The sequence below is a fragment of the Bidens hawaiensis genome, unplaced genomic scaffold (assembly GCF_021521415.1).
Source record: "Bidens hawaiensis isolate Kalapana, Puna unplaced genomic scaffold, B.hawaiensis_p1.1 tig00001382_1, whole genome shotgun sequence".
Lineage (NCBI taxonomy): Eukaryota > Viridiplantae > Streptophyta > Magnoliopsida > Asterales > Asteraceae > Bidens > Bidens hawaiensis.
In genome coordinates, this window is record NW_027491078.1 from 1,425,042 (window position 1) to 1,497,130 (window position 72,089).

Sequence of the window (72,089 nt, forward strand, 5' to 3'; positions counted from 1 at the left end):
TCTGTAACTCCATGATATACGCATTTAAAAAAAAATAGTCCTTTACATGTTTTACCTTATAAATAAAGGAAATGAAAAAAATAGATAAAAATAATATTGGTTGGTTAATTACAGTCAGTTAGTCTTGAGACTGAATGATGATTTTGTACTGGCTGTAATTAACCAAGACTAACTGACAAATGTTTTGTGTGTAGAATTTGAAGATTGAAGTATGCACAACACACAGAATCGGGCTTTTTTCTGACATCACTCGCATTCTCTGTGAGAATAACCTCGTAGTAACAAGAACTGAGGTGGAAACACTGGGTGACAAAACTGCAAGTACAATCTATGTTCGTGATGTCTCCGGGTATCCAGTAGACTCCAAGATTATTCATTCTATTAGGAAAAAAATCGAGATGTTATGAGTGGGATTTTACAGGGTATGTTTGTTTGTTTGTTTCTTAAGAAAGAGATCGAGCGGACAATTCTAAAGTGAACGACAGCCCTTAAGACTTGAATCAAACTCCTCAAAAATCTCCCGGCGCATACCTCAAAATACTTACTTGAATGAAACCTACTCATGTTTACATTGTTGTCTCATTTTCTGTATACTTTTTCTCAGTAGTGGAGCCACATACACCTTACTGCCCGGTCAATTTTCGGTTTTATATATAACTAATAGGTACAGTTTTAGGTGTAAAGATAATATAAGTTTCATATATTTTAGATGTAATATAATTTTTTATTTGTAGATTTCATGTGCGCGTTAATTGGAGGTGGTAAAATAGGCGGGTTGGTTAATCAGGGTTTTGGTCAGGATCCGGTAAATGGGTAATTGTAGAGATGTTCAAAACGGTTTGGGACTAGGAACCGGAACCGGTTCCTAACCGGTTCCTATATTCAAAACCCCCTTTGAAACCGGTTCTAGGCTCGAACCGGTTAGGGAACCGAACCGGTTCTCCCACCCTCGGACCCCTAACCTATGGAACCGGTTCTTACCGGTTCCTAAACCGGTTCCTGCACTGTAACCGGTAACAACCGGTTACAGTGTAAAAAAAAATTTTTTTTTTCGTTTTTCGTTTACGATTTGGATTCTAAACTACGATTCGTATTTGTATAGCATGAAAAATAAACAAAACAATTAACATAAAATTCATTTTATTTACTTTAAGAAGTTCAAAAAAAAAAGGTTACATGTTTTAAAATCTTCAAAAACAAACTAACAAAACATTAAACTTATAAATATAAAGTTGTGACATATTGTTTCTAGAAAAGCCTTCTTGTTCGTCGTAATTATTGAGCGGCGACTTCTTCCTCGGAATTACTTGTAGAAATGCCTTCTTGTTCGTCGTGCACTCGAACATCAAGTGGTGTTTCATCTTCGAGAGTGGTTAAGTGTTGAATACGATCGATTGAGTCCAAGTGATCCTTTAAGCAAATGCACATCTCCACCGACTCCGAATTTAGTCTTGTTCTTCTCACCGATATTACCCTGCCACTAAGAGAAAAAGCGGATTCCGAAGCTACCGTAGAAGCTTGGACGGTTAGTAAATCACGGGCCATGGTGGCAAGAATCGGAAACTCGGTTTCCTTTACCTTCCACCAAGCCAAAACATCAAAAGTGCCATATTCCTCTTCGGATAAACCGGTAGAGTAATCATTTGCACTATACCTTCCTAGTTCGCTTGAAGGGGTGTTACCCCTTTGTTTTTTAGCCGTTACGTTGCGAACGGTGTTCATAAGGCTAATCATGGGATCTCGTACTCTAGTAGCACTTGAACTTGATGAAGACCCCCCCGGCATAGGCATGTGTATGTTTGACCCATATTTATTTAAATAAAAGTCATACATAAATTTAAAATTCAAGTTAAAATAATTTTTTGCCTCTGTTGAAAAGTTTGGGTCAATTTCATGCATATCTAAGGCTGAAAAAATTTCGTCTATCACACATTCAACCCCCGTAACATTTAACATTGGGTTTAAAGCGGCGGCGCAAGTAAAAACCGGTGGCAATTCAAGAAAGTATTTTTTTAATTTAAACTTCATTGGTAATATGATGTTTGAAAACATTGGACTTTTATTTTCAAATTCTTTAAGATTGTTAACCATTAAAAATAACTCCGAAAGAACCAAGGGACTTGTCGGATAATACGTTCCCGATAGTTTCGTAGTTGATGTTTTAAAAACTTCAAGAAAAGTCGATAAGTCATTGATAATTTCCCATTTCTCATTTGAAAAGGGGATTGCCAAATCATTCTCGGCAAGACTAGAATGAAACATTTGTAAAGTTTCTCTTTGTTCCAAAGCACTTTGAAACATTATGCAAGTGGAATTCCATCGATGAGGTACATCCCAATTAGCTCCCAAAGCTTTTCTTCCCGTATCTTTACAAAATTTTCTATAATCCATTTGTCTTTTTTTACTTTTCTTAAAAACTTCATGTATCATTAGTCTAAAATCGTTTATAACCGATGTAACCTCATCCGAAGCAAGTCCGTCTTGCACGATTAAATTAATGATATGTGCAACACACCTTGAGTGAAAAAATACACCATTGCAAATCGGCGTATATTTTAATTTTAATTTATCAACCGCCGATGTATTATTCGACGCGTTATCAAATGCCATTGAAAATATTTTATTTTCTAGTTTATAAGTTTTTATAACATAATCTAAAATTTCAAACAAATTATCTCCCGTATGTGGATACTCAAAGAGTTCGAAAGCAATGGTGCGTTTCATCATTTCCCACGATGACGGGTCTACCCAATGAGCGGTGACACAAAGATAAGATTCGGGTAGACCATGTGGAGCCGACCAAACATCACTAGTTAAGTTTATTCCCGTATTTATATTTTCAAAATATGCAATTAGTACCTCTTTGGCCTTCTTCCACAATTTTAAACAATAACGTTTAAGAGTATGACGACTTACGTGAGTGTATTGTGGTTGAAGCGTATCTCGAATCATGGCGGTTAAGCGAGGGTTGTCGAAGTGGCTAAACGGCAAAGCTTCTTGAATCACAAACTTCGCCATACGATCTTGAACTCGATCAATTTGGTATGTAAATATTCCGCCTTCACTATCCATTTGCGTTTGTGGCGAATCGACGTTCTTTTTCAACGCCTTGCAATACGGTTTTTCTATGTGTTTCTTCAAATTTGAATTCGAAAGTGGGTTTAAATAAACCCCACAAAACTTGCACCGAGCCTTCAATGAATGGTCACTCAATTCAACCAAATCCCAATTGCACCAAATCTCTTGATTACGATTATGAGGTACAATACGAACAAAACTTGGTTCGGCGTTGGAACCTTGACCAACCGATGATTGTGAGACAGCCATAACAACAAATATGAATATAGCAGAAGAGAACTCAAAACGTTGTAATAGCGTTTTTTGGTATTTTTTTTGCGTTCGGGTTTGCGTTTTGAGTGTTGTGATGAACCCATGACACCAAATACCTATTTATACTAGTAGTGGGGTGCTTGGCGGCTATTTTTTACCCCAACGGTCAAAAAACTGCCAAAAAAAACGATTTCCAACGGCTATACTCGATCCAACGGCTAGAACCGGTTCCTAACCGGTTCCGGTTCGGTTCCGGTTCCTACCCGCCCCCACTCAGAAATGCAAGAACCGGTCACGGATCATCGGGTTGAATCAGATAGGGTCCGGTTCCTACAAAAATCGGGTAGGAACCGGTTCGGGTCCGGTTCGGTTCCACCGGTTCCGGTTCCGGAACCGGTTTTTTTGATCATCTCTAGGTAATTGGTCGATTTGGGCAGGTCAGTTTCTTAAAAAGTTGAAAAGTCATTTTGGACTGCCTCTCCTTCTAAACCTCTGGCCTCATTTGGGTGGTTGTGGCGATGACATGTGGTTAATGGGTGATGCTCTTCAATGGACGTATTGAAGAACACCCGTTAGCCACCCGCCTGGACCCATTTTGACGCGCTCTTTTCAAGATTTTGTTATGATGTCCAATTTGAGCCGTTCTTTAGTTTAGACATGCCTAGAAGGACCCAAAAGGTAAAAGAAATTTTGATCTAACCTACCCGTTAATGATAGCACGGGTTGTGATAGCGAGGACATTAATGGAACAAAGAATCTTGAACTTAAAATAGTCATTAACACGTTAAAATCTGAAATAAATAACGATTAATTAATTGTGCCCAGCTTATCCTTTACTGAAATATAGCATCACTAAGATGCTTAATATGTTATGTGCAGAAACAATTTGGATTACAGTTAACTAAGTTACTCGAAATGTTACATATATGCATCATATATTCCTAAACTACACATAAGACTATTTACTTGCAGCATTGTCATAGGTCTAATCTGAAACAAAAGACACCTGATGTTCAGAGAATCTCAACCAACTGAAAAACGTTTTCAAAACATCCTTAAACGAAGACCGAGTGGAATATTTCTCAACATCTTGATATGAACCTTTACGGTTGCCTTTTACTTGAAGTATATTCTGCCCGATTTCCTTCCTGACATAATCGATAATCTTGGGATCTACAGGATATCCCAGGTTATCATCCAAGTAAAAGGAAAACACAGCTTTGTCACCTGTCGTTGACACCTCAGCTCGTGTGATATTTAGACTGTTCTCGCACATGATGCGAGTCACATCAGATAATAACCCAACTCTGTCTTTTGTGCGTATCTCTATCTTCAAACCTTGTATCGCGAGTACAATCTATGTTAGCTCATAAAATTACATCTGGAAAAAAGATGATGATAATAATAATAATAATAATAATAATAATAATAATGATAATAATAATAATAATAATAATAATAATAATAATAATAATTTTAAAAGTTACATATGGTTTTATTTCATGTGGTTCCACAAATAACCCTTTTAGTCCACTAGTTAAAATTTGACTTTCTAGTCCAATAGTTTCATTTTCGTGTCAATTAAAGTTCAGCCTACTAACCCCATCTAAACTTTCTGCTATCTTATTAATGTCACTTAAAAATAAAATATATTAATGCCATAGGTACAATCTCTTGTGCAAAGTTACATGTTTTTTAAAAAATAAAAACAATAAAAGGTAATATATTCTGCCTAATAGATTGTACCTATGTTATTACTATGCTTTACTTTTAAGTTGTTCCCAAAGATTTTATTATTTTGATTAAATAACACAAATAATCTAAGAATGTTTTGGTCTTTTAATAAAAAGTTTAACAGAAAATTTGAATGGGCTAGTGTGCTGAACTTTAATTGATACGAAAATGTAACTCATGAAACTCGTAGACTATAAAAGACAAATTCAAACTAATAGACTAAAAGAGTTAGTTGGGTCAAACCACATAAACTTAAACCGTATTTAACTCTATAATAATAATAATAATAATAATATATCATTCTTACCGCGGAAACTCGTCTCTCTATTGCTGCTTCAAGATATTGGATCACTTTCTGTCTCTCTTCATCCGATTTGAAGGTTGATCCATCAATATGTCTGATCCAAAGATCCTACATATAAGTTCAAGAATCTTATTAAGCTTCTAGACCTTTATAAAACAATAATAATAACAATATAACTAACCATTTTATATGCTTCGGCCGCATCAGCATTAAATTTTCCATGAAAAACAGAATACCCGAGGTCTGTCAATGTACAAATCGTATCAAACAAAGCCTTGGGCGTATGCCTGCACAATATACTGATTACTGAGTAATTATTATTATCATTTCGGCTAACAACATCCAGTTTATATCTTCTTTTATCGTTTAATGTCGATTCAGGCTCATAATATTTATCAGCAAACATTATTTGGTGAAGCTTTCTGTCGATCCATGTGCACCCGTTAGAGTCAATAATCATTGGTTCCTTGTTATCATGACCTCCTTGAAGAACAATCCGCAGGATTTTCTTAATTTGTAAAAGCTTATCGGGTTTGATAATGGAGGATTTAGTTTGTTTGTCACTGACATGCATCAATGCTGCCAGCCTGCCTTTGTGAGTCCATATTTCAGCAGTCACCACATTACACTGCAGATCACCTATTATAGCAGTTAGTTCTGAAATTAGCCCGGGTCGGTCGTTTCCTATTAACTCGAGTGTTGTGTGGCCAGATGGGATTGGTCTATCGTCCCACTTTCGTCCCATGGGTGACGTGGCGCTTGAATACACTTCAAGTACCTGTAAATCTTACATCAGAATGATTAATTAAATGTGTTTGATGTAAAATAATAAAAGACAGATCACCTTTTGTATGTTTTGTTTTTTGACTTCATCTGTGACTTTTTTCCCTTCGTGATCGATAACATGGAAAACTGTAGGACCAAGAATGTGATCAAATTAAATGCTACGAATAACATTAACGACAGAATAAAAATGTTATACCATCCATAAACCAGGATCCACCATTAGTCCTGGAATATTGAATAACTTTGAGATCAAAATCAGTCAGAACCTGAAGTAGTTCTAATAATACTCCCAGTGTGCTAGTACCATTAACCTGCATAACAAAGAAAACGCGCGCTATAAGTTACGAAACAATATATTTATGAAAAACCTTGATTAGAGGAGACAACAAGTTGTGATAGTTTCTTATCATTCACATACTATCAAGTACCTCTATGACAGTAGCATTCTCGGACGATTCATTATCAAAAACAACACTGACAAAAAGAATTGAATATATTTAGATGACTTTAACATATGCAACAATAATGGAAGAATATTTATACAAAAGTTTGGTACCTGGGTTGGTTTATTCTCCGGGCCAGTTTGTCTAACTCAGAAATGCCATTAGATATATCAGAAATGTTGTTAATGTCAGAAGGAACATCTAAACCGCTTAAGTTAATCGATGATTTAGACCTTCGATGTCTCCTCACAGTGGTGGTGGTGGTGGTGGTGGTGGTGGTGTTTGACTCCGAGTCAGGATCCTGTACAAAATTTTTCGATCACTATATACATAATGCAATATGCAGAAATGAATGTGGACCGAGGAGGTGATAGGGAAGACATACATATTTGGTGGAGTCACTTTTACCAGACCCTGTCTCAACTGCGCGTCTGTAGAGATCAGGAGAGTGAAATTGTAATAAAAATATAATAAGTTACAAATTCAGGACACTTAGAAAGGGAATATTGTGGGATGTTGAATACAAGGATACCTAAGTGAGTCTGCATCTGAGTTTGAATAAGAACTTGACTTGTCCACTGATAGAAAACACAAAATCAAAATTAATGAAGTCAACATATCTACACATCTATACAAACACAATGCTAATAGTGTACACTGGCTGGTCTGTCACATCATATGGGTCGTATGACGTCAAATCAACTCTGCATACTAAAGCATGTCACATCATACACGTCGTATGATGATACGAAAAATGGTCATACGAGTAGTATAACTTTGTTGGTTACCAATTAGTCATTTATTTGTTAATCAAAAACATCATACGGGTCTTTAAATTTTCCACTCGATCCATATGGCCATTTACACCTTGTCATACACCCATATGACCTTTTCCCCATGTAATATGGCATGTATGATAAGGAAAAAAAATTGTGATAAGGGCCATACGACTTTGTCGGTGGTCAAATGCGTCATTTATGCTCATAAAGCCACTTCCTCCCTACTACACATGGCCTTTTTCCCAAGTCATACAACCCGTATAACACGTCAGTGGTGTTTGTTTAGCTCTTAAGATAACCAATATATATCTAAAATAGAACAAATTAATGTTGTTCATTGATTCTCACCTTGACCAAAGTATATCCTTATAAACTCATCACCTTCATCTGGAGAAGAAGAATATGTGGCATATTGTGATTTCAAAGCATCTTCCAGTCTGGCCACCACTGCCTCCATGATAGGTCGCTTATCGGGTCGTTCTTGTAGACATTGCAGAACAATATCCTCAAAAATAAGTAAACCATCATTAGCAATTTTCCCACTGAGACCACGATCCATGATCCGATGTGAAGCTCGTTCTCTGATACACTGTCGTGCCCATGGCACGAACCGCTTTGGCCGACCTTGCACCACAAAATCAGATGATCGCCGACCACAAAACACTTCCAGCAACACCACACCAAACGCATACACATCCGTCTTTGTTGATAATTCTCGCGTTTTATAATAATGAGGATCCATATACCCTCTAGTGCCTTTCGCGCTAGCAATAATCGGAGTATCAGGCTGCATGCCTATACACCTTTTACACAAACCGAAATCTGATATTCTAGGCTCCAAATTCTCGTCCAGTAAAATATTAGAGCTTTTTATATCACGGTGAATGATTATCTGATTGATTCCAGTTCCTGTGTGAAGGTACTCCAGCCCACGACCGACACCTATGCAAATCTTCAGCCTTCGCTCCCAGCTCAAAACCGACAAACCTCCAGTCTTCTTATAAATATGATCAGCTAGCATTCCATTAGCCATGTGCTCGTAAACTATTATCACTTCATTCGCGTCTTGATCATCGCAATATCCAATGAGAGAGATGAGGTGTGCGTGCCTGAACGCTGACAGTAGCCTCAACTCTGTCTGAAACTCGTTTCTACCTTGTTTAGACTCGTAATCCTTGCGTTTTACCGCAACGAACGTCCCAGAAGCAGTTTTGGCTCGGTAGACATTTCCAAACGAGCCTTTTCCGATTATTAAGTTACTAGAGAAGTTGTTGGTGGCAGTTTTGATATCGGAGAGTGAGAACTGGTGACACAAAGCCTCGGGCCCCAATGGTGGAAGCATTTCATAGGTTTTTTGATTGAGAAAGTAAAGACAGACATCATAGATGACTGCAATACTTAAGGTTTGTTGGTCAGGTAGCTTGTACAGCAAGTAATTGACAAAATGGTTTAAGGTGGTTCAGATTGAAGTTGTCAAGCATTGACTGAAACTACATGGAAAAGAGAAAGAAATTGAAATGAAAATTGGTGGTAAATTTGTAACAGGTGGATTTGAAAATTTGTTGAATTTAATATAGGATAGACAAGTACTAGCAATGTATAAAATATTTAAGGAAGATAGAGGCATGAATATTACACCATTGACCATTGTTGGTTTATAAATTACAAGTTGTAGTTGTGGTAGTTGGATTACAAATTAGTTGGTGGCAATATTCTTGTTCCTGATGAATTAGGCGATGGGGTGTCTTCGGGGATCCCTAATCGGTAGTCGTGGCCGAGCGAGTATATTGTCGCCACCATTGCTAGTACCCGCTGAATTAACATTTCCGGGTATTGGAAGCCGAGGAAATATGGATTGAAAGTTGTACAACGGCATGAAAGCCTTGAAATTAAAATTTAAAAAAAAAAAAAAAATAATGCAAAATCAAACTTTTACCCTTTTTATGCATATATCACATTTTATTTTCCATACAATTCTCTTTGTTTCTAATCATTTAATTGAATATCACACACTAATGGCTAGAATACCAGTAAGAGTTTGGTCGACCGTTGACGAAGAATCGGTCTTTGCAACAGCTTTAATGTTGTCGGATACCAAATAGGGGATTTTTGATGAAAATTTAAGAATTTTAATATTTTTTTGGTGTGGTAAATCGTGAGAACACCAAATTAAATGAGGGATTTGAAACCCAATATTCAACAACTATACAACCGCACGCTTGATGGAGGAACAGATGCTTAAGCAATTGCCGAGGCCCTTCATGAGTACGGAGTGCGGGCACCGCCATAGAAATGGATTTAACTACTTGGTACCATGGAACGTTTTAAAAACTCATCCAGTCATTTAACTGGTGAGACGTGATGATCCAGGCACAGCTCTTCGGATGTTGATAATTAAATATTTTTTTTCTAATTTAGTACTTTATTTTATGTTTTACTTAGTATAGTATTTAATTATATGTTTTAATGAATCCAGTATTAATGAAAGTTTAAAAAATATTTACGGTACTTGTTGTGGGTCAAAATCTAGGCCCAAGATCCTGAGGGGTCAACTTTCATCCAGGATTTCTAACAAATTTGGTATCCTGAATAATATATATTAGGTTGATTATGCTTGCAGGTTACTCTTTTAATAATAGTTTAACGTCTAGAAGGCTATGTCTCACATAAAACTCAGAGTCTCGGTCGATATACACGTGAAGGATCAATGACGAACTCTACAACGGTCATAAGATGGAGCTTGTTTAGGTGCCAGATTTATCTCATAATGTTATGGGTCAATTTTATGATCCATGAACCCTGATCAGACTCCCACCCGGGACCCTAATTTCAACTTTCTCTAGTATCCTGAGTACTGATGATAATTAACCATTTATTTCAATATTGGTTTTGACTTACTCTTGAAAATGACCGTTGGTGATTTAATTCGCATTAAAGGCTCGCTAACGATTGAAGAAAACGTGTAGATTGGGTCCATAACGGCTAGGAATGATGACCAGTTAAATAGTTACTTATACTGTTTGACTAGTTTCTACAGATAAATGTTGTGGAATTAGTCTTTGCCTAAGACTCGCTAACTAGATGAAAGAGTTCGTGTGAAGAGTAAGCCCAATGGTTATGAGTGTTGCCCAAGGAAAAGACTGAGATATTCGGGATGTTAATTAGATTATTTTTCTATATTTTGATGTCGAGATGGTGAATATGACATGTCCAATTAACACACAACACTTGCATTCTCTGCACTTTAGTTCTTCACCGTAATCAGTTCTCGAGTTGTACTTCTTTTTATTTTTATTAATAATATTTCTAAGGCAGGTGATATTTATCATCTCCTGGGGTTTTATGCCGGAGATCCCCAAGGATCAAGGGCTTTCTTCGTAATATCCTATTTCGTTTACCATTATACATTACAAGTTCTTTACACGTTATTGAAAAGAACACTACCTCACTTTCGTATTTGATCACGAAATTAACTTGTCAATTTTTTTACCAAAACAATACTTAAAAGAAGTGACACCACCAAAAAAGAGGTTTTCAGGTAGTTCATGGTAGTTTATGAAAAAAATAAAGTGACAGTTAGGGGTGAGCATAAACCGGATAAAACTCGTGAAACCCGAACTGATCAGACCCAGTTATATTACAATAGGGTCGGTTTTCGGCTCCTGAGAATACCATTAACCAGGTCCCAGTCGGGCATTAAGGGTAAGACTCGTTTTCTTCTATAGGGGTGTGCATAAACCTAGTAAGGCGCCCCTTCCCCTACAATCATTAATAAAGTATATTGAGATGGTTAAACATGAAATATTCATCTTATAAAAATCGTCCATGAAATTTAATCACAATTGTCACTTTCATCCAAATATGTAAAATAGCATAAATTTCTATGGCTTAACATTAAAAAATAACGGAGTTAGTGAAATGGATGAAAATAACAAGATTTGGAAACCTTAACGATCCAAATATAAAAAAAATAACGTTTTTGTTTTAAAATTGAATAACTAATCAAACATCAGGGATGAAAATGGCACTTTAATTTTTATTTATATATTAATAATTCAAAAAGAAGAAGCCACATTTATTACTAAATTTATAACACCTATATATAAGTACAACAAAACGTTAAAATTATTATTGTCAACATAACTCCTCACGCGTTTGTTTGTGTGAAACAGAAAATGAAGTCATTTTGTCGAAGCATGAAATGAATCTGACCTGATCCATGACGATGTTTCCACGGATTTTCGAGATGAAACGAACCACGTCTTGATTTTCTTCTCCGGTTGCTTGAGACCTGCAATGATTTTTCGGGGGTGTGGATGTGACTGCTAAGAAATCTCAAAGATCTCTTGTTTACAGACACAAAAAAGTGGTGGTGGCTCTTATTGAGCATGACCCCCTAATAAGGAGGTGGAGACCTCCTTATATAGAGAGCCTCATGGCCACCATCATGGTACCCTAATGGGCCTAGCCCAGTTAGGGTTACCTCCACAAAACCCCCTCAGGCCAATAACATTGTATTAGTCCATGTAATAAAATAAGCTAAACATAATAAATTTAGGGTCGTAAAACCGGGTTTAGTACCATACCCCTACAAGCCCCCCAAGTCCAGCGTTGCTCCTGGGCGCGCAAGCGTCTAGGTGGAGCGCTGGACTTTATGAGGATTCCCAACCTTTATGAGGACTTTATGAGGATTCCCAACCTTTATGAGGACCCTAAATTTATTATGTTTGGCTTATTTTATTACATGGACTAATACAATGTTATTGGCCTGAGGGGGTTTTGTGAAGGTAACCCTAACTGGGCTAGGCCCATTAGGGTACCATGATGGTGGCCATGAGGCTCTCTATATAAGGAGGTCTCCACCTCCTTATTAGGGGGTCATGCTCAATAAGAGCCACCACCACTTTTTTGTGTCTGTAAACAAGAGATCTTTGAGATTTCTTAGCAGTCACCTCCACACCCCCGAAAAACCATTGCAGGTCTCAAGCAACCGGAGAAGAAAATCAAGACGTGGTTCGTTTCATCTCGAAAATCCGTGGAAACATCGTCATGGATCAGGTCAGATTCATTTCATGCTTCGACACATTTTGTTGTTTACATAAATGCCATAACATAAGATTTTGATTGTTATTTTATGACATCATAAGAATATAAAATGGAAAACTCATCAGCGTTGAATATTCGAGTATTTTCATGATAACTTCTTAGTCGTGATTTATCAATATTCTACGTATAATAGTTTCTAATAAGTGTATACAAAATAAACTAATTTAAGTCATCTTTTAAATTACGAATAGACTACAGTCTACAGGTAACAGTTATAAACAAACTATTATATTAAAAGTTATCTAAAGTTGTTTTTAACGTTCATAAGTTATTTTATTAATTCCAAGTTTCCAATATTAATTTAGTGTTATTATTGTGCATATACGTAAATAAAGATGTAAGAAAGGAATCATTGACAACAAGTGACCGCATAGCGCAGTGGATTAGCGCGTCTGACTTCGGATCAGAAGGTCGTGGGTTCGACTCCCACTGTGGTCGATTTTATAATATTTAAATTTTGGATCATTGTTTTGTTGAATCTTTTAATTTCACTTTCTACCACAAAGTTACAATATGCGTTCGAGCTCTATGTCGAAAGCTCACACTTATTGATGTTTGACAAACTCGGTATATTCCACATAAACATATTTTTATTTTAATAATTTAATGTATATTTATTATAACTATAACTTACCTCTCATAAAATTATAATATTTTATATGTAATAATATTTATATAAGTTATAAACATTAGAATCGTTTGAAACTTTCGAACATGTGATTAGATTTCAATAAAGTTATGTACTTATGTAGACAAAATTATGCTTCAATAATAACAAACATTAGAATGTTCGAAGTGAGGGTAGAGCCGAGTTGGGCCCAAGGTTGTGTAGGCTCGAGTTCATGTTTTGCTCGTTTCAAGCTCTATTATTTAAATTTGAGCTCACTAGAGAGTAGTTTTTAACATCAGGTTCAATTTCAATATGTATTTATTTATTATTTTAAATATTTGCAATTATTTTTATTATTAATAATATATAGTTTTTTTTGTTTTTATAATAATGTTTACATTTAATAATAACTAATGTGGAAACATATGCTTAATATATATATAATAGATATATATACATAGTTAAGGCTCGCTAGCCTACTTTAGCTCGATAAGTAAAGGTCGGCCTCGTTTTTACTAAACAAGGTTATTTTAGGTTTGGCTCATGTCCGTTCAAGCTCGGCTTGATTTGAGCTTTTAACCGGCCTATCTCAAGTAAATCATGAGTTGTTTTACTCATGTGTTGGCATGTTTATACCCCTGGTTAGAAGAGACAAGATGCTGCTGAATTCAACACACGTCTAAATATTTAAGGCAACAGGTTATTAAAATTGGCAAAGCAGGTATTAGTGGCTACTGATTCTTGTATCTTTTAGAGACCGGTTTTGAGATTTGAGAAGTGTCTTATACTTGTATAACGTCTTAGAATATATGTTAAATGATGTAATGTTTGAGTCTATGGTGTGTATTTTAACTTAATATAGTTAACTATCCTCTGATATCTAAAGGACTATTAGTGTATGATGGTTTAAAATGCCTGTTACTTCTGTTTAACAAATTGACAATTTTTGTAGTGACTTCCATTCATTCTATTCATCTATCTATCAAAGTATATATTTGGTTTAATCAATATCAATTGAAAAATAAAAATAATAAAAAAATAAAAAAACATGATCAAGTATTATATACATCATGATGTGGACGTGGGCTTATGTGGGCTTGGCCCCTCCTTTATATATGAACGGCTAACCATTTGATGAAAAGAAACTTACCCGTATATTAACTTGACTGTTGGAGTGTTCCTGGAGCTTTCGGTCTCAAGACATCTTCTTACGATTTTCAACATCATGTTTGAAGTTTGAACCCGGAAAATGGTAGATTCAATTTCAATCCAGCAAGACATGATTCACAAATCAAGATACATAACGCAAGTACATAACATATATAATCTCGACATCTTATCAAATACATTATTCTCTTTTGGTTTTTTAAGAAAGTACTTTTGAGTTCTATAGATAAAACAAGATTGTGACTTATATGATGTATAAAACAGTTTTAACATGCATGTTACTTATGTTTTAACTAACTTTATAAGTTCTTAATTTATGATATATATGTACTCAAATTTATTGAAAGCTACATATATAAACTAATGTAACATACAAAAATGAAAATTTTATAACAAATTTAGAAAGTAAAGAAACCTCACATGGTACTAGTGGAGGGACCATTGGACCAAACACTTTGTTAGTCCTAATGGATGAGAATTGAAGATGGTGCATTGGTGCTGTTGTGGGAAGCCCCACTTAGTCAAAATAGTGGGTGAGGCTTTTACTTTTCATGTTGAAAATCCCATCCAATCTCCTTCGATATAAAACAACATTAATTACTTCATTTAATAATAAAATATGTATAAGATTATGTCATAAGTCAAATGTGTATGACTAGTATGTAAAAGAAACCGTTTCACTATTTTTATAAGTTGATTTATACTTTTACATTACTAAATAAACTGATAAAGCTGTGAATCAACTTTATTATAAAAGTTATGAAACAACTTACTTATTACCTTTCTCACATGTGTTTGACTTGTTGGTTCACATCTGATAATGATTGTTTACAACTTATATTACTAGGTTTAGTGGAAATGGATATGATTGTTATGTTCACTACCAAGAGCATCTTCATCGGTGATGAGTTGGAAGGCCAATCTAGAATTGAGGAGTGGAGATAGGCGGGTGGGTTTGATGTGACAGAGAAGTGAGAAACGCTAAATCAGTCTACACGAATATTTAACAATGTAAAATGTGAGAGGGAGCGAGAGATGGATAGTTGTTTGTTGCCAGGGCCGGCTCAACACTATCGAAGGCCTAAAACTAACTAAAATGTTGAGACCTTTTTTTTCTTTTCTTTATACGTATAGAGCTAGCGAGTACACATTAATTATAGAATATAAATGATATACAGTGATAATGGAAATGAAGTCATTCTCCTTAGCTAGTAGCCCATCAATGAGTTACTAATTTTAAAAGAATTTTACTTTTAAAATCTCATGATATATATTTCCAATATAAGATGAAGGCCCTATAAAATCGGAGGCTTAAAGCCATGACCTTATTTAGCTTACTCACGAAACGGCCCTGTTTGTTGCGGGACCACGTTGAGAAGAGAGCCGCGACTTTCCATGGATAGCGATGGAGTAGGTCTGATTGTAAAAGAATATTGCCATTCAAATTTAATAACTTGGATATATACTTTTGCATAAATCATAATAATTTGTTATAATATTATTAAGAAAGTATTTATTTAAACTTTTTTATTTCACAAAATAAGGGTCCTTAAATTAGGATATGGATGTGAGAACAAACGAATAATTGAAATGATCAAATCTACCATTACTCTTCTGTTTGTTGTTAACTTAGACATTAAGAATTCTTTTAATATATAAAGTAAATATTTTACTTTTTTTAAACACATAGGTCTATATATAAATAATAAACTCATTGATTAGGAAAAGAACAAATATGGTGGGTATATAATTGTATTATTTGTAATTTTATATTTGTTATAAAACTATATTGCATACCCGATCTCATTCCGATCTCATTCTGTCATGTATTTGTTACATAACAAAAAAAAACATATATTGTTTATTATATATACATTTTAAAGATTACATAATATTATATATATATATATATATGGGAGATTTCAAATGAGAACCTCCTTGAGTTTTAAGAACTCGAAAGAACTCAGTGTAACGATTTTTTTTTTCGAATTTTTTTTTACACATGCGTAATATATGTAGGTTACATACACGTAAAAAAATTACATAATTTTTTACGCACCGAGTCGACTTTTTACACATGTATAACGGACGTAAAAGTTAGTGTAATCAGTTACATATTTATTCTCTCTCATACTTTGACTTTTTTGCCAGATTTAATCTCAACCACATATTCCAATTCATTTAATTAAATGTGTGACCTAGAATGAGAGTTCTTAAGTTCTTACAACTCAACATGATTCTCAAAATATTCTTCCCCTATATATATATATATATATATATATATATATATATATATGTTTAATGCATGTAAACATGTTCGGATTATCAATTAATATCACACCCATTTCAAGCCCACGAAAATTTTTGAAACTAGGCTCATACCCGATATCATATAGTCATACCTATATACCAGTTTCAAATATTTTAGGTTTCAAATTTCCTTATCAAGATTAAATACATTACTCATATGGTATTCACTCGATGATCTGCCTATATAATATCGCATAACGAGTGTTATATTATATAAAAATATTGTACCATATATCTACCTATTCTAATAAAGTAAAATAAATATGGACATTTGTCATGTTTTGGTTAATTCTCACAATTTTTCCTTCCAAAACTAATATACCCTAATATATGTAATAAATCAATAATTATACACTTTTCTTTTACACTATATTTATATAATATCTATATATTTTTATAAATATAAATATTAACCTACTATTTTACTATATATTCCAAAATACTTGGTAAATTCCAAAAACCAACAACAAATCATGTTTCTCAAATGAAAATTGTTTCGAGTTTTTTGTGGAAGTTAAATTTGATTTTATGGGTCAAAAGTTTGTAAATAGATTGTTTGGTACAAGTTCACTACATTTAGGTCAAAATTTATTACGGGTCAAAAATGAAAATTTTGAGAATGCAAAATAGATTTATCGTCAAATTTATTATGGGTTCAAAGTGTTGACTTTAAAATGTCAAAAGTATGAAAGTTAGAATTTTAAACATGATTCGGGTTTCAAGTTTATTTATAAAGGCATTTTTTGAAGTAATCAAAAGGTTCGGGATTTGACAAATTGACTATTTTTCCCTCAACTATTAAAATTTAAGAAAATTTTGAGAACACTTTCGACATGCCACCCCCATGCCCATCAATACTTATAACTTTTATCAAATTTGAAATATTTATGTCAACATTAATTTTTCCTTCAATGGTGATTAGAACGTTGTATGGGAAGCATGTCATGCAAAACTATGCTCAAATGAAACAAAATGTTCACAAAATTGAATGGGTTAACATGTTATTTTTTATGTTGTTATTATGACAAAGTCAAGAAGCCCTCTGAAACTTATCGAAATCTTTTTTATGGTGTAGCTCAGAAAAACATAGTTCTTGATGAACATCCATTACTACAACTTAATATCCTACTTTCCTTTAATTTGTGGTAAATTGATAAATATATCAATAAAGGTAACGCCTCTTTTGTATTTAGGCTAACTACTATCGTATGAGAAGTCTTATTCTCGAAATTGGTTCATAACCAAAATTCTTTCAATTATACATATATGACACCGAGAATGAATTTTTCAATAGAAAGAAGCATTATCGGGTACGATTTTGCACGGGCATTTTTTATTAAGTTCATTAAAAAAATCATTTTGTGATATAAATAAAATCAATTTGTGTACACATTGTATAGATACAAGCATAGATGTAATATATTTTTTTTTCATATACGCTATGTAATTATCTGTTTTAATTATAATTTTATAATTTGAATTATCTTGTGTGCGACACGGGCTTTAAAACTAGTTGTTTTATACTATATAATAAAGTACCGTATAATACCATAATAAAATATATTCTATAAATACAAATATACACTATCATACTATTATACAAATTATGACAATATCTTAGGTATTTTTGAAATTAGATTAAGTAAGATTATAGACTATAAATTAGGTTAAGATTATAGACTGTATATGTTATACGAAATATAATTATTTTTTTAAATGAGGCCACTTACCCACTCAATCATCTTCATTTCCTATTAAAAAACATATATAAAAAAAAAAACTTATCATAGTAAGAACTAAGAAACCCAGTGTCATACTAATTTTCCAAATTAGATCAACACACGGCTATGCCACCAAGGTCCTCAACTAATTCACCAAACCACACCCATATGCCAATGATGGCGGTGATGGTGGAACATGGACCCCACAATATAAAAACCAACTGGGCCCACAGAAAACACAAATCATAAATTATTACATAAATAACTAAACAAACAAACTTAAATAATCAATAAACATTAAAAAAATAAAATCCCCAATCCCCATTGACAGGTGATGAGTTGGTCACATTCCACTTCTCTGACTGCCTCTCTGTTTTAATTAAAACAGATTCACCTTTTCCGGTCACTTTTCCGGCCACCTTTTCTCTTCTCCGGCGACCAGATTCCGGCCAAAATACACCTTCTACGGTCAATTCCGGCGAAACCCACATCAGATTCTTGGTTTTAAGGTAAACCCATTTCGGAATCATCGTTTAATTTCTGGGTTTTTGAAATTATTTAAATACGAATAAATATGAAGGATTTCCGATTGAAAGACTGTTTTTTTCAGTGTAATTAATGCTTCTTTTTTGGTTCTGTATCTGTCTACACGTGGGTAATAAATGCACTGGAAAGTTAGTTTCTTGAGTTCTGGTTTATAATTGGGTTTTAAGTTTTAATTTTTAACGATCTATTGATATGCAAGAATCAAAGGTTGTGTGAATTGTTCCGTGAAATTCGGATCTGTGATGTGGGTTTGATTTGGTTGAATTTGATTCACAGGTTCTGAGGTTAGTTATGATTATGAACCCGTGTTCTCGGGACTCGGGACCTGAAACTATTGTAAATAACCGGGTCTGATGGGTTCGGGTTTTGCGGGTCTTTCCCGGTTTATGTAAAGAGAAAATGGTCAGACCCGCGAAACACGACCCGGCACGTTTAATTGTGTTCTTACGACCCTGTTGTAAATAACCGGGTCCAAGCGGTTTGGGTCTTGCTGGTCTTACCGGTTTATGTAAAGAGAAAATGGTCAGACCTGCGAGGCGAGGCCTGAACTGGGCCCGCTTAGATTAGGACCTGGTTACCGAACCGACCCTGTTGTAAATTACTGGGTCTGATCGGTTCGGGTCTCACGGGTCTTACCTAATTTATGTAAAAAGAAAATGGTCTTACCTGATTTATGACTTGGACTTGTTTAATGGTATTCTTAGGGCCGGTAACGGTCCCTGTTGTAAATAACCGGGTCGGGTCTCGAGGGTCTTACTCGGTTTATGCTTTTTGTGTTGCAAAAGTGTGAATTTGTTTGGATCTGGTTAGAATTTAATTGCTCTAGGGTTTGATAATGAATATTAATGATTTAATGATGATAATGATAATATTGGTGATGAGAGTGTGAAATTTTGTTTGTTTTCAGGCAGAAACCCTATTAAACAAATGTGTAATTTGATCTACTGACAAAAAAGAAGGTTGTAATGGAACAAAATTGAGGAATATAAAAAGGTGATTTAGGTGTTCTATGCTAGTGGAATTACTCTTGAAACAAGTTTAGTGGAGGTTTTATTTTAATATAACTTTTTAACTTTTTCTGTGTTGTCTTTACTCTTTTGTGTTTTGACTATTATCTGTCATTTGTTATTCTTTGGATCTGTTGTCTTGTTATGAATCTTTTAAGCTTTTGTTTTTGGTTGCATATGGTATTGCTGACAGCCTTTAGTTCTATTTTTATTTGACTTATGTGCAAGCTGTTGACTGTTGAAAATGGCTAGTTACTATATATAGTTTTGTCTTTTGAGTCACAGCATGTTGTTTCCAATTTGTTGTTTCGCATATAGACAGTTTTGTGGTCACTTTTTTCCGAACTTCATTTCGTTTCGTGTTAGACTACATGTAGTGGGGTGGCGCCCCAAGCTATCTTACCGTTCTCATCTGGTGAAACCGCCAGACCAGAATGACATGGGCGCCAAGGCCAGTGAGCCCCTTTGGGCGCTACCCAGCCAACGAGCGCGAGGTCGCTTGAGCATGGGGTCCACCTTTAATTCACTAATCACATGCATTCAGTTGTTTTTTATTTTATTTTATTATTTTTTATTTAATATATTAGTTAAACCATTACACTCGGTGAAAAATAAAAAAGTGAGTAATGACGTGTAAATCACTTTTTCACTTTTTAGTTAAACTACTACACATGGTCTTAGGGAAAGCTTCAGTTTTCGGTCCTCACACCTTGTTTGAAATGCAGCATTCATGATTTCATGCATGGCGTCATGTGATAGACAAGGCTTTTGATTTTTGTCGCTCGTTTTTTAGTTTGACATGTTAGACTTTTAGTCTAGTTTTTCTTTCTCTCAACTTGGACTTTATTTTTTGGATCTATTATAGTAGTGCTACTAATGTCATAGTTTCATCTTTTACTATTGGTTTATGAGTTTTCAGCTTTTTTTTTTTTTTATGCAATAAGTAATATGTTTATTGAACAAAAGGATCCAATTACAATAGAGAAGTGGGTAAGCGGGCAATAAGCTGCACCGCCACCCCCTTAAATAACAGGATTTCTTGTCCTTTGTTTGAGATGCAGCATTCATACATGGCGTCGTGTGATAGACAAGGCTTTTGACTTTTGTCGTCCGTCTTTTAGTTTTAACATGTTACAATAGTTTTTTTGTCTCAGCTTGAACTTTGTTTTTCGGATCTATTATAGTAGTGCTACTAATGTCATATTGTCAACATGTTACAATATTTTTTTCATCCTATTTGTTCTCTTTAAAAGGTGAACTGTTATTTGTCATTAACTTGATATGAATCCAACAAGAGTGATTTTGACACAGATGAACTGACGGAAGCCATGAAAGAGAGTCCTAGAAGATACACAAACCCTTTTTTATCCGACGAAGAAAATGAAAAACTCAACTTATGGACTCAAGAACTTGATGATTCAAATATTCACGATGATAATACGATAAATCCTTTACAACCATCAGAGTTTTGTGAGAAAGAAACCGAACTTTTCACAGATAAGAACGTTCTTGAATGTGAGTTTCCCGAGCTGTTAATATGCTACAAAGAGGACGCGTTTCATGTTAAGGATATTTGTGTTGATGAGAATAGTAATGAGATGCTGAATCCTGAACAGTTGAAGTTTTCAACCACGGAAGATTATTATTTGGAATCGAATGTGAAAGTTGATATCGGTTTGCCTGTTCTGGAACCTTCTAATCTTGATGAAGTTACTGAAACGAAATCTGATGCGTTTTGTGGGACCCGAGAAGTTGATGCTGAGTTACATCTAGACGGGCCAATTAACGATCATAATAATACGTGCAACATAAGTATTGAAACAGTGACTCCAGCTCAAGATTTACAGGATTCAGTACCGGATCACAAAGATAGTAATGACGGAAATGGAAATTCCAAATCTGCCCCTGACGGGTTTATGGTTTCTTCAGAGGCTGTTATTGTTTCTAAAGCTACAGATGATAATGTTTCAGATATGTTACTGCAGTCTGATGAAGAAAAGATTAGTTCGAGTGATGATTTATTGGATAATGTTATTACAGAGAAAGCGGTTTCTAATAGCGGGCCCACATTGGTACAAGATCGGGTTCTTCCTTCGCTTCAGTCTCTCCTTGAGTCCATTGATCAACAGGCTTGTCAGGTTAGTATAGTTTTAAGTTTTAACTACTAGATGTAGTTTTGATACATTGACTTATTAATGAGTTGACTTTCTCGTTTTTTACTCGATCCATGTACTAAAAGTTTACTCATTTTGACACAAATTTGTTAATCAACCTGTCCATTTTGCCACTCCTGTTTCCTACCAATGTGGTTGCAAATGGAAAAAATAATGGATTTTACCGCATGGTTAGGCTTGTAAACGAATAGAACGAAAACAAGCGGTGCAGGTTCGTGTTAGTTTGTTTTAACTGAACAAACGAATGAACACGAACACAAACACTTAACATATTTTTTCTTGTTCACTAAGAAAATGAATATGCGCGTTTTCATTCGTTAATATTCTAAACGAAAAGTTCACAAACATAAATGAACGAATATAAACGTTCACAATTAAAAGTAAACGTGAATATTGAACCTAGTCTAAGGCACAATTATTCTTACGTCCAACATTTTAAAAGTTAATAAAGTGTTCTAAAAATGAAAAATAAATTGATTTCAATGTAATATTGTTAATACATAGTTTTGATATACGAACGAACGTAAACGTGAATATCATGTTTGTTTGTTTATTTAAATGAACAAAAGGCTGCACTCATGTTCGCTTGTTTATTAAATCAACGAAGATATAGAACTTCCAGCTAAGCAGTTCACCGAACGTTTGGTTCATTTACAGGCCTATGCAAAAGCATACGCATGTGTAGTTTGCATATTACAACACAAAACTAAAAACCTAACTGGTATCACAAGTTTGGGTCCATTATAATTTTCCTAATTGCAGAATCCACTAGAAGAAATCTCAAAAAGCCCCGATGAGGGTGAAAACAATACTTTGAATCTCAACAAAACCGAACCTGCAACTAGCATTGAGAATCTTGAACGGGTTACTGAGGTTTCAATAGAGCCAAATGGTGCACCTAAGGTCCAGGATACGGGTTCAGACAATGTTGCAACGGTTAACCGTGGTGAATTAGAGTCAAGTTTCTCTGTTGCAGGTCATGCTCCAGAACACATAACTTATTCCGGGCCAATGGTGTTTTCTGGAAACACTTCTCTTCGCTCAGAGAGCAGCACAACTAGCACTCGGTCCTTTGCATTTCCTATGTAACAATACCAAACTCAAAACAATTGCATATTTATTTTATTTTATTTGTTTGTAGAATTTAACGACGTTTTTTTTTTTTTTTTTTTTGTGATGAAATGTAGATTGCAGAATGAGTGGAACAGTAGTCCGGTAAGAATGGCTAAAGCGGACAGGAGACGTTTACAGAAGCATCGAGGATGGAAGCATGGGCTGTTATGCTGTAGATTCTGAATTCATGCATTCTTTATGTTATAGGATGTTGGTTTTTTTTATACATGCAAATTAAAATTTATTGTTTTCAGGTTGCGATTGAGGTTGAAATTGGGTGTTTTGTGTTTGGTTTTTTTGACTTCGTTTAGCGTGTTGTTTGTTATTAGTAGTTAGAGTTTTGATTAGCTTTATATACTTAACTAGTTTGAGACGAGAAACATTGTTTTTATCTGCGTTACATGTAGTGTATAATATAATATTATTTTTAATGTAGTAGAGAGATTTGAAACACAAAAAGGTAGTCAATGCAAATGTTTGTTTTTCTTTGTAAGATTTCTATACAAACACTAAGAAGTTACTAATAAACTTACCCTGGTCCATGATTCTTCTCACTCTTTCATTGTCAATAGAAATATAATGTAACACCTTGAACTTTGATGTGATGTAATAATAAAGAATATAAAATATACTGTGTATACGTATAAATATAAATATAATTATGTTAGAATAAACTCGTTTTTTACCAATTAATTTGGTTTACCCAAATCATAAGTATAAGTTGCTTGAATTAATGAGTTTGTATTACATTTATTAAGTTATGCATCATCTTTTATAACAAAACGATCGTTCGCTTGTAAATTGCAGTCCTTTCTTAGAAGAACTCGTTATGTTTGTTAATTGTTTTGGATATTTATAACAATAATCCACAAAATGTAATGCTAATTTTAGTAAAATGATTCATATGCAATACTTGATTATCATTATTTTTTTAAGGAGTGATTATAATATAAAAGAATATATTAGATGAGGCAAGAGGTACATCACATCCACCTTTCTGTCTTCATCTCTAAAGTAGACCAGACAAAGCTTGCATTCTGGTAGATGGATGTGAAATATGCATAGTGACTAGTAAGTGAAACTATTTTTGTTCATATTCAACTTCAGATTTTCATTGCATATTTTCACATGTATACCTTTTATGCAAATGGCCCAAAAGTCCAAACTTTATATTTTTGGAATTTTGCAACTATATGGAAAGGTAATTTATGGTTAGCTTCATCAAGACTCCATTAAAAATTAATTCAATATTAACGATAATTCAGAGTAATTTCACCGACGAACAAATGCTTGATGATCAGTCGGGAATAAACGTTTGGTCTAACTTCCAATACTAGGTTAATTATAAGCATATATAGGATATGTTACCAATTCCTTTTCGGGTTGTGAGGTTTGTTTCTTTTAGGCATGTTTGGTTGGCTAGTTGATTAAGTAAAGTATGTGATGAACTTTTGTAACACTTGTAACAAAATTTCAGAAATTTGGTGGTATGATAGAGATGTATGTTTAAATATGATAACACATAATGGTCCTCTCATCATATATGATAATAATCTGACCAAAATGGTGTTATCAATTGTAGCCTCCTGTCTCTCAAAACCTCTATTCAATGTGGATTCCATGCACCGCTTTTTTCGTCCTCTTTTACCAAAATAGTTTGTAGATTAATGCATGCTAAACGTATCGTTCTTATGATTAGATCTTTCGACTAGCATATACAAACAAAAAATGTTTGATAATGTCATAACTCATAAGGCCTAATTTGAGGACTGATTTGGATATATAAATATATCTATAATCTATTCACTTTATGTTATATATTGCATCTCTCCACTTTGTGCTTTTGTGTATCCTCTCTATCACTCACACACACACACACACTGATTACACACAGTTAGTAAGAATCATGTCTATTTCACTTGATATATTGAGACATGATTCCTAACAGAACCCACAAAAGAACATCTATATATCTCATCCCACATGCTACATTATTGGTACTAAGGTTGGAGAAGATGATTGCCATGATGATAATGTTGTTGTGTGTTAGGGTTTCAGTTTTGATGACAACTAATGCTGGTCATCATATACAAGCTTTCCATGAGTTAGGTAAATTCTAACCTTCAAACCCCCACCCCCCCCCCCCCCTTTTTTTTAATACTCTCATGTTACTTGCATAGTGATGATATATGTTTACATGTTATGTAGGTTATGACCAAAAGGCTCTTTCTCTTGGCTTTTCAAGAAAGTTGATGCTAAACAAGATGGTAACTTTGTAATTAATTCTTAATTAATGGATTAATTTGTCATTTGCTTTCAAACCAAATTAATGAAATTGGGAAAAGATTCAAATTCTAAAATTTGGATAAGTGTGTGTGTTTTTTTTATATTTATAAAGTTTAAATTTGGAATTATGTATTGATTAGGGTGAAGGGTATGAAGATCAAGAGTTGGTGTTTTACAATAACAAAAAGAAAGCTCTCTATGTAGGTGAAACTTGGAAGAGAGGGGAAGATCATGTTATGGTACTTGAAACACAAGGATCCGACCCGACTCAATTCACTAGCATGGATTATTCGCACATGAGAACACGACGCCTTATCCATAACAGCTCTTCTACGAAATCCAACAAGTTGCCATGATTCTTAGTTTCTTATAGTACAAACTTACATGTAATGTTCTTATGTTTTGTTCTTTGTTTTTCATTTTTAACATGTTAGGCTCTTTTTATGTTAGTGTTTACCTAATATCATTGCATTTTAGATGGGAAATATATATGTTAGAAACTACTTGTCCATTTGTTTTATCATAGGACTACTATTTTGAGAAACGTGAAGATAAAAGTTAACTAATTTAACTTGGGATAAAACCCTTCCCAATCGCAAATAATATATAAAAGAAAAGGCGACTCAATCACGTACACATCCATCAGATTCGTCAGTCAATGAAACGCTATAAGGGCGTATAGCATTTTTAAACACCCATATGAAGGTATGGAGTGTTACCATCATGATGTTGTCCTAACGAGCGTATATGGTACCATTGGCTTCTTCTATACATACCATAGTATGAGCATAATAGGTTTCGAATACAATTAAACCTTTGAACCACTTCCTAGCCCCTAAAAGTGGTTTGTGCTTGTATTTACGTGTATATTACCAATTTGGCAATATGATGTGTCCTAGACTCCTATCAATAATAGCGATGCTGCTCGTCAAAGATCATGATAGTGGATAGAGCCTCTATGAGGGCATTATGCATCATCAGTCATGTGGTGTAACGTCACCATAGGGGTTTTATGACTAAAATGGATGTAGTGGATAGAACCCCTTCCAATCATTATCTCATTATTATTTTATTTTTTTATTTAAAATAATGCAAATAACATTTTATTAAATAAAATAAATAAATTTTGCGTTAATATTAAAAAACGACTAGAAATTACTCGTGTTCGTCATCTTCACCGTCTTCGTCTTCGCCGAGCTCGTCTTCACTTTCCTCGTCTCCTTCGTCATCCCCGCTTGATACGCTTTCACCTTCGCCTCGAATTAGCCGCACCGACCAAGCATGTTGGACCAAATCCGTCATAAGCGCATATGTATCTCACTTGAACGCATTTGATAAGCATTTTGTATCCTCTCCTCCATAGTTGCTTGAGGTTGTTCTTGTTGGACATTCCCCGGTATATAATATTGACATATTGATTTCCGGACATCTTCTATAATCATGTTATGCAATATGATACATGTATACATAGCATCTCTCATTTTTTTTCCAATGTTCATGCACGACACGAACTTTTCACGTAATGCCAACGTTAGTGAAGAACCCCAAAACACCTCTCATGTCCTTTCACGAAGACTCTTATACTTTCTTAAAATAGTTTCTCTTTTCAGTCATTGGGTCTCTAAACGTTTTGACAATAATAGAATATTCCGAATATATCCCATCTTCCAAATAGTATCTGTGTGAGTAGTAGTTATCGTTAGCTCAAAACGATGCGATTGGTGCTGTAGCGGAGATGTAATCCTCTACCACGGGCGACGCCTCCAAAACGTTTATGTCGTTGTTGGACCCGGGGTTGCCAAAGTAGGTCGACCAAACCCAAAGGTCGTACAGAGCAACCGCTTGAATGCTCACCGTTGGTACTTTCTGGTCACCACATGCATATTGACCTCGCCATGTAGTTGGACAGTTAGCCCACTTCCAATGCATACAATCTATACTCCCGATCATGTTGGGTAAACTATGTTCCTTTTCATGCACCGAGTAAATCTGTTGTAGGTCGTGCAAAGTGGGTCATCTATGATAACGTTAACCGCATAGTTGTATTATGCCTATATTTAAATTATTAAATAAACAAATTTAAATAAACGCAATATATTTTTTTTAAAAGTTCAATAAATACCTTGGCAAAAATACTCCAAGGTGTCTCGTATCGTCCCCCCCCCCCATTTTTAAGTACTCGTCGTTGGTGTCGGCGTGGTTCCGTAGGCAAACACGAGCAATGCTGACGTACACTTCTAGATACCGGTGAATCCTAACAGCCCTCGTGCGTCCCGTTTTAGCTTAAAGTAATCATACTCGCGCTCCAAATCTTGGACAATGCGTAAAAATAAATGTTTAGACATCCAGAAGCGACGTCTAAAAGTCTCCGGGTTCTTGTATCTCGGCGAGTCAATGAAGTAGTCTTCCATCAAACGATTGTTCGCGCCCTCTCGGTCTCGTTCAATGTCGGTCTTGTTCAATATTTGAGGTTTCAGTATCAATAAGGTGTCCAGTGGAAAACATGTTCTTGTATCTCGGTGAGTCAATGTCAATGTAATAGTCTAATACAGAAACCTCAAATAGTAGGTACCAACTGTACCGATACCCAATACCGTTTGTTAATTCCTACGTCAAACGTAACAAATTCAACGCTCTCTTTTAATCGTTCATTTATAATCCATAAAAGCGTCTTTAAATTTAAAGGACTAGAAACGTAACTCGAAATAAACTTTAACGGATCTGTAGTCAACTTACTTCACACTCCAACAACTGTCCGTTAACCGCCTCTAACTTTTACCGTTAAATTCCACATCTAAACAGTTACACACTCACACTCTAACCATTCATCAATGGATAGCTTGTGGCAGAAGGCAAAGTCACTAGCAGAAGAAGCCACACGCAGATCTCAAACCCTAGCCTCTTCTTCTCCGGTCCGAATCGCCGATATTGTTTCCGAAACCGCCAAGCGGTCCAAGGACATTGCCGCGAGAAAAGCGGATCAGTTGAAGAAGACTGTGGCGTTACTCTCACTCGCCGATCAGGTTTCTTCGGATGAGCAGCCGTTGGAATTGGAGCTTGAGAGGTTCGGTGTGACGGAGGAGTTAAGAGGATTTGTTAGAGGACTTACGTTATCCACGTTTCAGAGCTTTCCGTTTCCAGGTTGAATTGAATTCTCGCTTAATGTTAGTTTTTCGGCTGATTTGTAATTGTTTAGATGCGATTTGATTATGAATGTTGATATTATTGGAATGTGATTGAATTAGCTAATGTAGATCTGAACATTATTGAAATCTCACTTGTCGTATTGGATTCGTGTTGATGATGTTGTTAGTTGTTCGGCTAGTTTGAAAATGTTAAAATGCGTTTCGATTGTGAATGTTGAAGTACTGGAATGTGATTGAATTAGCTAACATAGATCTAAGATCTTATTGATTGATTGATTGGTGTTAGTTATTAGCTGATTTGTAGTTGTTAAGATGCGTTTTGATTATCAAGTTTGAAATTGAAATTGATTGTGAATATTGTTGAAGTATTGGAGTGTGATTGAATTAGCTAACGTCGATCTATTATCATCTAAAACGTGTTGGAAACCTAGAGTGTTGATTCTGAAGTTTGAAATTGAAATTGAAATTGATTGTGAACGGTGTTGAACGGTTGGAATGTGATTGAATTAGCTAACGTAAATATGAGACCGAGGACCTGTAGGAAACTTATATCAATTATTATTCTGAACTTCAAAGTTGAAATGGATTATGAATTGTTGAAATATAGTAAATCGTTGATTCTGAACATTGTTGAAGTATTGGAATGTGACAGAATTAGCTAATGTAGATCTGAGATCAGGACCTCTTGAAAAACTAAATAGTTGATTCTGAACTTTAAAATCGAAATGGATTATGAGCATTTTTTCGATTATTGGAATGCGATTGGATTAGGCTTAGCTAGCTTAAATATAAGATGAAGGACATTTTGAAGTTCAGATTTGCTTGCAAAAAAAAACTCTATTGATTTGCACGATAACGACATTACAGAATTTACTGTTTCCAGGTTGAAATCTCACTTGTTGTATTGGATTCTTGTTGATTGATGATGTTATATGTTCAGCTGATTTGAAATTGTTAAGATGCTTTTTGATTGTGGGTATTGAAGTTGTTGATTCTAAAGTTTGAAATTGAGATTGATGGCTAACTGTGTTGAAGTATTGGAATGTGATTGAATTAGCTAACATAGATCTGAGATTAAAGACCTGTTGAAAGCCTAGATTGTTGATTCCGAACTTTAAAATCGAAATCAATTATGAACGGTGCCACGGTGGTGAAATATATTAAATCTAAGGTCAAGGACCTATTGAAGACCTAAATTGTTGATTCTCAACTTTAAAATTAAAATGGATTATGAATATTGATGAAATATTGAAATGTGATTGAATTGGCTAACGTAGATCTAAGATCAAGGACCTATTGAAAACCTAAATAGTAGATTCTCAACTTCAAAATTAAATGGATTACGAAAATTGTTGAACTATTGGAATGTAGTCGAATAACAAAGAACTAAGGTGAAGGACCTGTAGTTTAAAATCGAAATGAATTATGAACATTGTTGAGACATTCGAATGTGATTGAATTAATTAACATAGATCTAAAGATCAAGGACATGTAGAAATCCTAGATAATATGTTGAAGTTCAGACTTGCTTGCAAAACGTTATTGATTTATGCATCTATTTATGGCTAACTCTATTGATTTGCACAATAAGACAACTAAATGTTTAGACTGTAATGACTTGTAGATGATTCAGCTTCTGATGTGGCTACTGTCTCCAATGTAAGGCAAGATCTTTCAGAATGGCAGCAGAAACATGCAAATCTTGTCCTCACAACTGTCAAGGTATCAATATTGTTCATGTATATGCAAGAAACATAATCAAATGAGAATCTTGTTAGACACAAATGACTGATGTACTTGTTAATCATTTATGAGAATTTTTATAAACGTGTGCACTATTAAGAGTCAAATGATGCAGATAATAATTTAATCAATGTTTATAATGATCTTAAATTGTCAGGAAGTATCAAAGTTGAGATACGAGTTATGCCCGAGACACATGAAAGATGGAAGATTCTGGAGGATATATTTTACACTTGTGAGCACTCATGTATCCCCGTATGTAACTACTTTATCTTAGAATGTAACACGGTTAGTAAAATAACATCTTGTATTATTAATATTAATTATTCTATATGTTTATATGTGTAGGTATGAGAGGAAGTTTGTTGAGGAGAGCAAGTTAAAACAGATAGCACAAACAAAAGATGAAAAAAATGATCAAACAACGGCTGCTGGACCAGAATCAGTGCGAGCAAATCTGAAGAGCAAGATGTCGACGTCTGAACAAGATTTAGATTCATTTCTTTTGGGAGATCTTGATGACAGCGATGGACATCCAGGTAACTTTTAAGGAAAAAAAATGTTGAATCGCTGTTTCGTAACTTTGTTGATAACTCCAATCGTGTTTACGTTCATCTTCCTCACTTTCAGATGATGGTGATAATCATGCTTTTGATGACGATGATGATGATTCAGTACTATAAAAACATATTGAAAACGGATGTATGCAGGAGAATATTGAGGTATGGTTTTACGTGTATGTATACTTGTACTTGCAGGAGATTGGAGATGAAAGCATTATATGTTCATTTGTAGTGTGGGATTGATGAGTTTTTTACTTTTTTTGTTTGTGCTTAAAAAAACCTTGTTAAGATGGATTTCGTATAGAAATATCAAGTCGAAATCTAAATTTTCTTCCTTGGGCTTATGATGAATGATGTAAAACTTTAGTTGTCCATCTTGACCAACTTCAATCTGTACATCAATATTATTTTTGTACTTTTGTATATTCTGTTGCTTTTTGGTGGTTTTCATTGAACAATACAAATCATTTCAGTGACTCTTAAAAAAAGTTGGAGAATAATCGACGTTTGTAAGATATAAAAAATATCAACGCGAACCCAACTGTTCGAACTGACTTTATTAAACTTTTTGAAATAGTAAAGATGGTTTCTCAGTTTCTATATCCAAGTTTCTAAGCACGCCTAACCGTTAAAAAGGTATAAAGTCGAAATGTTTGAATCTCAAAATGACCAACTTGGTTTTTAATGTTCTTAAAAGCCTTAACTGCAAGCTGACTACTTTAATTGTTTTCTTTGCCTATGAAAACAAGGTACAAAAAATAAGTATAGGGTACAAAAAATAAAAATATGTATATGGGATGAGAGAGGCTCGAACTCTCGACCTCAAGATAACTCAGCATGCTATGAGACCTACGCGCTAGCCAACTGCGCCACCACCCCTTCGGTGTTATAGTTGATGTTAGTCACCTAATATCCCGCTAGTTTAGAAATTTCAAAACTTTAGATATCTGACCAAAATTTTGGGATGAGCAAATGGTTTAAGTTTTTCGAAAATCCAACATCGGGAAATTCGTGATCGATACCGGTACCCATATTTACCAAATTTTTGCCTCCGATATGTTGGTGGTTTTGGAATTGCAACTTTCATTAATTCAGAGAGTCGTATGATAACTTTCAAATTAAAAGTTATTTCGGTAGTTCTCTAAAATACTTTAATCGGATAAAACTCAGATATTGAGACCAAAAATTGGTATGATTTCGTGAATAAGATGAACTACCGATCAATTGAATGGAGTGTCATTTTTATCTATTAGAGCAGTTAGTAGGGATGAGCTCGGTACCGTACCGGTACCGAAAATACCGATCCCGAAAATCGCCAAATCTTGGTACCGGTACCAAAATATTCGGTTCGGTATCGGTACGGTACCGGGACGGTACCGGTATTTAAGGTAAAATTCGGGAAATACCGGTACCGTACCGGTCCCGAAAATTCAAAACCTTGGTTCTGATTCGGTACCGTACCGATTTTTGCTCATCCCTAGCAGTTAGGGTTAACATAACTGTCTTGTGCAGTTATAATTTAAAATTTAATTTAGATAATATGCCTCCAAATTAAATACTTATGATTAACGTGTGACATGACATAATCATAAATTAATTTTTCTAATAAACTTCTAATGAAGCAATATTATAAACTAAAGCAAGTGTGCACTCCGCACATCCCAAACTTGCTCAATGTTTAGTATGATCACATTGATTAACCAATTAATCCAATCACACTAAAATACTAACATGATACCGGTACCATACCAAGCACTTTCAGTACCGGTCCCAATTTTTTTGGAAATTCGGATCAGTACCGGTTCGATAACTACCAATATTATTTACAAACCATTCTTCCATCAATCAGCAAACTATGAATACACCACCATTCCAAAAATGTGCCAATTCATATTTTAATAAATAATTCAGCTGACACCACAAAAACAACAATTGATTTCAACTTTTATATCATTTTCCATCTTCAACCACAATATAACAAAATCCCAGAACTTACAAAATCATCATCATCATAATCATGATAAGGATAAATTCATCAAAATCACACACACAAAACAAATGACAACAGTAATCCACCACTACCAACCAAGCAGACACCACCATGCAGCAACTCTTTCTAACACACGATCCCAGGTTGCCGGCAAACGACACATGTACAAATCTGATTGGTCTTACATGTATTTAAAACCTCGAATCTGCGCTTGTGTGTCGTCACGTCTTTAGTCTTTTTGAAGCTTGTTCTGAGTTCTCACCGTTGTTAAACTCTTGAAACCGACCCACTTCTTGATTACCCGAATGAGGATTCTCATGATCCTGAACACAAAATCAAATTAACTCATTTCAAGATTTGATTTTTAACACAAACATTTGTACCTTTGCAGTGGACATGCCAGATGCCAGTCCTCTATTTGCTCGTTTTCCAAGATCGACTTGTACGGATATGGTGGCCTGAGTTAAATCCACGCCCGAGCTCTGCAGTGCTTGCGTAAGCGAATTCAATAGCCTTAAAACATCAAATACGCGCGCACAAATATTATTCGCTTAGACTTCAAACAAAATAACAATCAAGATGTAAAAAATGAAAAAGTAGACAGATTTCCTTAAAATTCAGCAATTTACTCGCATTTTGTTCTTATTACAAAATCATGATGAAAACAATTCATGAACAGGAATTCAGTGTGTGATAATGGACTAACGGGTCAAAACTGATTGGGTTGACCATTGACCTGCAAACAATTTTTTGGCATCTTTTTTTACATATAAGAAAGGGTGAGGTTCATTGCAGGAACAAAAAGAAAAAACCTAAATCGTTTAATTATTTTTATGGTTCATATTTTTAATTTCATTTACTTTGTGTGTTATGTACATAAAAAACCAGTAAACTAATTTGTTAATGTGTTATTTTCTTAATTTTAAACATTTACCGACACATGTGTGGACTATGTGTAGATAAAATAATCTGAACACAATTTGCACAAGTGTAGGTTCTCTAAATAAACGAAATTTGCTTATATTTTTCACTATTTCAGGAGTGATAAATAAACTTGCACAAAATCGACCCGCTTCACAAGCAGATAAACTGAAATTAACACCTCCGCTACAAAACTTTTTTAGTACTCACCCTTGAGAATAAACACTCGAAATGCTAATCGTTCCACCTTCAACCGTCACCTCCTCTTGCTGACTAGGATCACCAGCAACAGGAAGATCAGACGACTGCATATTAACATTACAATGAAGGGCAGAATGGGAAAACGTCCCATCCGCTTGCTGAACCGGGACAGGAATGCTCGGTTGTACAGCAGGTTGTGAATCCATCAAATTACAGTTCACGTCTCCACTAGGGTCGGATCGAGCCGGATTTTGTGGGCCTGTGTTGATACCAGGGGCCATTGTGACATTTTCATCAAATCTAACTGGAAAAGACGGTGTCGGACCCGAATCCGGCTTTAGGGCAGATGGATGACCAAAACTCGGGACCCGCCAATGGCTGTTTCTCTACACACGGCATAATTAAACAACATTAACATAAATACAAATGCTCGCTTAGTTTCGGTGGATTAAATTGTTATATGCGATTACCCATGGCATTAATTTGGTGGGCTCTGCGCCCCAACCGGGGTACGATCCTTCATATTTTTGTACTCTTTCTTGTAAATATTGAACATATTCTATCACCTGCAAGAAGATACAGAAGTCAACTTAAATAGTCAACCTTCAAAAGTCAAAACAGTAAATCAAAATTTAATATCCGTTATGTTTAGTTGATTTACCTCAAGCAAAAATGAAGCGGTATCTCTCTTTTGATCACTATTGGGTATCAAATCCCTCAATATCTGAAACCTAATAAAGAAAAAAGAATGTTTGACAACTAATATTAATATAGGGCTGTAAACGAACCGAACGTTCGGCGAACTGCTCGTCTACGTTCGTGCGCTTAATAAATAAATAAACATGAACATGGAATTTCGTTCAATTAACTAAATGAGAACATAGACCATGTCCGTAAAATTGTGTGTGTGAACATTGAATAACATGTTTAATTACGTTCGTTAGTGTTCGTTAAAGGTTTTTTAACATTTTTAATGCCTTTTCTAATGTTGTCATATAGTTTTAAGCAAAATTATTAACTACAAAACAAAAAATATATGAGTATTATATGTGATTAATTTATATGTAAATTAACATATGAATGTAAAAAGGAATACCAACACAAACCGTTCATGAATGCAAACAAACAAACACAAATGAACACGTTTGTGTTCGTTAAAGGTTCACTCGTGTTCATTTGTGTTTGTTTGTTTGCATTCATGAACGGTTCACAAACAAGTTCATTTCCTTAATGAATTTCGATCGATACAGCCCTAAATCCAACCAAATTCATCAAATCAATCCAAAATTAAAATCAAAACAGATACCTTTCATTAATTTTGCTTCTTCTCCGCTGCTCCGTAACTGAATGCTTCGACCTAGTAGCATCATTTTTATCACTGCTCTTCACATCTACAGAACCCCCAATTCAATTCAATCAAAACCCACAACACAGATCACACAAATCCCCTCTTACAACAACAAAATCAAACCCAGATCACCAATTTCACAAAAACCAATCAATTTCAAGAAAAAAAAATCATCCCTTAAGAATTAGGATTTGTATAGTTCTTGGCACCGAATTCAATCAAAACCCACAACCCAAATTACACAAACTCACTCTCACAACAACAAAATTAAACCCCAAAACCAATTAATTTACAAACCCATATCACAAAGTTCACAAAAACCAATTAATTTTAAAAAAATCATACCTTTGGAATAACAAAAACCACAATTCAATCAAAACCCACAACCCAAATTACACAAATTCAGTCTAACAGCAACCAAATCAAACCCATATTCAAAACCCAGATCACCAATTTCACAAAAACCACTCAATTTCAAGAAAAAATCATACCTTTAGAATCAGGGTTTGTATCCTTCTTGGCACCAAATTCAATCAAAACCCACCTAAATTACCCAAATCCACTCTTACAACAACAAAATTCAAAACCCAGATGACCAATTTCACAAAATCCAATCAATTTCAAGAAAAAATCACACCTTTGGAATAATAATAACAAAAACACCCAATTCAATCAAAACCCACATCCCAAATTACACAAACCCACCCTCAAGCCAACAAAATCAAACCCATATACAAAACCCAGATCACCAATTTCACAAAAACCAATGAATTTCAAGAAAAAAATCGTACCTTTGGAATTAGGGTTTGTATCTTTCTTGGCGCCGCTGAATTCTTCGTAATCGTCGTCTTGATGGGTTTTGCTTGATTTCATTTTGGCTGCTGGTGATGACGAATTGGCGAAATTGGGTGGGATTTAATGGGAATTGATTGTAATTGTGAAGGTGGATTTGGATGTTGACGGAGACTTGCCGGCGGTGGCCACCGTGACGATTAAGAGTGTGTGTGTGTGTGTGTTCACGTGCTTCTCATGAGGGGTGGTGTTAACCTTTTTGGTCTTTTTTTTGATTGATGATTTTTTTTGTTTTTACTTTTTATTTTATTTTTTATTATTATTTATGTTTTGACAACAAATTTTAAACTGATAAATTAGTTTTGAGTAAACGGTGGTTTTCGTCCACGTGGTTTGTCTAAATATACGGTTTTAGTCTAATAGTTTCAAATTTGTGATTTTCGTCTGTGTGGTTTCATTTCACTTGCAATTAAACCCGAATTCACTAATCCCGTTAAGTCTGGTCGTTAAACCTATCAGCGCAGTGTGCCCGTCACATGAGTGGCAATTTTGTCCTTTTTCTTCTCAAATAAACCGCAATCCTAATTCGCAAACCCCCTCACGTGGGGGCTGGGGTGTATTTTTACATACCAGGGACGTTAATTAATCGTTATCGATAATCCATCGACTAGTCGCTGATTAATCGTTATTCAGTCAAAGACGATTAAAACTGAAATATTATATATAAAATTTAGTATATGCAGTATATTTGAAAATTACATATAGATTATAATCCGATTAATCTCGATTAATCACTACCCTCTACTCAAACACTACTTAAAAGTAATAGTAGTTGTGGTTACGTTTTTTGAATCAAAATTATTTAAATGAAATTTGTTTTAACAGCAAACTAACATATGTTTTTAAATACTTTTATAAACCATTTATGCTTGCGTTTTGCTGGATTTGAACTTTCGACCTCTAAAATAGAGGAGGGACATGCTAACACCGCACCATGTCCCGTGGGGATTTTAAATGATATTTACACAAATCATTGAGATTGAATAAATATATAAGATTAAAAAATTAAAGTCTGATTAATTGAGTTTGAGTAATTAAAATTAAACAAATATATATGAATTTTTTAATGTTTTTATTTATTGTTTGCGTTTTGGATGCTTCTATTAATTCCTAGTTGTATTTTATTTTTCCTGATTATTTGACATCTTCTAGAACTGTGTTTTTATGGGTAAAGTCTGTGAATATCCCGAACAGGCCTTTTATTTGGTAGGTAACATTGATGAAGCTACGGCGAAGGCTATCAACTTAGAAACGGGGAGCAATTTGAAGAAATGACCTTAAATCTTTGTGTACTGACCCCTAATCGAATTGTTTGGGATTCAGAAGTGAAAGAAATCATTTTATCTACTAATAGTGGACAAATTGGCGTATTACCAAATCACGCTCCTATTGCCACAGCAGTAGATATAGGTATTTTGAGAATACGCCTTAACGACCAATGGCTAACGATGGCTCTGATGGGCGGTTTTGCTAGAATAGGTAATAATGAAATCACTGTTTTAGTAAATGATGCAGAGAAAAGTAGTGACATCGATCCACAAGAAGCTCAGCAAACTCTTGAAATAGCGGAAGATGCTTTGAGAAAAGCTGAAGGAAAGAGACAAACAATTGAGGCAAATCTAGCTCTACGACGGGCTAGGACACGAGTAGAGGCTATCAACGCCATTTCATAACCAGTCGGTGTGTCCGAATAATCATCAATTTATACACCCTATATTTGGTTATTTTGTTTGACTTGATTCTGTCGATTAAATACAATCAAGCGAAATCATATTTTTATGATCACATTTTTATGCAACGAAAAAGAAATAGAATAGAAAAGATACAAAAAAAAATATTACTAAAATCAAATGGGTATAAAAACTTATTAGATACCATTGACCGCGGTATCTAATAAGTTCTACCTACTATTGGATTTGAACCAATGACTCCCGCCGTATGAAAGCAATACTCTAACCGCTGAGTTAAGTAGGTCATTTATCTTCACAAAGAAAACCAAAAGGGACTCCTCCCGTCGATGGATTATAAATATCATATTACTTAGAAGCAATACCGATCAATATGATTTTGGATCATGGAATAGTCATCTTGACAAGAAATTATCTACATAATAAAATATGTATTACAAGCACTAAGGGCTGTAGCTCAGTTGGTAGAGCACCTCGTTTACACGCGCGCCGATGTTTTTCAGGGGAGTGCATCATGCAATCAAAAAAATTGATCTTATTGATAAATCGATGTCTTACTCGATAACTTTGAGGGAAGAAGAGAACAATAGCCTGACAAGGGTTCGGTCCGATTTAGGTGCCTAGTTAGGTGCCAAACAGACCCCACCGTTGATTTGATATATTGATAAGGTGAATACCTAGTCTATTCAATGCTAGGCTGAGTATCAGGGCCTCAAAAAAACCTCTTTTCGTCCTATGAACTTTAAGGTGTATGAAGTTTTCATATTTGATTTTTAAGTAGAGCGATAGAGACTTCATTTCACTTAAGTGAATCTAGGCCAGAGGCAAACCTACGTCAAGATAACCCCCCTTGAAAAACTTTGGTAGTGTTCCTGAATCTGAATCTGAATCAACATAATGACTCAGAGCACATGGAGCCATCTTCTTATTTTTCTGTCAAAAATAAAAATGGCGGACTAGCTGATATTTCTATCAGTTAATGAAAGAGCCCAATGCACAAAAAATGCATGTTGGGTCTTTGAAACAGTTCATATCATTTTGATAATAATAAGTTTGATCTGTTTTACCGAGAAGGTCTACGGTTCGAGTCCGTATAGCCCTAGAGCCCTATACAATTCAAACAATTCAAAAAAAACGAATAAATATTCGAATACAAAAAAAAACGAATAAACAATTCAAGACTATTTCGTGGATGGGCTTAGTTTAGAAGTTAAACGAGTCAACTTGATTAAACTCATTTATTTTATCGAGCTAAAGTATGGGACTTGTGCCAACTCATTTGTTTTAGAAATCTCAAATTTTGAAATGAAGCGAATGAGCCAACTAACAAGCTAGCATTGGCTCATGCTCGGCTCATATACAAACTTAGATGATTTCAATCAAGTTTTTCTCAAGTGAATCTCAAGCCGCGAGCTTTTTTAAAAAGTCGTAGATGATTTAAGTATTCTAATAAATTTTTGTTACGATTGGCAATGATTGCAAAAATTGTTTTGGATTATACAAAGATATTATATATTGATAATTTAATAAACTAGTAAATTGTTTTAAGATGTTGGTGAAGTAATGTTATTAATTTGGTTTTCGTGAAATTTAAAACATCATGGAAAAAAGTTAACTTCACTGGATGAGATAACTTTTAACAATATGATCATATTAACAACTTTTAATTATGAGTTATGAAGTTCTAAATTATGTTGGCACATAAAATTTTCAGAATAATTTGTTTTTTTCTAGTTTTTTTAATCACACGAAACTACAGTCAGAAATCAAAAAACCTTTTGTACAAAAATTCGATACTACACACGTGATGTGAGTGGTACATTTAAGCGGAAATTTGATCGAATGTCAAACTTTGAATATGAAGATCCAATTGCTATCCAGGTAAGTTTAAAAAAAAACATATTTTGTCTATATATATATATATATATATATATATAGGGGAGATTTCAAATGAGAACCCCTTTGAGTTTTAAGAACTCGAAAGAACTCAGTGTAACGATATTTTTTTTCGAATTTTTTTTACACATGCGTAAGATATGTAGGTTACATACACGTAAAAAAATCACATAATTTTTTACGTACCGAGTCGACTTTTTACACATGTGTAACAAACGTAAAAGTTAATGTAACCACTTACATCTTTATTCACTCTCCTACTTTGACTTTTTTGTCAGATTTAATCTCAACCACATATTCCAATCCATTTCATTAAGTATGTGGCATAGATTGAAGTTCTTAAGTTCTTACAACTTAACATGGTTCTCAAAAAAATCCCTCCCCTATATATATATATATATATATTGCTACGTGTATATTATTATTATTATTATATGACTATTATTGTTAAATCATATGTATACTTCTTATGCCTTAAAGCAGATTAAGATATTTAGTTGGTAATAAATCATAAGATATTGGTCGACTTATTTATCTATATATCAAACAATATATACATATTAGATCATTCAGTTGAACAAAGATTCGTTCACACAACCGTTTTAATTAAATATTTTTGAACCGTCTTCATCTGGGTTGACCGATTATTGAATCAGGCCGGTTGTGTCGGTGGTTCTTTGTCCAACTTGTTGATCGATATGAGTATGTTGTTAAAAATATAAATCAAAAGCTGATCAATATTATCTTGTAATGTCTTACTAACTATTAAGTAAATATCTTTATTTACTTTTCCTACAATATTCTTTGAAAATTTAGTCAAAGGTCAAACTTTGAACATGAAGACACATTTCTATCAAGAATATCAACGGTTGAAGAATCTATATTTTGTCACATTCATAATTATACAACTATATATATACACACACAAATTTAATATGTGACCTTCACCTTTAATACTCAAATCAAAAAGCAAGAGATAGGTGAAGACTCTAAAAACTACCAAAGGTTTAATGGCTGAGCTACACATAACTTTTAATGATCAAAAACATACTATGGCTGAGATCGTCGTTGATGGTCAGATTCTGTATGATTGTGTAGTGTGTCTTTGTGATGTAGCACCTAAGGACAGTGGGTCCAAAAGGCTCACTTGTTGTCACCATGGAGTCCAGTTCCATGATGGGTGCATTGAGTCATGGTTAAAGGACCATCCAACATGTCCTTTGTGTCGAAGTCATGTTTCGAGGCCAGTTGGTCTCCGGCTAATGGGCTACTTGTTTAAGGTCAGGGATGATATGGTATCCTTTTGCAACAATGCTCTAGAAAATGTAGCTAGCTCCATTGCAAATTGCGACGAAACATGAACATGTTTATTCATATGTTATAGTTATTATATTCATTCAATGTAAATATATCAAGCAATATTAATTCTTCTTATTCTTTTTTTTTTGTGTTGAATTCATTATGTTTTTTAGGGGGGTTTAGTAAACTCGTTTCTTAGATACTCATATAAAATATAAAGCCATTTCCTAACCAGACCATTTATTGAACCATAATCTTATTGGGTTACTTGTTGAACCAGACTCAAGAACCTTTTAACGTCATAAATTTTTCTTGAAAGATGGATTGTATTTTATTTTCTTTTTAACAGTATATCAATCAAACATGAATAAAGACTTAATTGGTTAAATCTTGAATTTGAAAATTACCATAATTAAAGTTAAACCAAGCAATTGAATCAAATCAAATCAAACAAGAGTCTCGTGTGAAGAAGGAATCAATCACTCATGAATAAAGACTTGATTGGTTAAATCTTGAATTTGAAAATTACCATAGTGAAAGTTAAACCAAGCAAATCAAATTAAACAACAAGAGTCTCACATGAATTGTAGGAATCGGTTATTTACATGTTTTAAGATCAGCGTTGAAGTAATTTGAGTTCAAGGGTCTAGCAAACCACTTTGCCCATTTGTTTGAGTTCCGGTGGTTTGAAACATTTGCGTCCTTTTGTTATGGGCTGATAATCAAGAGTTATGCTTGTTTTAGATTGTTTTTCTTACTAGTTCTTTTCATTTTTTTTATGAAGATAATTCATACGAGTCTGCTAGCTTTTGAATCAAAGTTTAAATAATAATCTATCTCATCTACATAATCTAAACGGGGTAGTCATGTTAATTAACATATTTAAAGTTAAATTTGGTTATGAAAAACAACTGAATAAACGTTTTTAACATGCATAGAATTCTTAAAGAGAATAAAGGTACTATTTCAAAACATGAATATTGCCAAACTTTGATTGAAAGCATATATGATATACCATAATACAAAAGGCATTGTTTATGGTTCAAATCTCATCTCCTTCCTTTAAACATCAACGTTGTTAATAGTTGTAAGTAATAACAACCTAGTATTTGATTACATGTCTTTTGACTTTGTACAATTACACTTTAACCACATGTTTTTAAGTGATTTTAGAAAGTTTAAATTGTTTCTTGGTCATCTTCATTTGTAACTTGTGGTCCAAGTACCAAAGGCAAATGTCATCACTAGACAAAGTATAACTCTCAATCAAAAGCATGCATGCACTTTTACTTGTAAGTGTATACAGTAGACTTTTAGATTTTTAGAATAAAGATGCGAATAAAAATTGAAAAATCGAATCGTAACTAAAAACGTTTTCCTAAATTAACTAAATGTTTTGTTTTTTGGTTAAATGACTAAATCGGTTTCGCTTATGGTTATGGTACAAGTCTAATCGTAGTTAAATCAGTTTGTCCCATATAACTCAAACATAAAACATGTTGATATGAGCACGGTATGTTTAACTCAAAGTTTTCTTTTGCTTTATTTATTTTGCGTCTTTTTGTTCTATAAGTAAAATGTTACAAAGAAAAATATATAAATGTATATTATTTATTTTCTTGTGCGTTTCTTTATGACTTCCATTGCTTAAGGTTAAGTTTCTATAATCGGTTTTTTATTTTATCCTTCATTATTTAACTTCTTCAAAAACTTTGTGTTATGTGTTTCACTGTTTCGTAATTTCAATGCAATTCAAGACTATGGTACCTAATTGGGCTTATTCACTTAGCCCACAAACACCAAGCCCGTTTAAACTTTATTTTTCTAATTATTGAACAATGCTTCTTACAAACAACATAGAGCATCCACAATACGGACTTCGGAAAAACATGTATAGTCATATGACACGTTATAAAAACATCATTATTAAAAACACCTAAAACCACCCAATAAGAAATCATAAAAACACCAAAAAAAAACAAAACATTGTCATATCATCATCTTTTACACCCAAAACCCTTCACCCGACCCCACCACCTGCAAAAGGGCCCACCCCCATCTCATTTTTTCTATTTCTTACCCAAGAACAACTTCTAAAAATGAGTCTCAAAAATCTTGTCCATAATAAGTAAAAACTGATACGTGTAAAAACACACAAAAACACCTTATTCTGTATGCTATATAGCACAACATGCATTAAGTCATAAGTTGTTCGGAGAATTAAAAAAAGTATTGTGTTTTGATAACTCAATAAGCTATTAAGTTGCCTTATAAACTAATCTAAACACCTTAAATAAAGAAATCATGATTAACAGTCAAGCATTTGGCCTAATGATATTTGGGTGTGTATAAAAAATAAATGCTCCCTTTAATTAAAGGGCCGATGGTTCAAATCCTGCAAGTTGTATAAACTCTAACCCGTCTTTACGGTTTGAGAGTTGACCTCTATTGAAATTGAGCTGCTTTTTAACATCTTAATATACTCTTCATCATTTTTTTAATAATCCAATCAACTTAACAACTTTTAGTTATGGTATTCTAAAGTATGCTGGCCTAAAATTCTCAGAATATTTTACTTTTAATAGTTGTATTTTCAATATTTATACATGTCCCGAATCAGAATATCAATATTGAAAATCCTTTCGTACAAAAACTTGATACCACTCACGTGAAGGTAGATTTATCATTATCATTTAAAGGGTAAATTTGGTCAAAGGTCAAAGTTTGAATAATAGAACTATCAACATGAAGATGCAATTACTATCAATGTAAAAAGTTGTTTTTTTAGTAAATAACATGCGCATGACTACATGAGTATTGAAAAGAAATGTATTCATAGAATATAGATCATATTTTTCTGATGACTTGATAGATATTGCAATGAAAAAGCTAGAATATAGAAACTTCTAAATGTTAAACAAACAGGAGCAAACCAAAAATGAGTTATAATATAAACTATAATATAAGGAAATGGTTACTGTAAAATAATCATTTATCGTGCATTACGTAGGCAAATTACGCTCAAAGTATATACAAATTGCGTTCAAGGTTAAAATCTAATTACGCTTAAATCCATATATGTTTTTCCATAATTACACTCAAAATAGGTTTTCATTAAGAACAAGGGATCGAACGATCCAGTTCTATTTGTTTGAATAAACTGATGCTTAATTGGATATCGATTGACGATTTTAAGATTATCTGTTGTGATTTTATGGATTAATTACATGAATATAGATTATCTTGTTGTATGTAATGTATGATAAGACATTATTTTACTTGATATTTTACAAATGTATCATAAAGGGTGTGGTATGTAATATTTTTATTATGTTGAATAAGCATCAAATCACAGCAAATATGTTGTAAATGATTTATATTAAAATTTAAATGTTTATTATGTTGAATAAGCATCAAATCAAAGCAAATATATTGTAAATGATTTATATTAAAATTTAAAGGTCGCTATTCACGTGAGGGAGGATTTAACTATTTAAGTGCATGTTTGGTCAAAGGTCAAACTTTGAATAATAGAAGTTTGAACATGAAGATGCATGTGATATCAATATCAATAGTTGAACAAAACCCATATTTTGTCACAAAGTATATACCTTTTACTTATTAAACACGCCTAGAGAGAAAGAAAATACTAACTCAAAACTTTTATTAGTTGAACAAGATTTTGCACGTTTATTAATGGCAGAAGTGCAATCAAGGGTGTTACAGGCACAACAATGTTATGTCGGCGGTCCGATTCTGTTTGATTGTATGGTGTGTCTTTGTGAAGTGAAACCGGAAACCGATGGGTCCAAAAGGCTCAATAATTGTGGCCATGGAGTCAGGTTCCATGATGGGTGCATTGAGTCATGGTTAAAGGACCATTCAACATGTCCCTTGTGTCGGAGTCATGTTTCACGTCCGGTTTGTTATCGGCTAAAGGGTTACTTGTTTAAGGTCAGGGAGGATGTGGTTTCCTATTGCAACAATGCTCTTGAAAACGTGGCTAGCTCAATTGGAGATTGTGATGACTCATGAATGTGATTATTCATATGTTAAGACTTAAGATTGTTTCGTTCATTCGTGGTAAATTAAAATATTAACATACCTACGTTTTGTAGATTGGACAATCCTTTTGATAATGTATTAATCACTTTTTAGAATTAACTTATATCACGGTATCTATAACTGGACAATTCTAACGACACCAAGAACGACCATGTAAGTTTTGTTTTGAAAAATGAAAATCTACTTAAAGTGAGATCAAAAGTTGTCTATATAAGTGGGGAACCAAACATATGGGTGGTGAGGTGGGTTGGGGGGGGGGGGGGGTAGGGCAATCCGCCTTAGCTCGAGTGCCTAGGGAGGTGTTTGTGATTTAACGAAATGGGTGTGAAGAAACCAAATATCAGTAACACTTTTGCAAGTGGAGGGGTGCCAAACACCGTACTTAAGGGGCATGTTGGACCGCGGCATTAGCCAGTTAGCACTTGAGAGGGAGGACTTTGATGTGGATGGTGATGGTGCTCCGTACGTTAAACCATAACAACAAGTCTTAACATAATTATGTTCTTTTAAATTATAATACATATTACGTTTGCACCAAGTATTTAATATGCTTTGAGAATATATTGAAAAAAACGTGACATGTATACATTATGGGGAGGGAATATGTGTTTTCCAATTGTAACTTATAAGTGATTTAAGACACATTATTGTGTGGTTTGGATGAACTATATTTGCGTAGTTAGTTGATGTGTTGGATCTTGACAACTTGAACGCAAGGTCGTACGGTAGACGTTTCGTCATAGTTGGTTTAATCATACAGTCGTAGCTAGTTTGAAATTTATTGTAATCGGATAACTTATATGCACTCTTGTAACTAGTTTACACGTACCATTATAATAATAAAAAAAAGGTATATCTAACATTAAAAAAAGGTCATTTTTTGTTTCAGAAGGGGGTTATGGCGTAGCTTGTCGCCCGTTTGCCTGCCACTTTATTATAATCGTTTTGATTTTAATGAGAATGCCCATTCTTTTGCTTATATATATGTGTGTGTGTGTGTGTGTAGTTTGAAAACCCTCTTGAGTTGAGAAAACCTGTGAAAACCCTATGTAACATCGTGTTTTTTTTTTTGTTACATGTAAAATATGTTGTTACATTTAATACAAAACATCGAAAATATAAAAAAAATGTTTTGCTATTTTTTTTTCATTTTTTTAGTAATTTTTATATATGTTTTCAGGAGAGAGAAAATGTAAATAAACTTTTACATTTTTTACTAGCTTTAATTGTGGACCACAAAATTTAATCTTTAATTAAAAACATGTGGTTAAGAATGGGTTTCTAGAGTTTTCACAACTCAAGTGGGTTTTTATTCTAACCTAACCCGGGTAAGGTTAAAATGAAAACCCATTTGAGTTGTGAAAACCCGTGAAAACCCTATGTAACATCGTTTTTTTTTGTTACATGTAATATATGTTGTAACATTTAATACAAAACATCGAAATATAAAAAAAATGTTTTGCTATTTTTTAACATTTTTTTACTAATTTTTATATATATTTTTAGAAGAGAGAAAAAGTTATATTTATATTTACATTTTTTATTCACTTTAATTGTGGACCACAATATTTAAACATTAATTAAAAACATGTGGTTGAGAATGAGTTTCTAGAGTTTTCACAATTCGAGTGGGTTTTCATTTTATACTAGCCAACCTAACCCTATATATATAGGGGAGGGATATCTTGAGAACCATGTTAAGTTTTAAGAAATTAAGAACTCAATTCTTAGCCACACATTTTATTAAATGGATTGGATTGTGTGTTTGAGATTAAATCTGACTAAAAAGTCAAAGTAGGAGAGAGAATAAAGTTGTAAGTGATTACACTAATTTTTACGTCCGTTACACATGTGTAATAAGTCGACTCGGCACGTAAAAAATTCTGTTATTTTTTTACGTGTATGTAACTTACATATATTACGCATGTGTAAAAAAAATTCAAAAAAAATCGTTACACTGAGTTCATTCGAGTTCTTAAAACTCAAAGAGGTTCTCATTTGAAATCTCTCTCATATATATATATATATAACAGTACTGTAGTATACATATTATTCCTTTTGTAAGTTGTTATTAACTTTCTATTACTTATAAATTATAATACTGTCCACACTACTCATAATCATTGAGTTAATGAGGTTATCTGGCACATCACTTATTATGTTTGTCACTTCAATTTCATTTTTTATTCAAATCAAACTTTACGAGTTTATACAGGATAGTGTGAAGCCTATGCTTATTTCCTTGTTTGCCGGTTTGATAATTGGGCACATATGTTTTAAGATATAATTAACCCTATTAAATAAAAATATATCTTATGTATTTTTTTTAAATAATCGAAATTAGTATGCTAAGCTTCATTTCTCCTTATTAGTACATGAAATATACAACTGTGTTATAAACATGAGATATAAAGTAGTTAAACGAATAGTATTCATATATGATACTTGTGTTAACTATTAAGCACGTCATCTCTAATTTATTTACTGAGTACGATGATGATATACTGAGTACGATCAGTCCTCAGACCCTACCATAGCATTGCTGAGTACGATGATGACATTACTGAGCACTTCATTTCTCCTCAGACCCTACCATAGCATTGCTATTGGTGGGATATACTGAGTACGATGATGATGATGATCTCTAATTTATTTAATACGATAAGACCTGTTTTACTAGCCTTACGATCAGTCCAGTCCATGTAATTAGCCACCTTTCCATGATTTAAGGATGAGTTATAATTCTATCTTCCTTGCTTTGGAAAAACAAAATAAAACTAGATTACATAAACAATATACTGAATACAAACAGCTATAAAATAACTAATAAAAAATAAAGATACTCTTTGAAACATTAAATCCAAGCAATCAATCTACAATTTCAGACAAGTGCGATTATAAAATAATAAAAAGTGTAACAAGTTGCACTAACCTTGGGATACACGACATGTGATGTTATGGTCCGGTCCAGAAAGCCACCTTTCACCAACACAATCCATGGACGACAAGTGGTGCAAACTAACACTTCACTTTGATGATGTTTATGTTCTTTTATGTAACAAGTTGCTTTGTTATGTTTGTATTTTTTTTTTTTAATTATTATCATTGCTTAGCATTCATATGTATTTGAGTTTGATCATCAAATAGTTGTGTTTACAGATTACCTGGTCGAACCTAGCACGAATTTAAACATGACAAGTAACCGGTATTTGTGTCATGTATGAATCAAATCAAACCATAAACATGACCCTTTTAACCTCAAGCAAAAATTTCTCCAAAGCTTTTTGCATACTAAATTACTAAATACTAATGCTTAAATAGTCTATATTTGCATATTATTTTTAAACCGTTAACGATTATTTTTAATATATGCCAATTTATGTCCAAGCTTAAAAAGAGGCATTAAAAAAACTCAATAGCTTAAGTTATTACATACACTAAAAAATAAAAATTAATAAATGGGTTAAACAGGTCAACCCGTAATCCCGCCGGGTTAGCATGAACAATACTTGTGTAGTTAAACATGTTTGTCAGTACCTGATGTCGTTTAGACTAAACTCATACTCATGAATTTCATGTTAGGTTCGATTGTGTTAAAATTTTTACACTCTTAAATTGAGTAACTTTAAAATTTGAAATTATCAAAATAATATCAAACTAAGTAGCGAAATAAACCTACGTATTAACGAAACCATTTATCCACATTTTTTATAATTGAAATCAAAATCAAACAATCATGGTACTATATATTGGAGGGGAAAATATTGAAAATAAAATCTTTGTTGAAGATTATGTAATCTGAGATCAAATGTCGAACAACCTTTTGTTAATAAAATCGTTGTTGATGATTAAGTAATTTGAGATTAATTGCGCGCTCTTTGAAACATTTCATCCCTATATTATGGACCGCGTATAAAAAATTATACATGTTTTAGACTGGTTTCCTTTCTTGCTCTCTTGCTTTTAATTTTTATACAAATCATTCATATATGAGTGTGCTAACTTTTGAATCAAAGTTTAATAATAACTTTTCTCCAACGTTGAATCCAAACCGAGTATTGATATATTTAAAGTTAAAGAACAATAATATAAGTGACGTGTTGTCATTCTTCTAAAAAAAAGTTATGACTTCCTATTTAGTCCACAGTCTAACATTTCTCCAAAATAAATGCACCTATAAAAAGAAACAACTGTTTAAACGTTTCCAGTGTGTATAGAATTGTTAATAGCTTTGCTTCTTAAAATATAATATTGCCAAACTTTGATCGAAAGCATATAACACATTAAACGCAAAACAAAAGGTATTGTTAATGGCTCAAATCTCATCCCCTTCCCTTAAACATCAACATTGTTAACAACTACAATTGATAATAACCAGGTATTTGATTACCCCTTTAAACTTTATACAATTTATATAAACACATATATTTTAAATATCTTTTTTAAAAGTTTATTATAGTGTTTCTTGTAGGACTGTTCAAAGGATAAGACCCTACCCTTTTACCTTATACCTTACCCGGACCATTTATCCTTTTAGGAAGAAATGTGGACCCGAGACCTTACCCTCTAAACAATAAAAGGGTCGGGTATAAATAAGGGTCTTAAGGGTTCAACCCTTTACCCTTTAAAGCAGTAATCGCACCTTATTTTCTGCATTTACTAGCTGCATATCTCATATTGACTTTAATATATGAATCATAGAACAATTATACTTTCATTTAATAACACAGTAAACTCTACCTTCGAAAGTTTATCAACCATTTGAACCGATGCAAATAATATTCACATTCACAAATTACGTGTAGAGAACAATTCAGTGATTTTCACACACACACACACACACACACACACACATATATATATATACATATGTTTCCAATTAGTAGTATGGCCTTTTATTTTTATTTTTCATAGTAGTTGGGAAATTTATGATGAATCATATATAAAATACAAACCTCTCCTACATTTCAGATGAATCATGAATCTGATGTATATCTATTTAGAAACCAGTAAACAGGCCAAGGGTTTGAAAAAGGGTCGGACCCTTGAAACCCTTTAAGGTGAAATTTAAATACCATTTACCCGACCCATATTATATATTCGGGTCTAATTAAGGGTTTTATGAGTCGGATAAAAGAGTTTCAAGGGTATGACCCTTATCTTGCTTACCCCTAGTTTCTTGGTTGTCTTTAGTTTCTCTAACCTGTATGATTATAGGTATGGCGTAACAACCTAAAGTTAATTAGCCAACCCGTCCCGATAAATACATAGATAGAATATGCTGGCTTCTTCTTTTTTCCATCATTTTATGACGTTACTTAGATCTTCCAAGTTCCAATAAGTTCCAACTTCCAAGCAAGTGAATGAGTGAAACTCTTTGAACATAATGCGGTCTTCTTGGTTAAAAAATAAAAGCTTATCGAGTTTTCAATAAATACTTAAATATTAAATTTAAGATTTTTGAACAAATACACCCTCAATTCTACATCTAATATACTTTTAAGAAATTCTACATCTAATATACTATTAAGATTATCACGTCTACACTATGCAGGATTTGAAACAACCCACAACATTACATATTGTTTAAAACTAGTTTTTTATAGGTCGGTAAAACTCAAACGGTGATAATATCCAAGCGTTAAGCCGGTAAGTCAAGGCGAATTCGGTCGGTTTAAGTGATGTGCGTTATTGTACCGGAATTAAAACCAAAATAAAACAAAAAACTTATAAAAATTGAGGTGGGTTGGTGGACCAATGTCGTGGTGTCGGCTGGTAAAACCTGACAGTTGTCAATCCTGGGTGGTGAGTCTACAGGAATTCGGTCGGTTTCCATCATGTTTTTTATGATCCCAAAACTAAAAAAATAAAAACAAAATTTACGAACTAGTTCGGTGTCGCCAAATGACCCAATAAGACATTTACGACACCAAACTTCTTATCTGTTATATACTATATAGTATAACAAGGTCGTCATTGGCCTTCTGGCTCAATGGCATGGGGATAATGGTTAAGGCTTGGGATCCTAGAGGTCTCATGTTCGAAACCTGACTCAAGGGGGTTTTCTCACAGTGGTGTGAGTTTCCTCCTTGATGGTGTTCTTGAGTAGGTCAAGCCTGGAGTATTAAAATCAGTATAGACGGTTGACATCCCGTCTCAGGAAGACTCACTCAGGTATTGACGGGGGGATCCAAACGCTATTCAAAAAAAAAAAAGTATAACATGGTCAAATATTATATTCAACACATGTAATACTGTAATAGTCATTTGGACGTTGATATATTGGTCAATGTCCCTATTCAATCCATAATTACCACGTCACAATTGTTCTTCATTTACTAATCCAAAGGTTTAGATCACATCCTGCCATTTCTTATCCAACGGCCAGTTTGCCTTCTTCGAGACCCTTCTAAAAGTAAATATTAACAGTGATAAATTATATAAGAATAAAGTATATAAAAGCATAAGTATTTTATAGGGCTATGGTTATTCACACACCCTTGATCAATTCACACTCCTTTTAACATGGGGTTTCATATGATAGTATAGCCCCTATACGATCGTATGTAAGGTGTGTGGATAACCAAAAAATGTACGAATAACATATCCCATTTTATGGTTTCGAACAAAAAAACTTTTCTAAAGGAATATTGTAAAGTGTAGCGTATCAATCGAATGCAATGTACCCTTCTTTTGGATGATAGAAGTACAAATAAATTTGTTATGTTTCCGTTTTACCAGCTTGTACTTTTTATATTCTAAACAAGCGGTTAATTTTACTCAAATTTCTCTTTTATTTCATACACACCATCTCTAAAACCCCACAAATCTCATAAAATATTGTGGGAGTGTGTGTAGATAACAGTTCCCTTAAAATAATATATTAATGTAAATTTACATGCAAATAGTATTTTTGATGTTATTCTTTAAATAAAAGCAGCCATTTTATTTTCGGAAGTGTTTTAACAATTTGAAAAGATTAAGGGGTATTAGTTATTATATGAGTTGTGCTCGCTGTATTATAATTTTAAACCTACACGGACCTCAATGCATTACGAGTTTTACATGTTGACACAAACAAAGCTCCTTTAATCAAAATTTTATTCTATTGTGAAATTTCTTTTTGCAAATTTATACTAGGAAAGTACTTGCTTATACCAAAATACAAAAGTATTAAAGTAAACATTATAAATCTTTTCATACTTTAATGAAAATAAGCACAAAAGTGACTATCTTGCCCGTTTAAAAAAAAGTACATAAATAAGCATGCTAACACCTATCTAACTATATTATGAAAGCAATATAATTTTTTCACATGGCATCATTATAGGTCCTTCACATAGGATGCTATATAGATGTCATGCGAGCAGTTTCCTATTTTATCAAATCAACCAGTTATGTTATATTTGGAAATCACAATATATATGTTATAAAAATATTATAGATGAATGAACATATACACAATTTCGTTAAATATCCTAGTATGTTTAAATATAATGATATTAAAATTTCTCCTAATCATACCGGTCACTATTTAATGTTGTATTTAAAGGGGTTTTTAAATATTTATGAATTGTAAAATTTTGTTTATCATTATTTATATCTTGTTAATCCATAAGGCATGTTATTATTTATGTTATTACATTTAACTTTTTTGTTATATTTTAAAACCATCCGTGTATCACACTGGTTTTACCCTAGTAAACCATCAAATCAACTTTAACAAGGCATACTAAACAGATCTGAGAGTCAATTTAAACCAACTCAAACTTAAAACCGTAAGTTCTTTTTCATCTGTTTTCATGTTGTCTCAGATAATCACCTAATAAAAGTAAAAACAAAGGTTATTATCCAATCCATCCACATAACGTAAACTATTAAAAAAATAAAGATTTTATCCATCAATATTTTTTTTAAATCAAATAACTTATGAACTTAAATATTAAACTAAATTCAGTTATTTAATGACTGCCTTGTTCTTTTTCGCCTCTATATAATAGATACGTTGATTCACAATCCGATTTAGAGAAGAACAAGACTCAGTAGTGAGTGAGTGAGTCAACTCACCCAGAGCATAATACCAAGAACCAAAAAAGGGTTTTTTAATTCGATCTTCGATTAATAAAACCCTTTTTTCAATTGGGTTTTCTCTCATGGTATCCGGATCTTGATCAGTGGATCCGATTGGGCTCTAGTTCCGTCAGATCTGGTTATCCGGGTGAGTTTCACGACCCGTTTCGTAGTTTCATGAATACGCATACTCCATCTCTGTTAATTGACGTATTTGGTAGATTAATTTGATGAATTAGTTGGTCAATTTTGGGGGTTTAGGGTTTAATTGATTTTATTTGAAATTTTGAATCACCTCCGTTTTAGAACTAATTGGGGCAAATTCGATCCGGGTGTTGTAGAACTCGCTAGACGTTGGTCGAGTGGTGGGTACCCGCTACCGATTAATCGGGATTAATCGGATTGGAATATTATTTGTATTTTTTCAAAATTATATTTTTACACAAAATTTTATGTGTAATACTTTAAAGATTTTGACCGATTTCGATCCGAGTGTTGCAGAACTCGCTAGACGTTAGTCGGGCGGTGGATATATGTTAGGGGTTAATAGGGGATTAATCGGATTGGAATATTAATATTTTAAAAAAAATATATTTTTACACAAAATTTTATGTATACTTTGTAATTTTTCAAATACTTCATCAATTTTGACCGCTTTTGATTAATTTTGACAGATTTAGACCAATTTTAGGGCCCGATTAGGTGAAATCGAATCGGTAGCAGTTTGATTTAATCGACGCCTAATCGGGATTTTTACGGGTTTGATCACATAGCAGTATCTGATTGTGTTTTTGTCTGTACAGATTAGATTGGATCACATGGCTGGTGTATGAAATCATCTCAGTTTTCGGATTTGATGATTGTGGCTGTGATTGAAGTGTGCAATACGAGTACTCTGCAACCGGTTTCCGAGTTTGACTCTGGTTCAGTGGTTCATGTCTAGTAACTTAGACAGCCTGGTGCAAACACAAATGGCTGTGTCGGTTTTAAAAACCCCGATGGGACGGGAGTATCATGGGAACGATAGGAAACCGACTGGGAGCAGACGGGTTTTTGTTCAAACGGAAAACGGGTGCGTTTTGGGTATGGATTTGGATCGGAACGATAACGCGCATATGGTTAAACGACGGTTGCAGATCGCGCTTAATGTCCCGATCGAGGAAAGTTTGTTAACGTTTGGAGATAAGGTTTTGAAAAATGATCTTAGCGCGATTCGACCCGATTCCCCACTTCTGTTAACGAGGAGTATTATGCATCGAAGCTCGTCGACTCCATGTTTATCCCCTTCGGGTCGAGACGTTCAAAACAGGGACCGAAGCGGGCCTATTGAAATCCTGTGCCAGTCGGGTAACTTTTCGAGAACTAAAGAGCTTGTTAACGAGGTCGTGATGGCGATAAAATCCGGTGTTGACCCGGTCCGAGTCAATGGCGGACTCGGAGGGGCGTATTATTTTAGGAATAGTGACGGTGAGAGTGTTGCGATTGTGAAACCGACGGATGAAGAGCCGTTTGCACCGAACAACCCGAAAGGTTTTGTCGGGAAAACTCTAGGTCAACCCGGGTTGAAACGGTCGGTTCGGGTCGGTGAAACGGGTTATCGTGAAGTTGCGGCTTATCTTCTTGATCATGATCATTTTGCTAATGTACCTCCTACCGCACTTGTTAAGATCACTCACTCTATATTCAATGTTAACAATATTAAACAAGATCGAAAAACGAAACATGTTTGCAAGATTGCTTCATTCCAACAGTTTATCCCTCACGATTTCGATGCGAGTGATCACGGGACGTCGAGTTTCCCGGTGGCTGCCGTTCACCGTATCGGGATACTAGATATTCGGATTTTGAACACGGACCGCCACGCGGGAAATCTGCTCGTTAGAAAGGTCAACGATGACGGGAAATTCGGTCAACAGGTTGAACTCAAACCCATCGACCACGGTCTTTGTTTACCCGAGAGTCTGGAGGACCCGTACTTCGAGTGGATCCATTGGCCACAAGCTTCGATCCCGTTCTCGGACGATGAACTCGACTACATTAACGCACTCGACCCGTATCATGACGCGGATATGCTAAGAACCGAACTCCCTATGATCCGTGAAGCGTGTCTGCGTGTTCTAACCCTGTGTACCGTTTTCCTTAAAGAAGCTGCGAGTTACGGTTTGTGTTTAGCCGAGATCGGTGAGATGATGACCCGTGAGTTTAGGCGCGGTGAAGAGGAACCGAGCGAGCTCGAGGTTTTGTGCATGGAAGCGAGAAAGGTGGTAACCGAACGAGAAATGTTTGTGCTATCGCCTAAAACAGGGCCCCACGAAGACGGGTTTCAGTTCGAAATCGATTGTGACGAGTCTGAAACGCCCGTTAACCCTATCCTTCCGTTTCAGTTTGGACCCGGGAGAAACCCGCTTTCTAAACTCGAAGAAGAAGACGAACACGACGAGCACGAAGACGACACGTTTCCTATAATATTAGAAAAGCTCACATCGGTATCGTTGAAGAAAAACTTAAGTCTCGGTGACTCATCAGCCGGGCACCGGAGTGCAACCGAGCAGCTACCAGCGAGTGCTAGTTTTGTGAAGGTAGCGGATATGACCGAGGACGAATGGGGTTTGTTTTTGGACACATTTGTAGGGTTGTTGCACCGGGCGTTTGTGGACCGCAAGGGCGTTGTGGTCCAGCGACAGAGACAAAGGTTGGGCACTTCGTGCCGGTTTTAAGGTCATAGATTGATGGTGTTTATGGGTTGTGTCCGAGTTTGGTTTTCATAGGTTGACTTGCAGGTGTAGTGTTGGTTTAGGTTTTACTGTTTTAGGTTGTTTTCTTTTATTTATTTCAGTCCTTGTGGACTTGTTTTATAAATAAGTTGTAGTAAGAAAAAAGAGAGAAAAAGAGTTAAAAATAGTTGTGTAAAAAGTATATATTTGGAATTTGTGTCTTTGTGGTTTTAATTATGAAAAAGAATGTTTCTTTATTATGTTCAAAAGTATACAAGGTTTTTTAAGGGATGAAAAAAGTGGTATCAGTTGGAGGTGCATAAACCGGTTTAAAACTCAAACCGGTTCGGTTTGGTTAACAAAAGACAAAACCGGTTTATGATCAGTTTCGGTTCGGGTTGAAACCGGTTTCTTACAATGTTGCGATCGGTTTCGGTTCGGGTTTTGATCGGTTTTGGTTTGGGTTTTGACCGGTTTTCGGGTTTCTGTCCGGTTAACTGGTTTGGAACCGGTTTTGGTGGAGAAAATTACAAACCGGTTCCGAACCTACGGATTCAATCGGTTCCAAACCGGTTTCTACATAATTGGTTTCAAACCGGTTCGGTTAACCGGTTTATTTGCACACCTCTAGCATCAGGTACTGGTATCGAATAGTTTCCTGTTGGTTTCAATTTGGTACTAATTTTTTGATGTTTTGGGATTTGTATGGTATGGTACCCGTATTTTACCAAATTTCTGTGTTAGGTACCGGTACCGGTATCATACCAAACATTTTCAGTACCTATACGCATTTTTGATATTGGTATTTTCGGACCTAGTTCATCACTTAAATTGATAGGAGAATATAAGTATTTGAATTATGATATCTAGATATGATTATTAATTTATCTTCTAGTCATGTGTCTCTTCAATAAATTTCGATCAAAACGAATATTTGGTGAATTTAATTTGTATTTATTGTTGATATAATGTTTATCATCATTGAATGAATGAAATGAAATATGACAAAACATCTTATTCCTATTTATATAAATCACCATCTTATAATCCCATCGATTTCGTCAATTTTAATCTTTCATGTAACATGATGTTAAACGTGGTATCATCTTACGTAAAGTTAAGAATGCTCGTACAGTGTTACTAGTGAGTGATGTTAACAACTAATACAACTTTGGTAGCACTGCACGACAAATCTATTGCATGTATTTATAAAAGAGGAAGATCATAGCGGAAAAGCAAAAAATTAAGTGTTTTACTGGGTGTTTGTACAAGTCTATCCTAAGGTCTAAACACCTAGTAAAATTATTATTACACTCAGGGGCGGATCTAGTATATAGGATACGGGTTCACGAAAACCCACTGAGTTTCGGATTTTTAAGAGGACGTTTATATAAAATATTGGAAGAACCCATATAAAAATGTTAAGTGAACCCATACTCAAAGTTAGCCTTGGTGCACTGGTAAAGATTCTGCCCCTGTATACTAGACAACCCGGGTTCAATTCCCTTCTTGTGCACAATTTCTTTCATTTTTGGATGCGCCCAGCACCTTTTTGTTTGCTGTCTGATTGATGTTATTTCAATTTGCAATTACCGAAACATAAAAAATGATCCAACTGTGTAGTGAATAAAATTAGTAGCTTGTGGCCACTTATGCAGTAGTGAATAAAATAGTATCACTTACTCACTTTCACAAAATAAATCATAACCCTCTAGTCTCATAGTTGTTCCTCACGAAGTCATGACGGCATTATGATTCAGTCTCTAACTTTTAAGCACTTGATTAAGTTTTTGTTTAGTTGTGTATACTTGTGGTGAAAACTTGAATGATTGAATGACTAAATCCCATATTTGAATACTTCTTTAGTTTTTATTATGATATCGCATTTTGTAATGTTCTTCAAGCTGACCCTACCGACCCAAAAAATTTAACGTTTGATTGTGGATAATTTGAAATCTGAAAAGTGGTGAACCCATAGGAAAAAAATCATGGATCCGTCACTGATTACACTTAGTAAAATTATTATTGGGGCTTTTTTCCATCATGAGCTACTATCACGAAAACATGTAAACCGATCAAGAATTGTACAATGCCAATGTAATATTATGCTAAATGTTAATGAGGCGTACAGATAGGAAAATCCAAAGCCAAGCATCTATGGTAACTTTATACAAATTAGGAAGCATGGAGTACAAACGTTATTTACATAGACAAGTTTATTTTCAAGGTATTCGCAGTCCATCCTTACAATTTTGTTTGCCATTGTAATTCTAGATTCACCATCGCTTTGTTCAGTTAGCGAATTCTTCGAGCTTTGATCTGTCAGGTAATTACTCCTCTTTTGATCACCGTTTTCTTCATTCTAATTTATTGCATTTCGGGATTTTGCAACCCCTATCACAATGAGGTGACAAAGCCAAAACTATCACCAATCGTCAGCTGATCCAATAAGTACGAACGTACCATGAGCAACTATTTATTTATTTAGTGACACCCATGTTTAGGATCACAATCATCACTAAAAACCTCCCATACATAATACATTACAGTAATTGTTTATATGCCCATTGCTCAAATTTAATTCCTAAAATAGCAAATGCTGGTTGTAAAGGTACACAACCCATGTTCAAGTATTTAATAGTTGTGTCTTTAAATATATCTATAAAGTGAAAATATGCATAATATAGTCATGTCTTTAAATATCTCTATAAAGTGAAAATGTGCATAATATGTGAAAGAAAAAAAAAAGGGTTTAAGCAAAGAGTTAAAAATTAAAATCATGTATGTCATGAGTTATTTATTATTTTTTTATTAACTTTTACAAAAGTAAGAAAAACATTGGAAAATGATTTTTTATTTTTTTTTTTAATTTTCTTTTGAACCATTTGAATGAAATTAGTTGCTTTATCGGTTGAAGTACAAAGTGTGTGGGAGCATGAGGTACAAGTGTTGAAACTTTAAAGAAGCAACACATAAAAGAAACATGTTAGCTTTAAGATTTGACAGGATATTGTACTGGAGCATATGGTTCGATTAGCATTTAACAAGTTAAAACCATAAATCAATTATTTTTTTTTATTAAAGCATAAGTGTATGTGAGATAAAGGTAAATCATAAATGTACATATACCTAATATTCTGTATGTGATATAATGGTCAGCTGTAAAGAGTAAAGAGAAACCTAACATGATTATTGCATGGGGCCTTGCATGGGTATTAATTCTTTGGCACCTAAAAAGAAACAACCGAACAAAATATAATGTTTCCATGTTACTTATACGACAAGACGTTCTTTATATATTGCAACACTTGGCCAAGACCGATAACATGGAGATGGAGAGATTTGGAAATACGGATTTGATATTAGGTAATTCATCCGACTAACATGACACTTTTAAAAGACTCGGTTATAACTTGTAAGTTGTTCACACATGCTTAGAGATATAGAGTTAGCCTCGTTGCAGGATATTATGTCTGTGATCAGGTTCTGACGTGAGAAATAAGTGCCATTAATAGAGGAGTCAATGTTAAACCTAGTCGTTTGAGTTGTATCTATGGTGAAGTGGTGATGTAGTTGGAGTCATCTAATACTTTGGCAGTTTAGCTATTCAGGGTAGGATGAGAATATCTTTTCTTGACATTCGTCGGTTAGAGTTACGGTTTTGTTACATATGAATATATGATGACGACCCTATATTTCGTAGGGTAAAATGATGATCCAGTCCGTACGTTCAAACCCTTTGATTCCGGAGCATACAACTAAAGAATAAGTCTAAACTTAATGTTGGTCCCGATGTTACGCTCATCTTAACCTTTGTTAAGAGATACATACACACCCATTCTAGACAAAAATAAGTTAATCATAAGTCAAGCGGACAATATTACCATGCATGTTAGAAACAATATTAGTCGGATATTAGCTAGGTATATAAATACTGAACATTAAAAGGTATCATGTTATGAAGGGAAAAATCCCAAGATAACCCATTTTAGAGAGAGAGTTTTCAAAATAGCCCTTTTTTTCTTAATTTTTTTTTTATAATTTGGACTGTCAAGACGTGTTGGGAAAAAATAAAAATAAAGAGGGAGCAGGCCAAATTTCGAAAGAAAGTCAGGTAGGAGACGAGATTTGGGGAAATAATGAAGGCAAAGTCCAAATTTTTTTGTAATGTTAGGAGTAAAATTTCAGATTTTTTTAAAACTTTTTTTTTCAAAAACCGTATTGAGAGACTGTTTTTTTATGTTTCCTAACTTTCCCGTCCATATTTTCAAATTATTGGAAAAATATATTTTCTACAATTATACCCCTGAACCACCACCATCACCGACGCCGTCGGTTGCCGGAGCTCCGGCCACCGTTTTCCGGTCTTCCTTTCTCATTTGTACCTTAATTTGCTGCTTACCTCTCATTTGTTGTGACCCATCTTGCACCGTCTTCCGGCCACCACCTCGGACCAAGTTTCAAACTTTATCAAATTGATAGTATATAGGCATCAATTAGCAGCTAGAATTTGTCATACTAATGATATTTCAACAATAAAAAAATCAAGAATTTAAAGCATCAAAAACATATATATGAAAAATGAAAATAGAAAAAGAAAGAACCCCAACTGAGCCAGTGGCAGATGGCTTTCGTTCAGCCATGACAGACATGATCTTGGTGGACACTTTCTTGTGAGCAATTTTGATTGAGCTTGAAAGGCGTGCAAGAAACTGAGACACCCACATCTTTATGCAAGATGGGTCACAAAATTAAGGTACAAATGACGTCGGTGATGGTGGTGGTTCAGAGGTATAACTGTAAAAAGTATATTTTTTCAAGAATTTAAAAATATGGACGAGAAAGCTAGGAAACATAAAAAAACAGTCTCTCAAGACGGTTTTTGAAAAAAAAAAGTTTTGAAAAAATCTGAACTTTTACTCCAACATTACAAAAAAATTTGGACTTTACTTTCATTATTTTCTCAAATCTCGTCTCCTACCTGACTTTCTTTCGAAATTTGGTCTGGTTCCTCTTTATTTTTATCTTTTCCTAATACGTCTTGACAGTTCAAATTATAAAAAATTTTGAGAGAAAAATGGCTATTTTGAAGACTCTCTCTCTCTAAAAATAAGCTATTTTAGGAATTTCCGCTGTTATGAAATGTTATTCGTCATGTTACTAATCGGGCATATTAAAATGGTTAACGGTCAACATGTTAGTTAGTTACACTATGCAATGTAATGGTCTAAATATTTCAAGCCAACCTTATCAGTTATCACGTCACATGTTCCTAACTAGTCATGTAAGCCAATCATCTGAGTTTTGATATCGTTACATGTCAAAGTTTTTTTTTTCCTTTAAATCTCACCTAAGCATAATGTAAAATTAAATTAAGTGCTAAGTTCTAGATTTAAATCGAGATAAAACATAAAATAACAACCAAGTAAAACAACTTAAATAAAATAAAATGTATACATGTATGAAAATTTGTTACTATTTATCGAATATTTCTTTTTTCTTTTTTTTTAAGTTGACTTCGATAAAGTAATTGTAAAACACGATTATTATATTAGTGTAGCTTTTGTTCACTATAATATTATCTATATTTTATGTTAAATTTGGAAAAAATAATCACAAACTAGCAACCAATATTGTATATGCTTCATTTAGATCACTTATTATTATTATTATTAAGTTAGCATTTCTAAATCTTTTTACAACAATAGAGCAATAAAAAAAATTTGAATAGATTTATAGTTAGAAAAAAATTTAAGTAACTTTAATAGAGTAACTGAGTAAAGAAAGTTAACTACTATTAGGTGAGATATACTTTTTTTTTAAATAATATATTCAAATTTCTAAATAGCAAATAAATAAGAACCATAATAATTATTATTGTTGTAATAATACTACTTGTATTTTTATATATTATAAAAAAACAGCAACAATTAACACTGGTTTTCATCATGTTTGAAAACACTAAAATATATTGTGATTAGATGAAAAGGTTCTGATCCTAAAGCTTCAACAATACATGTTCTTTCTTTGCTACATCATTACTTTTGTTTGGAAAATTATGATCTTATGCATATCTATAGAAGACTAAATTGACATATCACTATTCACCAACATGCTGTAAACAATGACATTTTGTCTTGCAAAACTTTAGTGGTAAATATCCATATGTTTAATATCCATATGTTTAATACTAAACAATGAATTAAAAAAGTGACCATACTTTTATACTACTATATTTTTATAGCATGCTTATGTATCATAATCATATTAAGTCATCAATAACGATTACGACATTAGCATTTTCATTTATAAGATTGCTAGTAGTTATATCGTCTTCTTATTTGTGACTAACCGATACACACATTAATTAATTTGATTAAAATAAAATAATATAAAATAAAAAATATGTAACAAAGTAAACAAGAAAGTGGTTGGGGGGTCTAGTGATCATATACAGTCAAGTCGACGTTGGATGGTGGATAAACATATATGTTATTTAACAACTAGCATGACCCCTCATCACTCATATAAAACTAAACATCACATCATAATCATCATGATCATGTAATTAGGTGTTCTTAATTTGACCAAAGTGGTATGTTTTATTGGGTGGTAGTCTAATCTCTAAGACTTAAAGTCTTTAATTGACATGTGTTTGTATTTTAGCTAGTGCAAGTTGTTTCGGGTTAGTCGGGTTTCACTTCAGTCAGGTGGGGTTTGGCTTAAAAACGAAGCGAAAACGAAACGAGGGACTGAAAATGACATAAACAAAGAGTGTGGGGTACTATGTTCATTGTTCAATACTTTAATGTTATGCCACTTCAGTAATGTTGTTTTCTTTCTTATATGGTCCTGATATGATTATTTTGTTCGTACCCAACCCTTCATGTTATCAAAAGCCACGTTAGGATATACGAGTTGTTTATTTTTCTTTTCGGGTTTGGATTTTAGTTATAAAGCATCAAATTGGCGTTCGTCAAACACAAACGAACTCGACAAAAACCAAATTGTTGTTCCCATGGATGAATAGAGAACGAAATCATAGTGGGTGATTCGAATGTAGTTAGTTTACCTTTTGATGATAATACAAACATTAATGTCGTCAAAAAAAACATTAATTACAAAGGGTCTATTTTGATATAGGGTAAATAGATTAGATTGTTGACCAATGTGAATCATAATATTTATTAAACAAGCTAGGTCGCGCGTGATGCAAGCTTGTTTGAGTTTATTGCTTTATTATGATATTCTATATTATAACCTCATTAGTTAGCAATGACGTGATGAGGGTCCAAGGTGGGCACCGCCCCTTGAACTCGGGTCTAAGAGGCAAAGTCCCTGACTGAGGTCGAATTCATTAGAATTTTTGGTTTCCAGATTTCGCTTGTCAAAATCGAACGCAATTCTAAGGAAATCCGTATTTCAAATGGATAACTACCAAAGATAGTTTCTAGCACGATCCTTGTAAATACAACTTTGAATGTCATATGGTCATTCACTCTAGTCTCTAGTTCTAGTTATTCACACAAACACATATGCATTGCTTATGTCAGATTTCTAAGTTTTATCCAATTTAAAATTTTGGATGAACCATCGAATTATTTAGATCTGAAAGTGTCATTCTCAACCGTCTATGCATAAATACAACTCACATGCAGCTTGTCATTTTCAGATGAAGAAATGCTAACTCGTAAAAAATGCTTGAAGGGGTAGGGGCCAACTCGACTATATCAACCTTTTGAACCAACGATTAGGTCATCAAACTACATATATACAAATATAATTTTATAACTTTAAAAATTAAAATACACGTTTCATTTTTTAAATACCACATTTTTTTTAAATGCCAGACAAAACGAACATTCGGTGGTGACCCTGAGAATTCACGTGCCCTAGCCAAGTGGGAAAAATATGATGCTTAGACTTAACGAACTTCATAACATAAACTAACTTTTGTAAACAACAATTAAAGTTATACTAATAAATATAACAATAAGCAATATCATGGTATTAGAATGAGTGTATCATAATAGGGGGCTTTAATTGTTTGGGTATTTACAAATAGTTGTGACTAAAAGGGTAATTTTTACAAAAATGAGGCAAAAAGTGAAATCTTTACTTAACACAAAAACCAAATGTGTAATTTACTATACCTTTAATGACTATAATGTTTTTAGCTAGTATAATAATCATTTTATAGCATTAAAAAAGTATTATTATCATGACTAAAACTCTTTATTGTAACACCTACTTATGTACAATTTTAGGTATTCACTTTTATTGATTAGCTTTTTTAAAGTGTTGAAATCGAACTCTTTCCAATGTGAGTAGAAAAGGTAAATAAGCAAACCATAATCGATAAAACTAAGCCAAAATTTACCAATCGAGATATATGGATCAACTATATATGAGAGCGATACACCTTTCATGTTTTAGACACTACACTTATCTTTTAAATATCTTTTCGCTTTTCGAAAATAGTAATAGCCAGGCACGCTTTTAAGTAATACTGTTTAAAATTAGCTTTAAATAATAATAATAATAATAATAATAATTATTATTATTATTTGTAAGAGGTACAAAAAATCTAATATAGTAAGAGATCTTCAAATAATAATCATTGATTACTAAATAAAAGAAGTTCAAGATCATGCTTCCAAACATGAAATAAGTTCTTGGTTACTAAGACATAACACAAGACCATCAGACAGCCCAACTTGGTCCTAACCACACATGGCTTATGGTTAAGACATGGACTATTGGGCCCGGGTGCAGTTGGCAAACCCACACCACATGTTTGTTTTATAAACTACAGATTGTGAGAGGACCATCGTCCATCAAGGATCAACCGTCAACCACTTTGTAACTGAACATTTATTGATCACTTGGATTTGAAAAATAAATAAATAAAGCTACATATTCACCTAAAGAATAATCTTTTTCATAACAAATATGTTGGAACAAAGTTATAAATGAGTTAATGATTTGTAAACGAGTTGCCAAAATAAACTTATGAATCATGTATCTCTTATTTCTTTATTTCAATCTTAACTAGGTTTCATATAATCACTACACTTTTTTTAATTTCAATACAACCCGAATATAGTCTACACATAGATCAGATAGCTCAAATCAAACACCGCCTATTATTAAGCATGTTTCTTCAACGGTTAATCTATTTCTAAATCCGTCTAACATGTCTAATGCCGAATTTAACCCCCAATCTTCAAATAAAGAGCACCAATCACACACACCAGATACCACCATGTCAAATTACAGTCGATATTTACCAATGTTGTAAAAGTAGGTATACAAGGCTGAGTACTCGCTACAAGGTGCGTCGTCGATGCGAGTTTTTTTAACCCCGCCTAGTTACGAAGAATTGATCGAATGTGGTCAACCTAAGCAAGAACCACATCTAGTCGGTGAACTTTGGGCGATTTTGACTTACAAAAATAAAACATAATTCATATTTCTATAAAATTAAAGAAAAAATTTCATCTTTTTAATTAATAATTAGCAATTTTCAGAATAATTTTTATTTAAGGATGTGTTTCTTTCTTTTATATTGATATTCAATTAATTTGTTATACATATTAGTAAAGTTATGATATTTGACATATATATAATATCTAAAAATTAATTTTCTTTATATGTATCATATTCGAGTACTTCAAACACACTAAACTCTTTAGTTAACCGTCTAACTACTTTTGCAATCTTGATATTTACCAAACATGTTAAAACTTAAAAACCAATACAAAAAAGAAAAGTTAATTATTTCATTCTAGTTTTTGGTCAAAAAGAGTTGTTGACTTTTAATCAAAACCCCTCTCTTCTACCCCAATTCTAAACCCCTTCTAAAACCCTAAAACCCTAACACAAATTCTCAAAACCAATAATGCAATTGACACCAAAATCACACCCATTCGATTCAATAAACATCAATTCATGCTCAATTGCATCCGCCACCAACGCCGTTCACTCCTCCGTCAACTTCTAAACCCTAAAACCCTAATTTCAACCAAACCCTCATCACAAATTCCCGCCAAATGCATTCAATTCGAACCCAAACCCACTTCACCCACATCAAGTTTCACCCAATTGTGCAATCCCGGGTTGAAATTAGACGAATTGAAGACCCGGTTCAAAACGGTAATTGAAAATCTTGATTATTTGAAATTGGGTCAAGTTGATGACTTTATTGATTGTTTGCAAGTGGGTGGTGATCTGGATTCTGCTGTGGAGGTGTTGGAGTTGTTGAAGAATGATTATGGGTTTAAGCATTCTTGGGTTTCGCAGTTTGTGGTTGCGCATGTGTTGGCGGGTCAGCGGCGGATTAAGCTGCTGCGGTCGAGTTTTATGCAAATGCTGCAACAAGAAGGTATTATTCTTTTATGGGGTCTTTTTTAGTAGGTGGTGAATAATTAGTGTTTGAAGATTTGTTTTTTATATGATGTGTTTACGAACCGTAGGGTAGGGCAAAAGTGGTCAAACGGGTTGTTTTGATAGTCAGTTGGACCGTGTGATAGGGTGAAAGAGGTCATACGGGTTGTATTAGGGGTCATGTAATGCGGGCCGTATGAGAGGGCGGAAAGTTGTCGAACGGGTCATTTTAGATAGTCACACGGGTCGTATGATAGGGTGAAAAGATTATATGGGTTGCATTAGAGCCAAAGTGGTCAAAGGGGTCGTTTTGATAATCATACAGGCTGTATGATGGGGCGAAAAAGATCACATGGGTCGTATGAGGGCCAAATCAAACTGGGCGTATGGTTTTTTGACCGATAAAGAAATGACTGATGTGAGCAAATACAAAAGCCATATGGGTGGTATGACTATTTCTGCCCTCATATGACCCATTTGACATCATGCGGCTCGTATAATAGGGTGAACAAGGTCATACGACTCGTATGATATGACAAGCAAGTTGGTGTGCACTTTTGGGGATGGTGTACTGATAGCATGACCATTTATAATTGTGCCTAGGCTACCTCAGGCGCATGCTGGCACGCTTCCGACTCAGTGAAGGCCCGTGAGGCACACGTCATATGGGCTTGAGGCGCGCCTCTTGTATGTAGAAAGATTTTGTGCTTTAGGGCGTTCTGCATATAGTGTTTTAGACTATACATTTAGGTTATTTATAATTTTATATATTAAACTGTATATAGAGCTTAATTTATTAAGCACGTCCCGTGCGTTATAAAACCAAGTTTGTAGATGATATCCTCATTCATGATAATTTACATGTAAATTTATTTATTTTTTTCTAATAGGTTCTGGTTCCGGGCCTTCTCTTTGTGAGCTACTTTCAGTTAACTTTAAACATTGGAAAAACAATAATATTGTTTGGGACATGTTAGCATTTGCATACTCTAGATCTGAAATGGTACACGACGCCCTTTTCATTATAGCCAAGATGAAGGATTTAAATATTCAACCTTCAATAATGACATACAACAGTCTTTTATACAACTTAAGGCACGCAGATATCATGTGGGATGTGTACAACGACATCAAAGACAGTGGTATCCATGAAAGCAAACAAACAAAATCCATTCTTGTAGATGGTTTGTGTAAGCAATCTTTATTGAAAGAAGCGGTAACTCTTCTTAATGAAACCGATCATGTCACTTCATTTAACACTGTCATGTCAAGTTTCTCCAAAATGGGATACGTAGATGTCGCTCAATCGATTTTCAGTTTGATGTTGAAATTTGGAGTGCATCCGGATGCGTATAGTTATAATATTCTTATTAACGGTTTATGTTTAGCAGGCTCGATTGAAGACGCGCTAAAGTTGACATATGACATGGATAAACATGGAGTCGAGCCTGATTCAATAACATACAACACGATTTCCAAAGGCTTTCGTGTACTTGGTAAGATTAACGGGGCGTTAGAGTCGATTCAACAAATGTTAACAAAAGGGTTGAACTTAAACCCTAATAGTGTGACATATACATTATTAATATGTGGGAATTGCCAGGCTGGCAAAGTCGATGAAAGCCTCGATTTGCGTGACGAGATGCTTTCTAACGGTTATCAGTTAAGTTACATCGCATATAGTGTTTTGGTAAGCAGTTTATGTAAAATCGGGCGGGTCGATGAAGCTTTACTTTTGGTTTACGAGATGGAAATAGTCGGGTTAAAACCTGATGATGTTATGTACTCGATTATTATTCATGGGCTATGCAAACGAGGTGACGTTAAGAGGGCGATTAACGTGTACATGGAAATGTGCACGAAACGAGTTTTACCCAATATTATTTCTCAACGGGCCATTTTATTGGGCCTATGCGGGCGAGGCTCGTTATCCGAGGCGAGAATGTACTTTGATATGTTAACGAGTAGTGACGGTAACCGAGACATTGTTCTTTACAATATTATGATTGATAAGTATTCGAAACTCGGTATGATACACGAAACCGTGCATTTGTACAATCAGATTGTGGAGAAAGGTATCGATTCGACTATTGTCACGTTTAATTCGTTAATATACGGTTTCTGTGTAGCTGGAGAGTTAGCTAAGGCTATGAAGTTGTTTAACGACGTTAGGGTTTATGGATTAGAACCGACTGTTATAACATACACGACTCTCATGAACTTTTTATGTGAAAATGGAAAAGTTAAACAAATGTTTGACTTAATGCGGGAAATGGAAGCGAGTGGCGTAGAACCGACTCACGTAACGTATACGGTAATAATAAAAAGTTTTTGTAAGCAATGGAAGCTGCAAGAATCTTTGTTGGTTCTTGATAGTATGATCTCACTCGGTTTATATCCCGATAAGGTTTCTTATAATATTCTGATACAGCGCTTTTGCAAAGCGCGCAACTTTAAACGAGCTTTTGAGTTACACGACGAGATGGTGTCGCGTGAGTTAACACCAGATGCGGTTACGTATAATATTATTATTAACGGGCTGTGTGTATATGGCGATTTACATGATGCTGATAAGTTGTATATGTATTTACAAGAAAATAATTTTGGATTAAAGAAAGGTGCGTACATGGCGGTTGTTAAGGCGCATTGTGTGAAGGGTGACGTGGACCGGGCTGTAACGGTTTTCCGTGAGATGGGTGAGATGGGATTCGAAGCGACGGTTAGAGATTACAGTTGTGTTGTTAATAGGTTGTGTAAAAGAGGTTTGGTAAATGAAGCTAAGGTTGTTTTTAGGATGATGTTTTCAAATGGTGTTGTTCCTGATGTTTATGTATATAAGGTTATGATGGATGCTTTTAGGGTTGTTGGTGATTGTTATTCAGTGTATGAGTTGCTTCCTAATATGGTTAAATGTGGGATTTGATGGTTTTTGAGTTTGGTCAAGATTTCAAGTAGAAGGGAGAAGGTTTTAAGAATATTTGTTAGTTATATTTTAGGTATATTGGTTTTTATTAATCCCAGATATCGTCTTTTGGTCACTACCCATCCCAACTGAAACTAACGGCGTTAGGATTCTGTTAGTTGCGGACCGTAAGGAACAACTACGCTAAAAGTTGGGACCGTCAGCAGTCAATTTGTTAGTTGGGACCAGCAGTGACCAAAAGGCTATAGTTGGGATTCATAAAAACTAATATACCTATATTTTAACAAGTATTATGCCTTGTGCGTTGCGACCGGGAACACGACTCGATGAGACATAGCGAATAGTTTATGAATCATCGTTCGAGTTGCTACTGACTACATAAGATGTACAGAAGTCTTGTTTACATTTATAAAGAAAACCATCTTAACTACTAATTAGTAAGTACATGGTTAACTTTACCCAAAAAAAATAGATATGTTGATAATATATCTTTTAGGATACAAAATGTGCACATGAAGTTCTTTTATTTGGTGTACTTGCATTGTTTTCAAACACTGTCAACTAATATTAAGTAGGCATAAGAAAGAAGCAAAGCATAGTAAAGGTGAAATGATGAGTGGGTGATTTGTTGCACTTTAACTGCATGGTTGGTTCATGTAGTTTGTAGATATTATACGTTTGGTATTCAAACTTAACTAATTACAAAATTTAATTCTAAAAGAGTAATAGTTATAAAATTATTACCAAAGCGGTTTAAATGTATGAATTTTGTAACTACGGTGTTCTTATCCACTCCCACACTTCCTGGTGAAATTCGTGTCCGCTCGCAGGCGCAACATCCATATTTTATCGACATAAGAGCATTCACATTCTATTAACCAAATAATGTGAGTGAAGTTGTGACACTCCGCTAAATCAATCGTATCCGCATAGATACAAAACCTAAATTCCTTATGTTAATTCCCTTTAAACTAAATTTGGTTAAATTTAATTACAACGATTCTTGCACAAGCCCACACGCGCACGATACATACATCTAGTAATTTATTTTTTTTTAAATTACTCGAATTTTTGTGTCCAACAGATACCAACGTTGGTGATAAATTATCTTAGCGACTCGAATATAAATTCAAATGAACGGGGAGGCTTGAATCCTATGTTATACAATTATATTTAATTATGTGATACGTGTTTCGAACCCAAAACCTCACGTTTCAAACCAAATGTGCTTACCAACTCCACTAAAATGGTAATTGTGTTTGATTTCTTGACTTAACATATATAAATATGATTTCTTTTCAAGTATAAAACCAAAACTATATTTAATTGTTAACATTTTCATAATTCGTAATATGACATTGTCTTCTCATATCTCTTTAACACAACTATTTACGATTGTTCATCGTTTCTCTCTTTATTTGAAAATATGATATATTTTTATTTATTTTCTTTACAACAAAACCTTAGTCTTTGTAAATTTAATTTTTTAATCTGTGATAACATTTTGTTATAAATATCATTTTTATACACACAATATTTAATATAACAATATCGGTATAAATGTTTTATTTGAAATAAATCAAACATCAAGATTTGGTTTTCAACTTAAAATTATAGTGTATAATATCAAACACATAATAAAGAAAGTCATAAATAAAAATTATTATATAAACAATTGAATTTACGTATTACATATAATAATTTTTTATTTTTATTATATTTTTCACCCGTATAGAATACGTGCTCTAACCTAGTTCCTCATTATTTAAAAGCGGGAGTCATGCACGTTTCTGACTATAAGTCAAAGTCAACACAAGATCACATCTATCACAAGTCGCAACAACCCACTTTAAATAACTCTTGCTTTCTCTCTTTACGCGAGACTCATCCCACACTCAACATAAGCTATAATCATGACTTGGAATAGTTAAATTTGAATGCCATACATAAGCTTTCCTTATAAATTATAACTTTATATATAACTTATCTTAGACACAAAATACACACAACAGCATCACTAACTCGACCGCTCTCTCTCTCTACCTCTGGTTCCACACTGGCCACCGAGAAACAAAAAAAAAAAAAAGCTCCACCACCCAGCTCAGACCGATTTTATGGTGTAACTAGTATTAACACCCCTTGTATTGCGACGGGGGTGTAATTTATTACATATCCACTCCACTTGAAAGCATGAAGTTATCACCTCCCCCGAGGTCAATAATTAACATTAACCATTAAGAAAACTGAACAAATAAACAAAAAGTAGACGTAAAAACGTTGAATCACACACGCTCGTTGCATTGTGTTAACACATAAATTTGACCGAAACATAAAATATAGAAAAAAATAACTAAGTCAACTTAACATCTATGCGTTGCGACGGGGCCGTTAAACGGGGAAAATAGACATAAAAACATTAACTACACACATGCGTTGCAGCGTGTTAACTCATAAAATTTAGACGTAAATGTTAAACAAAAAATTGTGAAAGACGAAAAGTATATAGGACCAAAGTTAAAAGTGGAAAAATGTTAACGACTAAAACTAAAAAATATTTTATGACATAATTATAACTATGAAAAGTGTTTGGGGGCCAAAAGCATAAAACAAAAAAAATTAGATAAAATGAAGTACAAACAAAGAAGCTCAATGCACATGCTTTCAATGCCAACTCCTCCCAATTTTGTAATTATACTAGTTGGGTGACCCGCCGCAACAGGGCTGTCGGTAAGAATTACCAAAGGCAGCTTCACGTTTAATTTTTTACCAAAGACAACTTCATGTTTAATGCTCGCATAGAGTTTTACATACCAACCTTATAGCCCCTCGTTACATGGCATTCGGCTCATCTCGTTTACTCCTTAGTCA

General features: G+C 34.0%; 5 protein-coding genes, 1 non-coding gene and 2 pseudogenes across 8 annotated transcripts; 5 read left to right on the forward strand and 3 right to left on the reverse strand.

The window, feature by feature from the left end:
• Positions 1–4,315: 4,315 nt before the first annotated feature.
• LOC143572697 (ACT domain-containing protein ACR4 pseudogene) lies at positions 4,316–6,304 on the reverse strand (annotated as a pseudogene). The gene is made up of 3 exons (XR_013142308.1): positions 5,550–6,304; positions 5,308–5,476; positions 4,316–4,668 (listed from the first exon to the last, which is right to left on the reverse strand). The product of XR_013142308.1 is annotated as an ACT domain-containing protein ACR4 pseudogene (transcript).
• A 767-nt stretch (positions 6,305–7,071) lies between these two features.
• On the reverse strand, positions 7,072–8,736 carry LOC143573228 (putative receptor-like protein kinase At5g38990). The gene is made up of 2 exons (XM_077058162.1): positions 7,725–8,736; positions 7,072–7,175 (listed from the first exon to the last, which is right to left on the reverse strand). The coding sequence occupies exons 1-2, from the start codon at positions 8,716–8,718 to the stop codon at positions 7,090–7,092; spliced, it is 1,080 nt and encodes a 359-aa protein (XP_076914277.1). The 5' UTR covers positions 8,719–8,736; the 3' UTR covers positions 7,072–7,089.
• A 4,110-nt stretch (positions 8,737–12,846) lies between these two features.
• TRNAR-UCG (transfer RNA arginine (anticodon UCG)) lies at positions 12,847–12,920 on the forward strand. The gene has a single exon. It is a non-coding gene; the product is annotated as a tRNA-Arg (tRNA).
• Positions 12,921–21,123: 8,203 nt separating this feature from the next.
• Positions 21,124–23,498, forward strand: LOC143573239 (uncharacterized). The gene is made up of 3 exons (XM_077058173.1): positions 21,124–21,981; positions 22,780–23,102; positions 23,205–23,498. The coding sequence occupies exons 1-3, from the start codon at positions 21,172–21,174 to the stop codon at positions 23,311–23,313; spliced, it is 1,242 nt and encodes a 413-aa protein (XP_076914288.1). The 5' UTR covers positions 21,124–21,171; the 3' UTR covers positions 23,314–23,498.
• A 4,729-nt stretch (positions 23,499–28,227) lies between these two features.
• LOC143573249 (uncharacterized) lies at positions 28,228–31,123 on the forward strand. The gene is made up of 5 exons (XM_077058182.1): positions 28,228–28,557; positions 30,187–30,284; positions 30,463–30,560; positions 30,654–30,844; positions 30,936–31,123. The coding sequence occupies exons 1-5, from the start codon at positions 28,248–28,250 to the stop codon at positions 30,986–30,988; spliced, it is 750 nt and encodes a 249-aa protein (XP_076914297.1). The 5' UTR covers positions 28,228–28,247; the 3' UTR covers positions 30,989–31,123.
• Positions 31,124–33,079: 1,956 nt separating this feature from the next.
• Positions 33,080–36,338, reverse strand: LOC143573260 (transcription factor BIM2-like). Its single transcript, XM_077058190.1, has 7 exons — positions 36,120–36,338; positions 35,287–35,371; positions 34,642–34,711; positions 34,451–34,546; positions 33,990–34,366; positions 33,242–33,371; positions 33,080–33,181 (listed from the first exon to the last, which is right to left on the reverse strand). The coding sequence occupies exons 1-7, from the start codon at positions 36,199–36,201 to the stop codon at positions 33,080–33,082; spliced, it is 942 nt and encodes a 313-aa protein (XP_076914305.1). The 5' UTR covers positions 36,202–36,338.
• Positions 36,339–53,172: 16,834 nt separating this feature from the next.
• Positions 53,173–56,125, forward strand: LOC143573906 (phosphatidylinositol 4-kinase gamma 7 pseudogene; annotated as a pseudogene). Its single transcript, XR_013142497.1, has 2 exons — positions 53,173–53,346; positions 54,002–56,125. The product of XR_013142497.1 is annotated as a phosphatidylinositol 4-kinase gamma 7 pseudogene (transcript).
• Positions 56,126–65,863: 9,738 nt separating this feature from the next.
• LOC143573268 (uncharacterized) lies at positions 65,864–69,262 on the forward strand. The gene is made up of 2 exons (XM_077058197.1): positions 65,864–66,296; positions 67,189–69,262. Exons 1-2 carry the CDS (start codon positions 65,864–65,866, stop codon positions 69,219–69,221), a joined length of 2,466 nt encoding a protein of 821 aa, XP_076914312.1. The 3' UTR covers positions 69,222–69,262.
• Positions 69,263–72,089: the final 2,827 nt, after the last annotated feature.

Bases quoted from the DNA above. Each gene is read 5' to 3' on its own strand.
- LOC143573268 (XM_077058197.1), top strand. From the start codon at position 65,864: ATGCTCAATTGCATCCGCCACCAACGCCGTTCACTCCTCCGTCAACTT. The intron at 66,297-67,188 runs GTATTATTCTTT...TTTTTCTAATAG, and splicing joins GCAAATGCTGCAACAAGAAG to GTTCTGGTTCCGGGCCTTCT.
- LOC143573249 (XM_077058182.1), top strand. From the start codon at position 28,248: ATGGATAGCTTGTGGCAGAAGGCAAAGTCACTAGCAGAAGAAGCCACA. The intron at 30,561-30,653 runs GTATGTAACTAC...TTATATGTGTAG, and splicing joins GTGAGCACTCATGTATCCCC to GTATGAGAGGAAGTTTGTTG. The intron at 30,845-30,935 runs GTAACTTTTAAG...CCTCACTTTCAG, and splicing joins TGACAGCGATGGACATCCAG to ATGATGGTGATAATCATGCT.
- LOC143573260 (XM_077058190.1), bottom strand. From the start codon at position 36,201: ATGAAATCAAGCAAAACCCATCAAGACGACGATTACGAAGAATTCAGC. The intron at 34,547-34,641 runs GTAAATCAACTA...ATCTTCTTGCAG, and splicing joins CCGCTTCATTTTTGCTTGAG to GTGATAGAATATGTTCAATA. The intron at 33,182-33,241 runs GTACAAATGTTT...TTTTGTGTTCAG, and splicing joins CTGGCATGTCCACTGCAAAG to GATCATGAGAATCCTCATTC.
- LOC143573239 (XM_077058173.1), top strand. From the start codon at position 21,172: ATGAAAGAGAGTCCTAGAAGATACACAAACCCTTTTTTATCCGACGAA. The intron at 21,982-22,779 runs GTTAGTATAGTT...TCCTAATTGCAG, and splicing joins TTGATCAACAGGCTTGTCAG to AATCCACTAGAAGAAATCTC. The intron at 23,103-23,204 runs GTAACAATACCA...GATGAAATGTAG, and splicing joins CGGTCCTTTGCATTTCCTAT to ATTGCAGAATGAGTGGAACA.
- LOC143573228 (XM_077058162.1), bottom strand. From the start codon at position 8,718: ATGCTTCCACCATTGGGGCCCGAGGCTTTGTGTCACCAGTTCTCACTC. The intron at 7,176-7,724 runs GTGAGAATCAAT...GTTTTCTATCAG, and splicing joins AAGGATATACTTTGGTCAAG to TGGACAAGTCAAGTTCTTAT.